The 72089-nt window shown below is 39.6% G+C and overlaps 3 protein-coding genes across 4 annotated transcripts; all 3 read right to left on the reverse strand.

Moving 5' to 3' along the window:
- Positions 1–10395: 10395 nt before the first annotated feature.
- Positions 10396–17605, reverse strand: serinc1 (serine incorporator 1). The gene is made up of 10 exons (XM_018699746.2): positions 17438–17605; positions 16736–16897; positions 15798–15991; positions 15265–15344; positions 14763–14900; positions 14075–14244; positions 13731–13821; positions 12721–12862; positions 12364–12588; positions 10396–11523 (listed from the first exon to the last, which is right to left on the reverse strand). The coding sequence occupies exons 1-10, from the start codon at positions 17474–17476 to the stop codon at positions 11385–11387; spliced, it is 1380 nt and encodes a 459-aa protein (XP_018555262.1). The 5' UTR covers positions 17477–17605; the 3' UTR covers positions 10396–11384.
- Positions 17606–20220: 2615 nt separating this feature from the next.
- On the reverse strand, positions 20221–35253 carry slc35f1 (solute carrier family 35 member F1). The gene is made up of 8 exons (XM_018699739.2): positions 34857–35253; positions 32927–33102; positions 30138–30265; positions 28253–28412; positions 27775–27931; positions 24256–24308; positions 23939–24093; positions 20221–23231 (listed from the first exon to the last, which is right to left on the reverse strand). The coding sequence occupies exons 1-8, from the start codon at positions 34949–34951 to the stop codon at positions 22998–23000; spliced, it is 1158 nt and encodes a 385-aa protein (XP_018555255.1). The 5' UTR covers positions 34952–35253; the 3' UTR covers positions 20221–22997.
- Positions 35254–38234: 2981 nt separating this feature from the next.
- Positions 38235–46867, reverse strand: nus1 (NUS1 dehydrodolichyl diphosphate synthase subunit). Of its 2 annotated transcripts, XM_018699741.2 has the most exons (6): positions 46301–46867; positions 44963–45094; positions 42195–42347; positions 39467–39566; positions 38958–39066; positions 38235–38818 (listed from the first exon to the last, which is right to left on the reverse strand). In XM_018699741.2, the coding sequence occupies exons 1-5, from the start codon at positions 46701–46703 to the stop codon at positions 38976–38978; spliced, it is 879 nt and encodes a 292-aa protein (XP_018555257.1). In that variant the 5' UTR covers positions 46704–46867; the 3' UTR covers positions 38235–38818; positions 38958–38975. The 2 variants fall into 2 exon arrangements, with proteins under 2 accessions (XP_018555257.1, XP_018555256.1); XM_018699740.2 differs by having other exon boundaries at positions 38235–39066.
- Positions 46868–72089: the final 25222 nt, after the last annotated feature.

The following is a 72089-nucleotide window of genomic DNA, read 5'->3' on the forward strand; positions in this document are numbered from 1 at the left end:
TTATCACACTGGAAAGTGTACGGGACACCATCCAATCACTACTGTGAGGCTCCATTTCAAGTCAGGACACACATTAAGGTTTGAACTATAAATTGCAGCAATATGGATTATGGGTTGGCTGTGTGGCCCTGCTCATGTGATTCTGTCTTGAATCAAACTGTTACTGTAGGGAGCAGATGAAGCATGTAGTCTTGTTTTGTCCAAAAGGACAACATTTTTTAGCCATGTTTTCTCCCGAAACATGCAAAAATAGACAAAAGTCCCCAAATTCTACACTGATGACCACCAAGTGGTTCAAATGGATCTGCGGATGCTTTTCATTTCACGTTCTCTAACAAAAAATGTCTATTTTATATTATATTTTAGTTTTTATTTTTTAACACTGGGGGAAAATTCTTCACATTTATGCTATAACTCATATGCTAATTAACACACAAATGTCAGGATGAAATTATTAGGTGAAATGAAAAGGTCAAAGGTTAGTCCCATTCATGTGAATGTGATCTGTCTTAAAGGAAATCTCATCTTGGAGAGTACAGTATGGAGAGAATCCATAGATTAGTTCCACAAAAGTAAAGTACTCAAAACAAACCCCAGACTCAGATGCTGCAAGAGGCTTTTTGCCTGCGGCAGCAATGATGGAAGAAGATAATGTTGCAATTTAAATCAGCAAAGACATGGCTACAATTTACATGTTCAATAGTCATTCATATTTAGCTCATTTCATATGGCAGTAATTTAATAGAATATTCTATCCTGTTATTGTTACTGGCCAGTTGCAATGCATGTGTCCTCCCAGGTGATTAGAATTCACTGCAGCTACAGTGAGATTGCTCCTTCCCCCATGTCTCTCTCTACTGCCTATCTATCTGTTTATCTATCTATCTATATTTGTATCTCTCTCTCTCTCTCTCTCTTTCTCATATAATAAAAATACATCCCTGGAAGCTCAAGTTCTGATGCTGGAAAGCAGCCCACAAAAACCTGACCGTCCTGTAACCAAAAGTCCATTTGTGAAGCAAGACATCACAGAGGACCTATTGAAGATATGGCCCACAGTTTCTTCAAAGAAAGACAAGAGGACAGGAGGTAAAAACTCTGATGACACAAACCTTTCTGTTACCTTTTCTACACAGAACACCAAAAGACAAAAGGCACTAATAAACAGAGCACCTCAGGCTGATGGAAGCCCATTTCAGTACAAGAAAAAAAAACTGCCTGTGTTAAGTCAAAATCATGAGATAAAAAGTCAGAATTGTGAGATAATAAGTCTGATTCATGAGATAAGTCAAAAATGATGAGATAATTTTGAAGTTATGAAATAAAAAGTCATAATTATGAGATAACATCAAAATTCTGAGATAATAAATCAAAATTACGAGATAGTAAATTGAAATTATGAGATAATGTTGAAATTGTGAGATTAAAAAATTATCATTGTGAGATGTTGAAATCATGAGATAATATCAAAATTACGAAATAAGTCAAAATTATGACATGAATTGAAATGATGAGATAATGTCGAAATTATGAGATAAAAAGTCATAATTATGAGATAACATCAAAATTCTGAGATAATAAATCAAAGTTACGAGATAGTAATTCAAAATTATGAGATAATGTTGAAATTGTGAGATTAAAAAATTATCATTATGAGATGTTGAAATCATGAGATAATATCAAAATTACGAAATAAGTCAAAATTATGACATGAATTGAAATGATGAGATAATGTCGAAATTATGAGATAAAAAGTCATAATTATGAGATAACATCAAAATTCTGAGATAATAAATCAAAGTTACGAGATAGTAATTCAAAATTATGCGATAATGTCAAAATTACTAGATAATAAATCAAAATTATGAGATAATATTGAAATTGTGAGATTAAAAAATTATAATTATGAGATGATGTCAAAATCATGAGATAAATTGAAATCATGAGATATTGTCAAAATTACGAAATAAGGTGGAATTATGAGATGAGAAGTCATAATTATAGATAATAAGTTGAAATTATGACATAAATTGAAATTATGAAATAATAAGCCATAATTATGAGATCATTTCAAAATTATAAAATACTTTCACACAACACTCAAAGTAGCAGTTCTTTGGCATGAGTTCTCCTATTCAACTTGACAATGAAATGGGCCATTGAAGACTATTTTAAACAGGGCTTTATAACAGATGAAATACTTAATTTGCTTGATGATTCACACTAGATTATATGGAGTAAACACACCCTTGTGTAGACAGCAACTGGAAACATCTGGTCAGTCTCATGGTTACTTTATTTAGGATGACATATTGTTGGCATGGTGAAGACAACTTGGTGCACCACTGGAGTGCATGCAGACTTTTCCAAATTATTATCTCAATTTCAACGTATCATGTCATGATTATGACTTACTATCTCTTTGACTTAATGTCAGCAGTTTTTTTCTTATACCGGTGGAAATGAGCTTCCATAGGCTGAAAACATTTGAACATTAAAAAAAAAAAAAAATTGCAGATACAAATGGTATTACTGTAACAGCTGAGAAAGATACTGTCTGTGTGTGGCCAAGACAAAGTACAGAATTTTCTAATCACTCTTAGTTTAAGAAATACATTGTACACAGTGCTTTCTTTATCTGCATTATCTGTATTATACTGATAGTCTGCTATGTTGCCTACTAACTGACACTATCTTGTATTAATATACTCATAATTCCTTAGTTGAACCTCAAGATCAAAGAAAATGCCTCAACCTGTTGAGTCTTACAGTGATCATCTTAAAACAGGTAGTTCACATGCAAAAGATTCTAGATGTCTAAGCCTATGTGTCTTTTTAAAAAAAAAAGTCTAATTAAAAGATAATACAGTGCAGAATTTTTTGTGCTCTGTTCACATTTTAGCAATGTTAAGACAAACTTACAAACTAAGCGATTAAATGTTTTCTCTCAGTACCACCAGTGAAACAAACTGCAATGCAGTGCACTGTTATGATTAGGTAATATACAGAAGTCTATCTATATGGCTTACATTCTGACAGTGAAGGTGTGTTATCTGTTAGCTGTCAGTATCTTGTATCAATATTCTCATAATTCCTTATTATGCAGGATCCTCAAGATCTACGAAACATGCACTGGAATATGTGCACATTAGTTTAACTTGCTTTTGTGATAATGGTGTCAGTGTTGAAAACCTGTCAATAGTTTACTGTAACTTCATCCTGTAACTTTACTTCCCAATATGTATTTTGGGTGACTATCATTCTCAGTGACAATAAATACACCACCAGTCTTTGTAGTTTAACTAATAAATATACAAATAATGGTTACAGAGAAGTTCATAGTTGATAGAATTCATATTAATGGTTATTACATACATCATTTCAGGTATTACCTTTCAGGAACAAGTTATGAGAGTCACTGCTTGATAATGTCACACATCTTACTGTTTGCATAGCTCTTCATCAATTTACTACTTACTTTACTACTTATCTACCGGCTATTAATGGCTGCTGACACTTCTGCCTGCGCTGGTACCATCGCTATGGCAACCGCAAGGACACAAGCATCATCATAAGCATCTTCATACAAGTATCAAAAATATATTAAAAACTGTTAGAAATTTAGGACAACAATAGTGAAAGGGGAGTGTTGTTTTCACTGTCAAAACTAGCATAATACAAATTTATAACAGAACAGGCCTATAACATATTTATATAATGCTGATTGGTGTAAAGGCTGTCTAGCGCATCATAAGACTGGTGCCCTTTGACTAAGTTCAATAGGTAACACGACATTTATGGAAAAAATAATGGGCTAGCTCTGAAGGCTGAAGGCTAGAGTGGGTGATGTCACTGCATCAAATAACACATCTACACAAATAACACGTCTACACAAATAACACATGTCTGTGTTCAGTAAAGTCTCCTGACGCTGGCAGTCACCTGATTTTATCGATAGGAGTTTTGGTTTTTTGAATTATTAGGAGGAGTTCAAGAGGTGTGCAGAGCAAAATCTGACTCTGTAGAGGCTGAGACCTTGATATTGCTATGGCAACCTGTGAGTGCAGTTGGACACAAACAGGTGACTGTGATCAGCTGATCTCTGATGTCTGTGCTGTTTATCAAACTCTTGACTTACTTTTCTGTCAAAATCCTGCTACAAACTGTCTCCACAGCACATAGAAGATATGGATTCACACACAGTTCAACAGTTTTCACTTCAAACAGGTTTTAGAGTAGTTTTAATCAGGAGTAATTTGGCATTTAATTTCAGTTGGTGATAGAAAACACACACAGAGCAGATTTTCAAAGTAAAACATCAGGCCAGATACTGGAATACACAGAGAAAGAGGAGGACACTTAAACACAACATGTACTCTTTAAACACACAAACAGACAGACACACACACATACTGCTGTCAACTACATCTAACACATGGGTCATTCTGCTGGATTCCTCTTTCACAGAGATCACTGATGGGTGAATTATCTTTAAGCAGTGTTTAAGACTTCATACCTCTTTCTCTCCATTTTAAGTGTTTGAGTCAAACCCTCAGCAGCTGATTTTACCTTTCAACTGTTTCTACCTCTTTTACATTTTGACTTCCAACTTTTGATTCTGCATTTAGCTGTTTTTCCTTTCTGCGTGACATCACCCACTCTAGCTTTCTGGCCTTTGACTTTTCCTCAAATTTTTGTGCTTCACCTCTTCTCCATACTGTGGTCATTTTTCACTTTATCTACACAAATAACACACGTCTGTGCTCAGTAAAGTCTCCTGGTGCTGGCAGTCACCTGATTTTATTAATAGGAGTTTTTTTTTTTTTTTTTTTTTTTTTTTTTTAGGAGGAGTTCAAAAGGTGCGCAGAGCAAAATCTGACTCTGTAGAGGCTGATCAGCTGATCTCTGGTGTCTGTGCTGTTTATCAAACTCTTGACTTACTTTTCTGTCAAATCCTGCTACAAACTGTCTCCACAGCACATAGAAGACGTGGATTCACACACAGTTCAACAGTTTTCACTTCAAACAGGTTTTCGAGCAGTTTTAATCAGGAGTAATTTGGCAGTTAATTTCAGTTGGTGATAGAAAACACACCCACACACACACACAGATTTTCAAAGTAAAACATCAGGCCAGATGCTGGAATACACAGAGAAAGAGGAGGACACTTGAACACATGTACTGTGTACACTCACAGACAGACAGACAGTCACACACAACTATCATGTATATATTAACACATGGGCCATTCTGCTGGATTACCCTTACACAGAGGGTGAATTATCTGTAAGCAGTGTTTAAGACTTCATACCTCTTTCTCTCCATTTTAAGTGTTTGAGTCAAACCCTCAGCAGCTGATTTTACCTTTCAACTGTTTCTACCTCTTTTACATTTTAACTTCCAATTTTTGATTCTGCATTTAGCTGTTTTTCCTTTCTGCTTCCACCCCTGTTAGGGTTGTAACTACTCCTGCATACTTTCTGCTACAGAAACCATTCAACTATCAAAAGGTTTAAACTATTAACCTTTTTACATTTATACTTATTGAACTTTCTTCAACTCTTTATGCTTTTTAAAATGTTCAACTTTGTCTACAATCTTGCTATTCAAATGAATGCTTCAGCTGTTGGTTTTAACTTTCAGCTTCTGCATCTACCCTTTCTCTCTGCTAATTTCAGCCATTTTAAACTTCAGCAATTACTTTTGACTTTCAAATTTTAAGTTTTTCTTCTGCATTTCAACAATTTCAGCCTTTCAGCTTTTTCTTCTGTAGTTCAACAATTTCAGCTTTTCAACTTTTCCTTCTGTAGTTCAATAATTTCAGCCTTTTAACTTTTTCTTTTGCATTTCAACAATAATTTCAGCCATTTTAAGCATTGCTTCAGAGATTCATTCAGCTCTCAGCATTCACACGCATTTTCTACAGGAAATGCATTTTCTAGTTAACTAAAAGCCTTTGAAGCCGTTGCTGTCTTATAATACCTTATTTACGTGTTGGTGGGTGGATTTTTAGTGATTCCATGAGTGCTCATTGCAAACTGATCAAGCAAACTGATTAATTACTCTTAGTGAATAGTAGACGGGTTCTTCTATTAGCCTATAAACTGTATATTGAACTAATTGAGAAAAAACTGAGTTCTAAACAATCAATCGATGGAGGTAGATGGTCGCCCACCCTAAGTCCAGTTCTGCTCAAGGTTTCTGTCTCTTCAAAGGAAGTTTTTCCTTGCCACAGTCGCCTAGTGCTTGCTCATGGTGGGATCTGTTGGGTTTCTCTCTGTAAATTTTATAAGATAAAGAGTACGGTCTAGACCTGCTCTATATGTACAGTGCCTCGAGATAACTTCTGTTGTGAATTGGCACTATATAAATATAATTGACTTGACCTGAAAACAATCACAATAAAAAAATAAGTTTAACCAATTGAAAGAGAGAGAAAAAAACTGTTTTATGTGTAGCTAAATGTGGTCCATAAACTTTTGGGTTGTTTACTATTCTACTATAATACAAATAAATCTTTTGGTGATATATGTTTATTCATCTATGAATATTTTTAAAGTCATATTCAAATATTAATATCCTTTCTCCCATAAACATAGTCACTGTCTGCCTACATCATTTAGAAAATCATTTCACCTCTCATCAATATAGACACAATACCACATAATCACAAAGCAAAAGCAAGTTTTTAGAATTTTTTGCAAATTAATGCTAAATGCAGAATCAAAAGTAGGAAGTTAAATTTTAAAAGAGGTAGAAACAGTTGAAAGGTAAAATCAGCTGCTGAGGGTTTGACTCAAATACTTAAAATGGAGAGAAAGAGGTATGAAGTCTTAAACACTGCTTAAAGATAATTCACCGTTAACTGATTTCTGTGTAAGAGGAATCCAACAGAATGGCCCATGTGTTAATATATAGATGATAGTTGTGTGTGTGTGTGTCTGTCTATCTGTCTGTTTGTTAGTGTAAACTGTACATGTTGTATTAAAATGTTCTCCTCTTTCTCTGTGTATTCCAGTATCTGGCCTGATGTTTTACTTTGAAAATCTGTGTGTGTGTGTGGGTGTGTTTTCTATCACCAACTGAAATTAACTACCAAGTTACTCCTGACTAAAACTGCTCGAAAACCTGTTTGAAGTGAAAACTGTTGAACTGTGTGTGAATCCATGTCTTCTATGTGCTGTAGCAGGATTTTGACAGAAAAGTAAGTCAAGAGTTTGATAAACAGCACAGACACCAGAGATCAGCTGATCACAGTCACCTGTTTGTGTCCAACTGCACTCACAGGTTGCCATAGCAATATCAAGGTCTCAGACCTCTACTGTGTCAGATTTTGCTCTGCGCACCTCTTGAACTCCTCCTAATAATCCAAAAACCATAACTCCTATTAATAAAATCTGGTAACTACCAGCGCTGGGAGACTTTACTGAACACAGACATGTTATTTTTGTAGATAAAGTGAAAAATGGAGATGAATGGAGCAGTTGAGGGCTCCTCTTGGTGATCAGAGGCTGCTACCTCAAAAACCGTAAATCCTATGGCTTAGAGAGTTACACTGTGTGACAAAGCACAAAATTATCTACAATTTGAGGTATAAATTCTGTGTGAGAAGTGAAAGGTGTGGGCAGGAGAAGAGGTGAAGCACAAAAATTTGAGGAAAAGTTAAAGGCCTGAAAGCTAGAGTGGGTGATGTCACGCAAATAACACGTCTGTGAGATTTTATCAATAGGAGTTATAGTTTTCGAATTATTAGGAGGAGTTCAGAGGTTGAAGTTTTTAAAGTATAAAAAAAAAAAGTTGAATGCAAGCTTGTCAAAATGTCCTGAATGAGCTGAACATTTTGGATGGTTGAATGGTTTTTCTAGCACAAAGTATATGGGAGTAGTTAGATGCCGAAAAACGTATGGAAGAATAATAATAAAGATTTGAATAACTATAGTGTGAATGCTCAGCACGATTACAATAGGGCCTTTGCACGCTAGTGCTCGGGCCCTAATAGTGATAATGAGGGTGAAACTATAGCCAATACAAATAACACTTGCAATCATATAGCTGTCTGATTAAGCAATATAATCAAATGCATATTGAAAATTGCACAATAATAACCTTTGTTTCTGTTTTTATTTAAAGTACATTTTCTCAACAATTATGATATAATTGGTACTATGGGTACTATGATCAAATATGCTATGACAAATGTGGTATCACTGGAAAATAGTCTCTCTCCCCATAAATGGAAGGCTGCAGTCTAGCACAGTGTAGTATTCAACTAACCTGCTAACAAGGGACTGACTGGGTCAATATTTTTACTCCAGTGAGCCTGCCTCTCCACTCAAAAGTCAGTTGAAAGATCAGAAAGATCCTTTCTCACAGCACACAGCAAACAAGCAGAGCCTATAAAGGACAATCAGAGTGGGGCAAAATTCATTATCAAAGTAAGAATTTCTACAGATTAGATTTCCTTTATGCTTACAACATTGATTTTGTATAAAGAAAGGATGAAACTGTTATATTACTGCTGAGATAAGATTATTTCTTTTGATATGTATTTTATTAGAAATCTACTTCCAAGTGGACAAAGTTTATCTCCAAGGTACTACTGATTTGGGAGCTAAAATTTGAATATGTTGGTCCCTGGGCCTCTGGGAACCTGCCCTGTCAGTTTCAGACAACTAGCTAGAGGAACACTGGAGATATAATCTCTTTCCACTTGGCATACCCCAGGCCCTGCAGTATTGGTCATGGACAGTTTAGACTGACTGGTGAGGCCATCAGTGATCTGGAGTGTTGCAGTGATGATTGTCCTTGTGGAAGTTTATCCCATCTTTACACATGACCTCTGGAGCTTAGCCAGAGTGACCATTGGATTTTTGAGCACCTTTGTTACCTCTTCTCTCCCACATGCTCAATTTGGTGGCCAGCTATTCTACTTATGGAGGCCACTGTGCCCCTGGAAACCTCGGATACAACAAAGTTTTTGTAGTCTTTCATAGATCTGTGCCAATCCTGTCTCTGAACTCTGAGCTAATGTTTGATAATGCTATTTTTAGTTGATCTTCAAATGTTTTAAACTAAAATACTTATGTATAGTCCCTTTAAACTGCTTAGGGGAGTACATTTGTGAACATGTTGTTTCATGTATCCACGAGACAATGAAGTAAAACCAGCCAAGCTAGAGGAACAGATTTATGAGTTAAAAATATTATCAGACACCAAAACACAGCACACTCTTTTTAAGCATGCTGGGGTCGTGGTCCATTTGACCACGATTGTTTATTCTGGTCAGCTGATGAGTTGTAGTGTATGTTCAGTGATTATAAAGGTAACACTACTTTCTTCCATGTACAAATCAGAATGCTTAGATTTAATTTGATCAGTCTATTTTATTTACCTTTTATTTTATTCACCTATTCAAGATTAAAATGAACATGTGGTGCATTGATATATGCTATTAAAGACTGATACTGTATTTTTTTATTTTCTGTTTTCTTTAGAACCATACACTATGCCCACACCCAATCATTCAAACATGTGCCTTGTTTCCAACAAATAACCATTAACCCTTTCATGCACAGTAGTCACAACAGTGGACAGCTATTAAAAAGCTTTTCTTGTATATGCATGGGTTTGATGGTAAAGTTGCACATCAGCCACCACATTGGACACTATAGTGTTGTTCCATACACTTCCAACTATCAAGCCAGCATCCCAGAGATTTCTTTTCTAACACATACTATTGTTCATACAGATGAACATGATTCCTTGGTCATTGTAAATTGCAACCAAGGATAAACCAGATTTGTGGAGGTCCACTTTTTTCTCTGACGTCTTGGCTTGTTTTTGAGCTTCCCATGATGTCAAGTAAACAGATACTGGCTTTGAGGCTTCTACAGCTGTGATGCCATTTTATGGAATTTTCCAAGCTGTTTCATGGCACAGTCAGCTTAGTGTATGTCAACTTCTGATGCACTGAAATTATGATGTGGTGAGTTAAAAAGTGAAGTGAAATAATCTGTCTGTTAAAATTTTTTGGGAAACTTTCTTGTGTCATGCACAAAACAGAACTGACCGACTTGCCAAAACTCAAATTTTCCAAGATGTAATCTGGGGTGGTTAAAAAATTAGTCATAATAGTTTTACTTCAAACTAAGTGTATGTAACTTATGACCTATGACAACAGTCACTCTGATGATGTTATATTCTAAATACATAACTCTGTTACATGTATTTCCTTACTCACCAACACTGCCACAGCTCATTATTTTTTAGTCACTTCGTTACTGCCAGGTTCGTCTGTACTAACGCTCATTCTGTCAGAATATACTATGAAACTCTAGGCCTCACAGTTAAAGTATGTGGTCACGCTACAAGGAGGCAAGAAACAAAACACTTGGCTTAATTTTCCTTAGCTTTATTAAACGACTTACAATATACTTTTACATGTCAAAGAGAAAAATCATATTCCGATAAAAGCACAGAAAAAACAAACAATGTGTAGCCACAATCTCTGCTACGTCTGTGAGAAACTACATGCTAAGGCTAAACACCACCAAATAACTTATTTAGAAGTTTTCAAACAATCAATTTCTATTTTACATTAAAGTCAAAATTCAATGCAAATCAGAAGCAACAAAAGCAAGAATGTTGTCTGTTATGAATGTGCTGAGGAGTGTGCAAGCTGCAGAGTAAACACACAGCTGGTAGAGCTTTAACACGACACCACGTAACTAACTCCACACACAACACTACACAGCACTGCTCATACCTAGTGATGGTACTAGTTGGTGAACTACAATGAGTTGCTATCTTGCCTTCATCTCTCAGAGCCAAAGCTGGAGTGCTGCTCATACTTATTTTACATGTGACAGCATTTCCATATGTAATACAATAGAGTTAGACTGCTGCTGCCCATGGGGGTAACACTGACCAGAGACATCATAATCCTTGTAAAAGCTTCATATATAGCTACAATAATGTCACATCAAGTTTTAAAGGAAAAGCATGCAGCCCTGTCTTTATAGCAAGGAAACAAAATCATTCACAAGGATCGCAAAGGATACAATGGCAAGAGCATGGTCGGGGGGGCACTACAACAGGCTGCTGAGGATTCACAATGACATTATACCAGATGAGACTGGGCTGCAATCAGAGCCGAGATGGGACTAACATCCTTGTTGTCTGTCTAGTCATCAGCCCTGCAGCGAGAAAGCTGCAACAGTCTGTACAAATGAGCCACAGCTACCAAACAAAACAATATGAAATATTCCAGCCAGTCTGATTGCAACCGCGCCTCCTCCAGTGTTAACTGATGCACTGTTGTCTACCTACTATTTTACTGACTTTGTTGAAACAAAACATGGATGAGCAGTGGGACAGTGCATTTTTCAGTCAAAATCTCTGTTGACCAGGACCAGTGGAGCCACCAGTGTCCACACATAGAGGGCGATGCAAATCCAGCTGGAGGAGATCTTCACCCACACCGATGGCCACTTGCTGGTCATGGCCTCATAGTTGGAGTCAGGGCTGCACACAACAGTGAAACATGTCAGCTGAAGGATTTATGCTTTGCTGCTATCAGTCTTGATTCCAAAATATATAAATTACAATACTTCAAAACTACAACCGCCTGTTATTTTTGTTCATGAAGCACAAAGTGCAAAAAGTGGATAAGGTGAATATGATCAGCGTGTGTGGTGATCACTGTTGGCAGTAACAAAAGTATAACACGTTACTGCTTTTGGCTGTAACTAATGGCATGACTTATTACTTTTTCAAAATAACACAATCACAATTATTGAAATTTAAACATGCTTGTTACTTGTTTGATGAAATGGACAACTGCAGATTACAGCAGACAAATCACTCAACTTTATGGTGTGTCAAATGAGTGGATCAATCAATCACCATTATCCCACACAATGGCCGACACTCCCAATAACACAAGCTTTTCCTCTTTGAAATGTGGACATTATTTTTCCCTCCTCAAACTTCAGATGTTTATCTAAAGGAATAAATCTCAAAACCATAAAATGTCAGATCAGTCCACATACTACAAGTAAACCATGGGGTGGCAGCAAAAGGTTTGATTTTGTTTTTATACATAGTACTATGTATGTCCGTATGTAGTACGTGTACGTGTACATTAATGTGTATATTAGGGAGGATGTTCCCTTTCTCTTCTGTGCCATAGAGCTCCATCATGAACACCCACCCACTGTAGTTTATTTTGACTGTCCTAAATACTCAATAGTGCATCAGATGTGGCTTATTCCACCGCTGAAAATACCACCCCAACATATGCACTATTTCCTCCTCTTTAAGTAATGTTTGATAATGTAATGTCTTGTGCAGTGTGAAGCATACCTGTACCAGTTGGTAAGCGTCATCATGATGTATAGTGATGCCAGGAACAGCATGAAATGGAAAAAAGAGTAGGAGTAGGTGACACCGTCCTTCTCATTGTCCACAGCTCTGTTGAGACCGCTGCCCTCCTCGTAGCTGTCAGTCTGAGGCCCGTCCTCAATCAGAGCTGACTCGTCACTGGTCAAAGTCAGCTTGTTCACCTGGGCATTGGATGAATTACGAATACTGATGGACAAACAAAGGGAAAGAGAGTCAGTCATTTTATGCACCAACTATCAATCTGCAGGTTTGTACTTCAAGCTGTTCACTCATCTGTGTTTCACAGGTTGATAACTGCACAGATAAGGACTTCCTCACCTGGAGTAGAGGACACACATGAGGAAAAGGATCAATCCCACAATCCCCTGGGCATCCCACCACTGAACCACATGGTCCTGACCAGCAGGACTGGTGCTGTTCAGCCCAATAATACCCAGAAGGCTCGGGTTACATTTCCTGTCTGTGAGAAATAAAAACAAACTTACTGCTGGTTTCACTTCATGATCATTGATTGGTTACTGTAGGCCATGTGGGCTGTATTCAGCACAATAGGCTTTATCTTCTCTTCTGTCACAAAGCTCAAAGAGAAAAAAGTGCTTATCAGCATCATTTATCCAGACTGCAATGCGTAATGATGAATGACTAGAAATAGGACAAAAATGAGGCCTCTTGTACATATCATCATGATATATAATGATCAGGTGCAGTTGCTGTGTAGCTTAATTTTTAGAGGACAATGTTAGAACTTATTTTCTTAGGTTTATGATACATAATGGAAGAAAGCAGCTTCCCAGGCCAACTTTTAGTAGTAACATGACTTCTTAAATGTTATATACAAGAGTAATCTGAAGGGGTTTTAGAGAAACCCCCAAGACCATTTTGTGGCTGAGTCTACAGCTGACAGAATTTCTAACTGGCTTTTTGTACTGTAAACAATATCACTGCATGTGAGGAGAAGCTGTGCTTCGTCTGCACTATCAGCCCTCCAACACACATTACAATAACCAGGTTACTACTGAGCATGAAAACAACTTCTCTGATTTCCTGTGTAACCTGATTTCTCTAGGTGAGCAAGTTCCTTGCGTGCAACACAGATGCTGTCTGATCATCTGATTACTTGCGTATTTTGTAACATCAGACTTAACACCAGTGACTATCCTTTTGCCTTGATTTCTGCTGGTAACGTAGTAAGAAAACCTTTCATATTTCACCAAATCTCAAAGAGAACATATCAGGGTGAAAGCAGCACAGGTGCCTACAGTACTGTTGATGTAACTGGGCAATTGGAGTTCATAAAAGCCCCAAATACAGTATGAACATTGTCTTACCAGGCTCATTGGTCATGGCAGACCAGGTCAGATACATGGTGTACAGGGTAACCAGGGAGGACTGCAGCAAGCCAGACCTTGGCTGGGACTCCTTCATCAAGAGAACACAAAGCATTAGCAGAGTAAAAATTCAAGCCAACTCAAACAACCAAAAGCACTCAGCTCAGAGTGGCGAGTTCAGCTCACATCTGGAAGTGAAATGACTTTAACAACTATTTGTGTATGACAACATTCCTCAGTATAAGACATCTGGTGAGGGAGCCCATGACGTATTTCCCTATCCTGAGATTAGTCACACACCTCTCTGCTCAAACATAAATATAAAAAAAAGAACTGGTGCGAACCTGGATCTGAGGCAGGATGGACATGACAGAGGCAGCAATGCAAAGGAGCATGTTGATACTAATGAAGACCTTGTTCTCAGTGCAGCCATCAGAGTGGGTGTAGTAGACGTAGAACATGACCAGAGACACCAGAGACAACAAGTAGTTCACAGCAGTGACTGACAGCAGAGCTGTGAACACAAAGCACAACTTCATTACATATAGGTCTGGCAAAATAACAGAATAGGCTTAAAGGCTTACTGTCAGACCATTAATCAAGGATCATCATTATTAAAGAGGTTACTTATTGTAAGCTCTTTACCTGAAAGCTGTAAGATCTTCTGATTGGATCTTTTCCTGTATGCATGAATACCTTACCATTATTGTTTTACATTTCACTATTGTTAAGAGAAGGTCTCAGAGCTGATCTCTTCCTGACAAGAATAAATACATTCTTGAAGAAGTACTGACTACTTGATTACATTTTCCCAAGCAGAGAGCATGCTTAATGGTAAAAATGGCTAATAAGACAGATTTAAATTTTTTCTCCTTTGTGGACTTTGCGGTCTCCACAAGAGCTGTTCATCACATCACATAAAACAGCCAAACACAGCTGGCAAGCTGTAAATAACAAAGAGCTCTTAGAAGATTGTTGTAAATCAAGTTTTAATTTGTATGTTTAGCATCAATAATAACACTGTCGCAATACCTGCATACCAGCAGCGGGAGTTGCCCTCCTCCATCTTCTCCACCCAAGACTCATTCCAGGAATGGGCAAAGTCAATGAGTAAAACCAGCTGGATGAGGATGAAGCAGAAGGCTCCAGCCATGCCAACATAGAACCACACTGTGAGAGAGAGAGAGGAGTACTTGACTTTACTTGACTGTACACTGTGCAGATTTTTAACAGCAAGAATCTCCTCACTGCTGCTTCAAACGGAATTAAAAACCATAACGAAGACACAAATCCATCTAAAACTGCTGTGGAAACAATGCTGGCCAGCAAAAGCTTATCAACAGATATTATCACATACCTTGAAATTTGGTGATTCACACATTCAGATTTTGTAAAAATGCAGTGTCACGAAACTCTGGACTCTTTTTCTTTGTTCATGACATTCTAGAGCTGAATGATTTTTGCACTGTATAGACAGCAGGAAAATGTACAGACCATATGTTGTTTTTTTATGTTTATATGGGGCAACAGTTACCAGTGGTGAAAGGACCCTCGGAGATGAAAAATGATCCAATAGTTATGGCAGCAGCTGCAGCAAACTTAAAGAACCAAAACCTGAAAGAGACACAATCAAAAAATTAGTGTCCTGACAATCACTTACAACAGTTCTTAAATCAGTCTCCGGTAAAACAGGAGGATTAAACTCTTAGTACAACTTAGATAATCAGCAAAAAATTAATCACAGATTAATGATGCAAGTCATTTATCCAAAAAAAAAAAAAAAAAGACAAACATCCTCTCATTCCAGCTTCTCCAGTGTGAAGATTTGCAACATTTATGTTTTGTGTCGTTGCAAACAGAATATCTTTTGGTTTTGGCCTGACTTTTTAAATAATAAAATATGAAGTAAAGTATGAATGTTTGTCATATTGATTCGCATAACAGGTTACCACAAAATATTGGAAGCATCATCAGTGTCTGTAATTCAGATAACAGATCCAGTAAGGTGTCAGCAAAGCTTGACTTAAGCAGACAGGCAAAGATGTAGATAGATGGATGCTGACTCACCCATTGTGCAGTGCAGCACGGGGGTCCTGGCTGCTCTTCACTTTTATCATGAGCAGAGAAAAGAGCAGAAAGAACATGGCCATCCCAAAGCAAACGCGGTACACTGCCTTGTATCCAACCAGCACATCACAGTTCACATGTCCCTCCACACCAGGAATAGACAAACCCATCCCTCCTTCACAGAAACCTGGAATCTACAGCAGCACACAGAGCAGAAGCTAATGACTTCAAATCAGAGGTCACATGCAGCATAAAACAAGATAAGTTACACTCAGTTAGAACAGCCGTTTATTTAACTCTTATCACTTTGGGGACATCTTCTCAAGCCCATCAAGATCAGACAGAAAAACTAACTCTTTATCAAGGGAAAGGGGTTAAGTCCTTAATTTCACTAAAAATCAAGTCACAGTCAGTGTCACTTTAAGAGCCTTTGTGTTCAAATTTGATCATTGCAACAGGAGATACTATAAGATACTGTAAACAAAAATAAACTGGAGGTTCAATGACTTTGCAACAGACAATTGTACATTATGTTTAGAAAGCAGTAACGTAATTCAAATTTGAAGTCTGAAACTCCAGTATGCTGGCCTCATAAGCCAAACATAATTAACAATCCCAGAGTATTCCAGAAACATCTTTAAGTAGGCACACTGAGATGATCTGTCAGTTGTACAGATAACACCGGAACTTATACCTATACCTAATTGCAAAACAGCTGTTTGCTTCAGCATTGCATGAGTCAGCTTGGCCTTAGTATTTTTTTTGTCATACTGGGGAGCCACTACAAGTTAATTGTGTATCATCTCATTGTGTATCACCTCTAATGTTCCTTTAGGTCAAAGAACCTGGCACAAAAGAGAAAAATGTGCAGGGGGGAAGAGACATAAATAGCACCGTTTGGTATATTGTCTGTATTTTATGTATAGATCGCTACATACCTTCTTCAGCTGGCCCTCCATGCCGGGCATCAACATAATGCACGCAATACCCACTCCCAGCAGCAGGAAGAAGGCATAGATGAGCCGAGTCACCGTGGAGTTATTTCCACTGGGGCAGCACCGACAAAGCAGGCAGGGGGCGCTGCCGCACAGGCACGGGATCTGCAACACATTAGAGGGGAAGTTGTTTACGTGAACATAAGAGGGTGAGATGAGGCAGCAGGGCCTGCTGACTGATACATGACTCTGTTTACATGTTGTGATGTCGCAACAGCGAACTTAGAACCCGGCTGCTTTGCTGACAGCGATTGCAGCTGCGTGTTCTCATATTTGACAACCACCGCATACTCTCGATAACGCCACACATTTCGCGGTCCTACGGCACCCTAAAATAAAAACAAGGCAGTTCACCGATCCTGATGGAGACAAAGGCAGACGCCGTGTGTGTTTGCTTCGCTAACCACAAGACCCAATTCCTGCTCCATAAATGTGTTACTCACATCATTTGTCATCTGAGACTACAGCTGATTGCCGAGTAGATGCTTTAACTGTCTGAGGTTACGGTGTGTTTACTGTCCATCGCCACGGCCTGTCACTGATACTGCGCACTCATGGTAGCTTGTGTGAAGACGATGAACATGATTGCAGACAGAAACATGACATTAGCTGCTGTAAGCGTCAGTACGAATAAGGTTTACTCACCCAGCTCGCCATGGAGCACAGTCCCAGAACAGCTCCCATGATCGCCGATGTTTGTCCCTTAATTTGGTGTTAGATCTGAAGCTGATCAGAAGATGGAGGATGCTCTACCTCCTCCTTCGTTCTTCTTCTGACCCATGGCTCAGTAGTGCAGATACAGGTCTGCGTTTTGCTGCCCTCCACTGGAAGACTGCAGCTTTCTCATCTCAGTCTCATACGCTGATACAGTTTCCCTGAACGTATATAATCTACGTCCTTTTCTTTCTGTGGTGGAAATCTGAAAACAAAGTTTATACACGACAATCTTGTCTTTGTGTGTTTATAAATTGGGCTTTTGCAAAAGACAGCTGTCCCTGGTTGCCAATGAAGAACAAAGCTCTACCAAATAAGTAACAATCACAGACGTCTGGCGGTGAAAGTTAAAAGTTAAACTCAGATATATCTATAATAACTCAAACTATACATTATACACACAATAGCCTACATCGAGCATACAAAAACATCAGAGTTTACTTTCGTTTGGTGTAAGCGTCGAAAGGTAAATGTTCTGTTTTTATTTTGAAATGGGTACTCAAATAACTTTCTCCTGTATTTCTGTTGTGTCGCTTCTTCACCGTGCGCTCGCGCAGCCTAAACAATAACATTTATTCATTCACATTAAGACAATGTGATGACGGTCTGTCTGCAACCTGTCTCATACTCAGCCAGTTGCTGAATAAAACTCCACAGGCGAGTGATAAATTTAATAGCGCGAGTTTGGACAGCTACCGTATGAGAACGCAATTTGTCATTTTATTTTTATGTTTCTATAAGAGACTCTGACTTGGTTGTTGCGGCCGTGACACACAGTTGTGTGTGTTTATCATGCTGTAGCTTGCACGCAGCTTTGTAACATGCAATGTGGAAGTGACACTGTTGTTTTTAATGTTAAAAACACGCTGCTGAAACTATCAGACTATCCTTCACCTTAAGAAGTGAAGCATTGGCTTTCACTGCTTCCTGACACCCAGGCCAGTTTTTGAAGGCCAGTTTTTCCCGTGCATCTCTCTCTCTCTGTGTGTACCAGCTGCAGCTGTTTAGTGAGATATAGCCACACAGATAAAGTAGTGTTGCCCAGTTTCCAGACTGATATACACTCTCACTATTAATGACTAATAAATGGTTATATAATCAGTGTAGTTACTGCAACTCTGAATTGACAGGGATTCTGTTCAATCACAAAGAATCCAGTGATGTGTTCATGGTTGGTGGATGATAGAATTGAGCATAAGGATGGCTTTCTCTCCGAAGCATGTAGTGCGCAGCACCCAGGCTGCTTATAATATCAATGTTAAGTTGATTATTAGCTAACAAGGCAGCACGAGTTGCAGTAACTACATTAATTATATGACCATTTATTAGTCATTAATAATGACAGTGTAAATCAGTCTGGAAACTGGGCAACACTACTTTATCTGTGCGGCTATATCTCGCTAAACAGCTGCAGCTGGTATACAGAGACAGAGAGAGACGCACAGGAAGAACTGCCCTTCAGCGCTCATGCGCTGGGCGTCGGGAAGCAGTCAAAAGCCGATGCTTCACTTCTTAAGATGAAGGATAGTCTGACAGTTTCAGTGGACTGTTTTTAACATTAAAAACTACAGTGTCACATCCGCATCACACGTTACAAAGCTGCGTGTTATCTACAACACGATAAACTGTGTGTCACGGCAACAACCTGTCGGGCTTTCCCTCATCTTAAGATGAGGGACACCGATAGTATAGTATAATATAGACACACAGATAAAGTGTGAGAAAGTCAGTCTGTTGTAATGGCTCTCTGTATAGACTATAAACTAATTTTCTCTCTCTAAGATCATCCTGTCAGTCCTTATGCTCAATTCTATCACCCACCAACCGTGAACACATCACTGGATAATGTCCAATCTCAAAGAAGAGCTATTGTCCCTACTTGTGAAATGTTGTTGTGTTTTCTGGAATGTTGTTGTGTTTTCTGAAATGTTGTAGTGTTTTGTGAAATGTTGTTTTGTTTTGTAAAATGGTGTAGTGTTTTGTGAAATGTTGTAGTGTTTTGTGACTTGTCGATATGCGTTGACCTCAGGGCCACCGTATAGAAGGGATACGGCAGCATCATGATCATATAGAGATTCACACTACACGGCACTATCTAAGTTACATAGGATAATAGCTGAGTCTACAGACAGCACATAGAGGTTAAGAGGAAAAATTCTCACCTGCCTCAAAAAGAAAGAAAGAAAGAAAGAAAGAAAGAAAATTGATAATGTGTGATTTTAAGCTAAGATGACACGTTTGCAGATTACCTTTGTCATTCAAATCACAGTGCTGAGCCTATTACTCAATATGATTTTTACACAGGTTCCAGGTCGTGTCAACACTATCGAACTGGATAGCAAAGCTTAATGCCTGTCAGAAATACAAAGTCTTCACACATGTCATTGAAAACCATTAAAAATTGTCTGATCACATTCTATTTTATGTACAAGGTGAGGAAATAAACTATAATTAACTCAAGTTTCATCTCTGACTGAATGCTTATGGTGATTTACCTGCTCCCAATCAGACAGCCCCACACAGTAGAAGAATTCACACTTACGGATTTGCATTTAGCAGTAACAACTGTAGCCATACCTTGTTTTCCTGCCTCCTGGAAGCCAAAATCCAAGTAATGCAGCTCTAAAGACAAGATAACTTTTGAAAGAGGAAATAACAGTCTTTCACAATTGAAAAGCTAAATACATAACTACTAAAATGCCTCCCCAAATGTTTTTGTATTTTGTTATCAATTGTTTTTATTATTTTTTACATATACATAGAAAATGAAAACACATACACATACAGAAACAAAAAGATTCAAAAATAGTAATAACCCCATGGAACACTCCCCAACCATAGACAAAACCAAACTAGGATCCCACTGACATAATACATCAGACAACAACAATATAATATTAGAGGCTCAGTCAAGCACTCAATTCTTCAATTCTTTAACTTCAAGTAAAATGGAGTGCTAGGTTAGAATGGTCTCACTTTTACCACCATGCATCCTGGCTACAGATAGCTCCAAATTAAAGGACAGGTTCACATTTTTTTTAGTGTTAAAACAGTGGTCATGTGCCCATAAGAACATTAAAGATTACAGGTTTTGTTTTCTGTAATAATCTCATGTTCTTCTGGCTGTTAAGAGATCTCTTTCAGAATGCGTTTAGAAATAAAATGTATGATTATTATGTGCTTCCAATGATGGGAGACAAAAACCACAGTCCTCTTTCCCTGCAAAATATATTTAAAAGTTAATCTGAGGATAATATGACACTTCAACAGTCTGATTAAGCAAAATGAAATGGATCTCTTCTAAAGTCATTGTCTTTTGAGTATGAAAGTCCCTTGTTGTGTCACTGTATACTGTAGCTCAACAAGGAAACAATGGGGAATTTTATACTAAACAGGCTGCACATTTGGAGGATATCCAGGTTAATTTCAAATTAACTTCAGATAAAATTTGGAATATATGTGTGCTCAGAGAAAGGACTGAGGATTTTATCTGCCATCACATCCATAAGTCTGTTATAGGTCTTTTTCATGTCGAGACTTAATACAACACAAGGCAAAGCATTGTCGTGAGCAGCACACAGCACCCAAGGCATGTTATCTGTTGACAGTCAAGATTTTATGAATCCTGTTTGGTTGCCGTAAAAAAGCATTGTCATATGAGGCAAGAACTTAAACTTATATGTAGATAGACAAGTGAAGCAAACAAAAATTACTGAACCCATCCTATCCTGGTGAATTCCCTTTCCTCTACTACGTAATGCCTTTCTCTATTTGGTCACAGTTAGAGGGTGGATATTATTTAAAACAAATTCACATTTTATCTTGTCCATCAATACTGCAGACATACAGAGTTGGAAGGAACAGACTACAGAATTAGTTTCTTTTGATGTAGTCATTTTTTTCTTTTGTTATCTCTTATGAATTCCTTGAATGCACATCAAAAGATCCAAGGATCATCAACTGTATATCATTATCTGCCATTTTTAAGTAGCGTGTTGTTAAAGTACCATCATGTGGCGCTCTCTGTGAGTATCAGAGAGGGTGATTTCTGAAATAATGACACAGCATTTGAGTGCAAGTCTGACAGCTCAATGTATGTGAGAGAATAAATCCTAATAAGTTAATAAGAAGCAAATAAGGATAAGTCTGTTCTGGAATCAGTCTTGCGCCTATGTGAATAAAAATGTTTTGTCCAGTTGAAGGATTAATGGCCCCTTATAAAGTGACAAGACTCCAACTGAATGAATGCTGTTATAGAGGGGAGAGACAATTGAGGTGGCTGATTAGAGCAATCAAGTAAGGGATCAAGAACAGAACAGAATAGTCCCATTAAGTCTGGCATCAGATTCCAAATTGCACTTCTTTTGAGTGTTAACACAGAGAAAAGCTATAGTACATTTGCCTTTACATATACATTGGTTGAACCATCTCCTATCTCAAAGCTGACAGTAATAGTAGGTGTTGAAATGCATCTTAACAGCACTAAAGTAGCAGCTACCATGTGTATCTGAGAAGGATCAAATCTGTCTTATAACAAATACTGTGCACCCTGTGTGCCTTGATTGTATTTTGACTGATCAGTTTTTCCAGACAGGAAGAACCAATGCAGTGTACTCAGTGCAAGACAGCATTCCACCACCAGACCAAGAACCAAACAAAAAGTCTACAATTTTCACTATTACATTGTTGTTTTGATTTTTCATCAGTTATTTACTGTAAATTCTATTTCTAAATGTTGTTTTAAAGCCTTTTGCACACTGTCAAAATGACACTCTAGAGGGTAAATACTGAATGCTTTTTGGTGTAAAAGTAATCAAACTTAATTATACAGTAAGTCTAAATATATTTGTATCAGCCTACAAAATATTCACCATGTGAAAAAATATAGAGGAAAAGGTAGTAATTGGTAAGCATCAACTCCAGCCTGTTTATTACTGACTAAAGTTGTCATTAATATTGAGCTGGTGGATTTAGATACACTGTAGATCTCACTCTGATAAGAAATGAAATGAAGACAGAAATGAATTGAATACAATTTTAGCATATACACAGGAATTAAGCACAAACATTCTTGACATATAAAAAGAAAGCAGGAGATTAAATGAAATTACAATACCATCTATTTACATGTATGATAATTTACAGTCACTACTTTCTACTCCAGTCTTTGATCACAGTGAACTCAACATTTTCACTTGCTTTGCTATTTGACTTAATTACATTCTGGTCATTCACTGATCAGGTATATATTTGGGTACATGAATGTGTCTTAACTTGGTCACTGAGGAGGTGGAGATTCTGTCCCTCAATACAGGTCATAAAATCAAAACCTGTACCTACCTGGGTGATCACGCAGCTATCCCGCTCAGAGGACTGGGTATAGCCAGCGCTATTTCTCTGTATACAACTGTGGGCAGAACCTGAAGGCAGCAGTTGACACACTGATACTCCAGGCTGACAGACTGAACCCTTTCAGATCTGTGAGATCATCTTAGGCTACACGCACAGGAAGCTCATCCCCTGGCTCAGGGCCCAGGCTGGTGTAGGTGACAGAGGGCTCCAGGACACCAGCACTGAGCTGGGGTGGGTCGGTGGCCGGCTGGCTGCCCGTGTTCCTGAACTGCTTATAGACTCGTGGATCCTGGGCCACATAGGTAGATGAGGAGGAGTAAAGGACCAGGCCCAAGATAATGATGAAGAATGACAACAGATAGAGGGCAGAGAACTGCAACACAGAGACAGACAGTAGATACTGCTGCTTTATACTGATTCAAAACCTATCCTGTCAATGTAAATTAGTGTGTACCAATCAATGGAGTTTTTAAGCTTAGTGGTGATGTCACTGTACCCAGTATATTGTGCATGTATCAGCAGAAAATAATTAAACTTTAAATTTCTTCATCCTGCTTCAAAAAAGTTTCTAATGAGGACCACATCTAGATGTGTATTCTGACTGTTCAAAAAAGTCTTTAGGACTGGTATAAACTAGTCTCATCTGTAAATGAGTGAGCACCTTAAAACAGACACAGCCATTTTGGAATTTCAATTCAAACAGGATGATGTATTTATTAACTAATAATTTGACACAGACTCAGTCTGTCAGTTGTCTGTCACAGGTGTTATTTTAGCAGTCAAAGCTGAACAATGAAGGCAAATATTCCTGACACACTCATATCAGAATGTATGCCCCAAGATCTATGATGTCACTCCTAAAACACTGTCAGACTCACAATGGACTTTTTTTAAAATGACCAATATCAATGCAACAGAACCACAGACTTTTTTATTCCACACATTCTTCTTTCCTGTCGAAACCTGGCACCTACATTACCACTGACAGAGATCCTGGTGTGCAATGCTACATGTCTGGCACATCTTTTGGCATTTTCTGGCACATTACCAAATCAACAAGTCCTGGCAGTTTGATATTACCTTGTAGTGAAAAAGGAAGAGGCCACAGAAGAGACTGTACAGGTCAGCTGTAAGCAGAGAGAGATTGACTGAGGTGGCACTCGTCCTCTTCATCACCACCGGCATGAAGCTGTACAGGCCAAACATGAAGGCACTGAAACCAACATAGAGAAGACCTGCAAACACACAGAGGGAGCAAATTATTTTACATTACACTCAGACTGCTTTCTAAAACAACTTTTGGATTACATGTAGAAGATGTTTTGTGGTCATTTTTGTGGAAGATTGTATGAATGTTCCCAGGTTGTACATGTTTGTGTGCGCATGAGCATTCTCACCTATCTGCCAGTCCCAGGATACCTTTAGCAGCTCCTTGTGTTCCATGATGGCCCTGGAATAGAACACAAACACAGAGATTAAGACTCCTGTTCCACATTCCTTGCATATCCTACAGATCCATTTGTTTTAACTGTTCTTCACACTTCAACTAAACAAGAGGCACTTGGATTGCTGTATGTCCCACCATGATCTCCATGACAAAAGAACATGTATGCTCACAGTACTACTAGTTTGTCATTAAGGATGCTAATAGAAATCTGTTTTTATCTCATTTAATATGTAAGGCACACCAAACTTTGATCAGATAATCTTTTCCATACAGGTACCTGTGGTTGTAAATATGAAGCTTCTACTATGTGTTATTCTTGAGTTAGCAAGTGCACAAGAAAAATCTGTTTCCTCCTAATTAGCTAATTAGTGGATTCATTAGCAAAGATTAAATTAGACCAATACTTTTGTCCTCGCATGCCATACACAGTGCATTCTGAAAGACAGACACCTTCAATTTCCTTTACATTTTGTTATGTCTCAGACTTATACCTGATCCAAATTTTTTTTCACTCTTTAACCTATACTCAATACCCCATAATGACAAATAATGACAAAGCAAAAACAGAATGTTTGAAATTTGTGCAAATTTATTGAAAAAGAAAAACATTGACATATGTATTTAGACCTTTTGCTATGACTTTAAATGTAACTTATGTTCTTCCCATTTCTCTTGCTCATATTAGAGATGTTTTTGCACCTCAAGAGAAATGGGAGGAACCACAGCTAAATTTCAAGAGTCACAGCAAAGAGCCTGAATACGTAAGTCATGTTCCCTCATTAATATCCACATTTATACAAGGTGCTCCAAAATCTAATCAGATCATCTACTGCAGTACCTGTATGTAAGTTTATACCATGTATCATTCTTGAGTTATCATGCTCATGAGAATGTGTCTACTGAGTCACAGAAAAACAGAATGTGAACCAAAATCCTCGTTTTGAGCTAATATAAGCAGCCTCGTGATGCAGGCATGATCAGATGGTCATGTGATACATGCAGCTGACAATATTGACAATAAAACAGGTGTAATGTCTCCATCCCCCACATCACAATACAAGATTGTGGACATTTATATCGCAATGTTAGTTTCAGAATCGTTACGCTCCTTGTGAGCACTAATGCTTATGAGTATTATCTTTGTGCCATGAGTGAAATTTGAGCAAGATATAGAAAGGAGAAATTTATTTGCAATAGTTAGACAATTTGCTTTCATGCTTCCGTAATTGCAAACAGCCAGTAAAGGTTTTCCTAATTATGACTGCTCATATTGTGATCTCTCATTTTGATGCCTATTTCTTATTAAAATGGCTATGTTATTTAACTATGGGCAAGTAGTTAAGTCAGTCTTCAAAATGTTCAGTGTTCAAAATGTTCACCAACATGTTTACTGTGTAATTCAGTCTAACTTTGTTTTTCTTCACGCTATATTTCACAGTTTCATAAATGGATACTGGTGTTTACTGGGCAAAGTGTTTAGCTTGCTGGAGAGCTGCAGTATGGACGGCTAGTGAGGCTGTCACAGTGTGATAAGAGTCAGAGTCAGAGACGCCGTATGACAATATAATGTCTTGCATACTATGTACCATGGCGGCAGAACAGAAAAGAGTCCCAGTGAGGTCTTGGTGCTACATTCACTGACTAAGAACTATTAAATATTTAAATACATTATTAAGTAATTATAAATCTGTTTATTTGTCCTGTTTGTGTTACTTGAGATAAAGTATTGTGTTATTATCAACAATGCTGTCATTTATCATCATCATGTCATTTAATACTTCATCTTTAAGTATGAGCAGTTCACAAGATGATTCTCTTACAGTGTTTCAGGGTCAACTGCTCTCAGTTATTACATTACATAAATGTTTATCCTATTACCATCTTAAACCTATATTATCACAAATAATGTAAACAGTTGATGGAATGACATAAAAAAAACATTTGTGGACAATTCCCCAAGATCCCAGACATTTTAATTTACCTATTTGGCTATAGTTTGTGAAAATAAAACAAATATTTTCTGGTGGGAATCAGTAGAAATGTCAGAGTCACATGTTAAGCCAAGAATGAAAAGCAAAGCAAAGGCAAAGGCTGACATCACTTTTATCAGCCCTGTTTATTGGCATCCTGTCATACTCCACCCACTGACCAGATGTCCCCAGACTTTCTTTTTATTCCAGTATCCACCTGATCACCTATTTTCCAATCACTGGAACTTCCCCTCCTACCTACACACCTGTTCCTCATTTATTCCAGCCCTTTTACCCAGTCAACTGCCAGATTGATTGCTGTTGTCTCTGTGTGTTTCCCTTTGCGCTGTTCATGCTGTGGACTCAGTTCCTGCCACCTCTATGTAGTTAGCTGTTGTCTGTACCTGTCTGCCTGCCTGTCCTTGTGTCTGTCTATAAGCTTGGTACTCATTACTTACTCTATTAAAGTTCCATCATTGCACCAGCCTGCCTGCATTTCTGCACTTGGGTCCTCCCTGCCTGTGTTCCTACCACCAGCTCCCAAAGGTGCTCTAAAAAAATTACCTGAGACTAACTACTGACAACTCTCATTTTACTAACATTTTATGAACAAATAAACAAATTCAACAAGATATATGGAATTTTTGTGAAAGAATCTCAAGTACTTGAGGTATTGGAATATTTCCATTTTATGCTGTTTTATGCATTCGCTATACTGCACTTCAGAGGGAAATATTGTACTTCTGCACTTTTTACTTTTTTACTTATTATTTTACTACTACATATATTTTGCATTTTTGAATGCAAGACTTTTATTTGTGTTACTTTGTTTAAGTAAATGATCTGCATACTTGTTAAACCACTGGAATTGAACAGCAAAATATAGAGGGCATGTCATAAAAATGCACAATAACTGCCTACATCTTGGTAAATTTATTTATTTGTTCATAAAAGAAGAAGATACCTCAACACTCCCATTCCACTGTTCACTGTTCACTCTGCACTTTATATTGTCATCATTTGCACTATTTGTATATACTACGTTACTGTGTTGTGTTTATTTTATTTTATTTTATCTCTATTGTCTATTTATAATTTCTGGCTATTTTTTATATTTATTTGTGCTGTCAGTTCAATAGCAGCTAAATTGTCTTTTGTTGTTTTACAAACAATGACAATAAAGAATTGTATTCTATTCTATTCTAAAATGTTAGTAAAACGAGACTTGGAGGCAGTGTGTCTCTAGGGTGTCAGTATGTTTTGTGGGCACCTTTGTCATGGCTGGTGGTAGAGGCTCAGACAGGGAGGACCCAAGCACAAGGAGCCTGTGCAATGTGGAAACTTTTATAGATTAAGACTTACAGGCAAGACACATGGTCTCACATGAGTCCACAGCATGAGCAGCACAAAGAAAAAACACACAGTACTGTGCTTAAATAGTTACTTTCCACCACTGTCCAGCTCTCACAAAGTACGCTCTTCCCGAACAACAAACTCACAGTTGGATACCACTGAAAAAGGATCCGAAGAGTCCTATCATGCCAAGGAACTCCACGCGGCTTAGGTTCTTCACAATGAACTCCTCACAAACGTTGGAGATCCCGTACAGTGTTGCTCCTCCCAGAACCAGAAGATCCCCAAATAGCTTTTGGTCTCCTAGACAAATAATAAAGAACAAGGAAGAAAGAGGGAAGGAAAGAAACATGTGCAAGACTGCTTTGAGCAAATGAGCAAGAGACTTACTACATCCCAAGCAAACCGGCAACATCCACATGTGCCTGCACCCTAAGCTTGAACATGTCTTTGTATATGTGTATGCCACATTAAGATTAGGAGTAGTTTAGGAGGATTAGGAGGAACCAAAACCTTTCTGTATATGGGGGCCCAGATGTGCAGTCTGTAGTCAAATGTACATTTGTGGTGCTGTGTACTGTGTGTATGTGTGTGTGTGTGTCTGTGCGGGGTGGGGGTACTCACCGAGGCCCTGCTGCCGACCAAGTAGGATGTCAGCTCCCACCATGCAGCCAATACCCAGCAGACACAGTCCTGCCCCGACAAAGTGGGCAGCCTTGTACCTCACCAAGAGAAAGAACCAGGACAGTAGCAGAACCACTGGGATGACAAAACAGTCTAATAGCTGAGAGGAAGATCAGAGATACAGAGAACAAACATGTGCACATTGTCAATTGTTTTATTTCTGGTTCAGTTGTTTCTTCTTCCTGGGTGGGCTTTTCACTTTGTGCAAGCATCAGACTGGTGCCCAGTGACAACCAGTAAACAGCAGCAGCATTGGGCTGGCTAGTCCTACATTGAACAGTGGATAAGAACCATGGATGATCTACATCCTTCCCACCAAAAGGGGTGAGTTGTTTTCGCCAATTCATGCTTCTCTGAAACCCCTCATCTCCACTGGAGAACTGTTTGCAACACCTGGGCCCTGATCACAGAGGTTTCTCTGTTTGATTTATTAAGGGTGCAGCTTTTGGAGTTTTTGGTGACATCTTTTCTTTTCAGTCATTACTGTTTGGGCCCAAATATCCAGCCAGGGGGACAGGTCTCTCATGAATTTCATAACTGCTGCTGCTAAATGGACCATCTAGCTAAGCCAGCAGAAATATTGCTAAGCTGGGAATTGTGTTGATTCCTGCTGAGTAGGTATTAAAAGGACTCCTGAGGGTTTGTCTCAGAGTGAAGCAAACCTGGTACACAATGTAGGCTTCATTTGGGCAGCAAGGAGAGCACCGTGCATAGTAAGGGCAGATCCCAACTGGCACAACAGACAACCATTTACACCTGCAGGAAATTTTGAGTAACTAGTTAACTGCATGTTTTTTGGCTGTGGGGGGAAACTGGAGTACCCAGAGAAAACCCGCTCAGTCTCAGGGAGAACACGCAAACTCCATACAGGCAGCCAGCTGGCCACCAGGTTCAAACCCAGAACCTTCTTGCTGTGAGGCAACAATGATAACTACTGCACTACTGTGCTGCCCTCTAAACAAACTGTGTGCAATAATATTTCATATTTTCTGTTTCTAAGCTACACAGTCAAGTTAAAAGCCACTCTGGAAATTTTAACTTGGTTTTTATCCAGTAATGTAAGCTGATTCCCCATTCCAAATAGGTAAGTGCCCTACTGCCTACATAGAGCCTTAATGTAATGCCAAATATTGAATTTGCAATACAGTGTTATTACATTACTTACAGGTAATTAATTACATTGAGAATAAATACACACACACACACACACACACACACAAGCACACATCTTTATTTAGCATGTTAGTATGCTAACATTAGTTAATTGCATTAGACACCAAATACAGCTGAGGCTAATAGGAATGCATACATTATCTGAGAACCATGAAAGTCTGAAGATTATTTAGTGCTATTCCATTAAGTGGATGTTGAGGTATTTCATTTTGGAAAGTGGAAATTGCTGGTGGCTCCAGTGGAAAAGTCAGAGGACCACCATAAGGATTCATTCTTTGGGGACCTTGAACGTCTGTTCAAAATTTCATGGAAATCCATCCAATGTTGAAATAATTGTTGTGTAGACGAAAAAAGAAATAGAATGGTCAAAATCTGCAACAGAGACACTTTACTTATTGGTTAGGCTCCAAAAACATTGGATTCTACATTTCCCACAGTTTACCAGTTTGTAACACAGACATCACCAGGTTTATTTTCTTTTAATTTGTTCCTCCAGAGCCACAGAGGACACTGTACATCTGAGCCAGAGCAGACCAAGACGAGGACATTTTGACCTGTGTGAACTGCAGTATTACAAAGTTAACTCCTTTTACATTATGCTATGCATCAACAAAGTTATACACACACACATGCACACATATACAGTACTAACCTGTACACTGGAGAGTGTAGTGTACTGGTAAGCCTTGAGGACCAGATAATTGGCCTCAATGTCTATCAACCCCAGAATCATGTACTTCCACCAGCGCTGCTTCAGAATGGCCAGCAAGTTCCCTTCGCCTGGTATGACACACAGGGAAGACAGTGAAAATAGTGAAGCATCATTGCGTTTTGCATAGAATACATGAAAATCACTGCTGTCAGTCTGATTTGCCTTTACTGTATGTTGAGTCCTTCACCGCTTCCTAGTTTGGTTTAAGAATCATCTGCATCTGCAACAATCTTATCACAGCTCCCACATCTACTATGAATAAAACAACATTGCGAAACAGAGAAGGACTATGAACTATTGCAGGCTTGTTAGCAATGATTCCATTTTCACTGATCCCAAATGTCTTGATTCAGACATCAGTATTTCGGAGGGTCTTGGGCTGTTTTCTGATGGTTAAACTTCAGGTATATAGATATGTTTTCATCTAGCCAGCACAGTCTTTTTCCCCTTCTCTTATGTACAGTATTGTGTGAATTATTATTTTGTTACTTGTGTAAATAAATTACTTGTATTAGTGGAATAAATTACCTGCCTTGTATGCTACCTATTAAAATGTGCAGGTTTGACTAGGCAACAAATTTTATTCCCTTCATTTATTTAGACAACTTCCAAATAGGAAGAACAGACTGACACCCTTGAGTTACTGTATGTTATGACAGATGTAAGCTGGTTAATGTCACAAGATATAGAATCAATAATGAGAAGCAATATATTTAAAAATTATATTAATAATAATAATACATTTTATTTATAAGTGCCTTTCTGGTCACTCAAGGACACTTCACAATATACACTAATCAATAAAACAACAATGGATAAAATCAACAAACTTTAAAAATTTTAAAAATGTAGGATGGTGAAGTTGGTGAAGCAGTAGGAATGGTTACAGCAAGTCTTAAACAGATGAGTTTTGAGTCTGGATTTGAAAACAGGAAGAGAGCGGGTCAGACAGATATGGAGGGGCAAGGTTGTATATGGCCTTGAAGTTGCTGAAGGATGGGGGACCTGTTGAAGCTTATGGAGGAGCTTTTCAGGGAGGCCAAAGAGGAGAGAGTTGCAGTAACCAATGCGGAAAGTTGGAGGTGAACCAGGATTTTATTTCCAATAAACAGGAGGTGAGGGAAGAAGGAGGGAAAGTGGAGTTCAGCTTGCTAGAAAGGTAGAGCTGGGTGTCATCTGCGAAGCAGTGGAAATGGATATTGAAATTAAGATATTGCCAAGGGGGAGAAGGTAAGAGATAAAAAGAACACCTGTAGTGACTGGGAAGGGGTCGGATTTGAAGGATTTTTGTTGTATGAACTGAGTGCGGCCTGAGCGATAAGAGTGGAACCAATCGGGGGGGTGTGAGTGATGCCAATGGAGGAGAGTCTACTGAGAGGAATGGGGTGTGAGATGGTGTCAAAGGCTACACTCAGGTCAAGAAGGATGAGAATGGAGAGCAAACTGGTGTCAGCTGCAATTAGAAGATCACTGGTGATTTTTATGAGGGCGATTTCTGTACTATGGGAGAGTGGAAGCCAGACTGGAAAGGTTCATAGAGGCTATTTTGAGTTAAATGCAAATGAAGCTAGGAGGCAACTATTTTTTCAAGAATTCTGGAGATGAAAGGTAAGTTCAAGATGGGGCAACGGTTATTGTAGTTGATGGGATCTGAGCCAGGTTTTTTCAGTTTTGGGGTGACAACTGCAGTTTTGAGTAGTGAAAGAACAATTCCGGCAGTAAGTGAAATGTGAATGATAGTGGATATCAGGGGAAGTAGGGAGGAGAGGCAGGATTTGGCCAAGGATGTGGGGAGAGGTTAAACCTGGTATGTGGAGGGCCTGGATTTACAGATGAGGTCTGAGATTACAGAGGCATCAGGGAGTTGAAAACAAGAGAAGGGCTGACAGTGTGGGAGAGATTCAGGTGGGGAAGGAGACATTTTATTATGTAACAACCTCATTCTAATGAACTAGATTTAATGTCATGTAAAGCCACTAAAATGTACAATGTAAGTATATTTTACTTACTTTACACACATACATACACTTAGAGTAAAGTTTATCATGTTCGTGTTAACATTTTGAGTGACCGCATGTTACGCAAACTTTAATTTACACAACCTAATCTGCATTGTGTTACTATGAGTCAATATTGTGTACTATTCAATGCTCACATGTATATTTTTTACCACAATTTATAGTGTATAGTAGTATAGGATAATATTAATTAAGCAAATTAAATGCTACAATTTGCATCTTAAAATCTGAGGAGAAAATCCCCTGTGGCACATGGGATCTGCTAAGCGACTTTATAATCATTACTATACACATATATACAGAGATAGCCATTGGCATTGCTCCATACATATTCTATGTGTGTAATTAGAGCAGCTAATACATTTCTGTTGCCAGTTTTGAAGAATCGTATTCTCTAAAGTAAAGATTCCAACCTGTAATTGTAAGGCTGCAGTATTTGAGGCTAAACTGTGAGTCTTATTTTGGGTACACATATTCAAGTACACAGCGTAAAGCACATTGATGTGTCAGTTTAGGAGTCCTTTAATAATACATTCACCTAATTAATCACACTGCTTTTAACAATAAAAACGTATCTATATCCATATTGGTGTATCTGATCCTGCTACTTGCTACTTTATTTGGTATTGATTGAAAACCACATTTTATGCTGTTGTCCACTATGCCTTTCATACATTGCCACTATGCACACACTTCAGTTTCTGTCTGTACCTTGCCTAACTGCCAGTGTGGTGGTGTAGACCAGAAACAGCAGGATATAGTTGAGAAAGCTCTGGAACACTGGTGTGCTAGCATGGAAGTCGTCAGCCAGATACTTGCTGGTCAGACTGATAGCACAGATTAACAAGGACAAGACCTGGCCCAGCGCCAGGGTCACCAACAGGTCCCTGCAGAGGACAGGAGACATGGACAAAGGCTCATCAGTGTTTCATTAAGGATGATTTTATATCATGATCATAAGGTAATATATCAGTATATCAGTATTAGCCAGTATTACATCAGCACTCAGCTTGTACAGTGGGGTCAAAAAGTCTGAGACCACTTGAAAGTAGACTTTTGGACCCCACTGTATGTTTCTGTCTATGATGTGGCAAATTAACACAAACACATGATGCTTGAAGTCCCACTAAACCTGGAATAACTGAGGGGCAGTGGTCTAGTGAACACAGCATTGACATATCATCACTTTTTAAGTTGATATGTTGAACTTGTTGCTGTAGTGCTGTAGTGTTGCTCTAGATGTGAAGGTGACTGTTGAGAACAGCATTAAGATCCAGCATTGAGACATTGGAGTAGAACCTGACAGACACAGGACGTCACCATGGCTGATATTAGCTTATCACAGATACAGTATATACTGTATAGTATGTTAACTGATAGGTAATGAGGAATCCCAATAAAGAAATGCTTAAGATATGTTGAAGGTTACACAGTTTGCCCAGAGTAAAGTGGTCCACCATTCTTGTAGTGGTAGATCCTCCCCCTTTCTCCATTATAACCAGAGGTCTTAAAATAAATTCATACCTTGCTGGAAATATTGCTTAGATATTTGCTGTCTATGTTGACATGACCTCATGCAGAGTCTGCTGATTTGCTGGTTGTCTTCATTTCATGTTGCAAATCTCCCATACTGTCTCAGCCTAAAGGGTAACTGAGGTCTAGCCCTGACCATTGGAGTACATGTAACTGATCTGATTTGTCAGACCAGGAGACAAAGTTTCTTTCCTTCTTGCTACTGTCCTGTTTGTGTCTGATAGAAAGACACATATCTTGGTTACAACTTTTTAATAGCCAAAACTTGGGCATCCTTATAAAAAAAAGAAACCAATATCAGCCATTACACCATATACTGGCTTAGATATCAGTATCACTATCAGCCTCAATTTTCTTTTCATCTGCCTTACATGTGGCCTTTGCTTGAATGTGAGCCTGCTTTGTTCTGTCTTCCCACTTTAATAAAGGTTTCATTACAGTAACATCCCTCTCGGTCTGTGGCAGCAGGAATAACACCACCATACACACATATGTGTGCACATGCTGACATGGGTCTGTCCTGCTGGTCTCAAATTCAACTTGTGGCCAGGCAGCCAGTCCAATTGCCCAGGATAAACAAGAGAGGCCAGGGACGATAGAACAGCAGATGGCAGGAGAGGGTCTCAGTGTGTGTGTGTGTTCTCGTGCATGCTGTATGCAAGAGTGTGCCTGAGCACATGAGAAATACAAAGACTGCTTGCAAGAAATAGTGAGCGAGGCAGTTGGATATGGATTAAGCAGCAGAGACAGGACAGCAGCCATTGTGCAGCACAGCCTCAGAGCAGGCTGATAATTCCACCATAGCAGCCTCCTGTGTTAGCAGGACCCAGTCCAGGCTCTGCTCTGGTACCATAGGGTGCAGGAATGCCCCCACTCAAACATTCACCAACTACACATGATGTGATGTTCATGCAAACGGATGATGCCGTTAAGGTTGCTTTGTTGACATCTGTTGCACAACATGATTCCTGCTGCATCAGACACGGGATTGACGAGTCTGATGTTACAGGTTGTGTATGAAACAAAAGGAATACGAGCCCCCCCGTGATGAGCTGCCGTTCTGACTAAGCGTGGAGAGAATGTGAAGGGGTGCTCATCCTCATCTTACCTAGTTAAGACCTTCCTGATCCGCTGGTAAAGGCTCGGCGCCGGGATGCCCGTACCTCTGGGAACGCTCTCCACAGTGGAGACGACAGAAATCATCCTGCCACAGACGGAGCGGAGATCAGCGCATTCCGCTCCGAAGAGGACCGGAGGAATAGGAGGGGACGAGGTGCAGGCTCACCTCAGCCGACGGCGGAGACGCAGTGGACTCTCCTGATGTCAGTATTGCAGGCAGCAGTACAGTTCAGGGGGAATACGCAGTAGTATGTAGCAGCGATGCTGTTAAGGTGGAACAAACCTGCTGCTGGGACGCCCTTCCCTGATGAGAAACTACGGGATTGAAAACCAGGTCCTACATTCGATAGAGAAGCTGATTTCACCACAAGGTGGCGCCCTTTTCGCCCAGACTCCCTCATGGGACGAAGACGTAATACATCAGGATATGTGCACACATACCAACGTCTTACTCAGAGCATTTCCTACGGAAGAGGATTTTATTTGCATGCATGCAGCTTTTAAAATATGTTACTAAATTTGATTTAACATGGGAATCGTTTTGTGTGGTATGAAACAGGGTCACGATCTGGATTTGACATTTACATTTGACAATTCCTCCCATGCTCCACCCAATCAGTGATTTGTTCCCCAAAATATATTTATTTATGTACTATTAATAAAAGAACTGGAATTATATTTAATATGACGTAAATGTTGACAATATGTATTTGTTTTAGAGTTAAATCATCAAACAAGAGTACTTTTTACACACCCTCACATCATCTGCTACTGATACTAGCAAAATAGTGACAATTAACACATCTCAAAACACATACAATCAGCTTCCTGAAAACAAAAAGAGAAGACCAACAGAAAGCAAAACAAAACAGAATGAAAAATCTCTGTAGGTACCTTTAGAATTGGAAATACTGGTGCAATTGTGCAAAACAACTAGTTTCCACTAGTCAATATACAAACCTCACAGCAACAGGATCCACTAACTGCTCATTGAACATGTTTTGCCATGTTCCACTTTAACCAAGAGAAATTTTTCCATATCAGATTGTTCATTTAATTTCTTGTTCATTTCCAGAGGCCAGAAAAGGGCAAATGATCCACAGTTACACTAGAAAAAAAGAGGTTTAGTGAAAGGTTCAGGGAACTAACCCAAGAGCAAAAGCATTTTTGTTATTATCTTGCAACTTCTTACTGTCTTAGCATACCTCAGGGAGTTCTGATCCACAGGTTGGGAACAACTGCTCTGAGGAACTTAAAAGTACAAGAGTTTGCACCAAGAGGCAGTCTCTATCATGTTACAATATCAGTAACATTTATTGGCTGAGGACATCAATTCACCATTCAGCTTCACGTGTGGTGTGCAGGCATTACAATTCTCACCCAGACAACTGGCTGCAAAGTTCACAATACTACCTGTCATATAGTGATCATGTGGCATAAATTAGTGTGTACAATGAAGCTTCAAAATGTTTGTTCTTTCAGTCAAGATTTATCACCATGAGCAAGTTCAGAGAGATGCACTGCTTGTTTTAGAGGTGCTGTTCATTAGATCTGTAACATGGAGTGGAGAGGCATTTGATTATGTGGTAAGACAGAGCTCAGAGGACCAAAAGCAAATAATTTTAATGCACCAGACCCAGACAGAGTATACATGTGGGACATGGTCAAACATATGTGTTTAACAGCCACATGAGGTGATGCAGACAGTCATTATGTCCCACAGTATCTGGGTTTGGTCTGATGGCTTCTTGCATGGAGGTGAAAATGTTAATACTCAGACAGAAAGCACATGAACACACTGACATGATGATGCTGAGGCTCTGGGATATGGACAAATATGGATAATAACATTTAAAGTTATGAGGACTGGATAAAATGTCCTCACAACAATGGTTTCACACCAAAATTTGTCCTCACAGCTATAGAAAGACACACACACACACACACACACACACACACACACGTCATGCTCTACCAGTGTTATCATGAATATATCATGTTTAACATAGGCTTTACCCAAGGGTAACTATCTAATTGCAGTTTTATCTCCATACATTAGATATATTTTCTGGTGGTCAGGAGTTAACTAACATTTTCTAAGACATCTATACTTTCTAGTACTTTTCTCTCTTATTTTAGAGAAAGACCTGAGCCACAATACAACACATCAAAAACAGTATTGTGACTTCACATCTCCATCCTGACAACCAACTGTAATCTCTAGACAACAAAAGAGACTGAAAGAAGCTGCCACCACAAGGTAAAAGTATGGGTAACTTACAAAACTTTGAACACAAGCATAAACAAAACATGACTTTTCATTGACAGAAAAAAAATCTTCTGGAGCTTCTGACTGCATTCAATGGTCTTCCTCAGGGGATGGAGAAGGATAAATTGTTACAATGTGGCCTAAAAGTGGAATTGCTCCATAGTTCAGTCACACAATTACGAGAGCAAACTCAATGCACTAAAAAAAGACCATGAGATGCAGTTGAAAGCACGGAAAAAGTTAGTAAGTGCACCTCGAGTTGAGATGATCTTTTCAGAGAACTGTTTTAAAGATCAAGAATGAACTTAAAACAGTCATAACTTGTCCTGAGAAAAGAGAATTAAGATATGGTCTCAGAGTAACACTTCAAATACAGCCACTTCACATTTCTGTAATATCTTGCATGTAGAGTCACTGTGGTGACCATTACTCAAGGAAAAACATTTGTGAAACTCTGTGAACAAAACTCTAGCAACACTTGTAGTATGTAAAACAACTTTATTGTTAGACAAATACATTTCAGCTTGTGGCCTTCATGATGAAGCCACAGTGTGAAATGTGTGTGTCTAACAGTTCCAAGTTAATAGTTATTCATAACTGTCCATCATTTTTATCAGTGATAATAACATTGTGTGGGCTGAGTAAAACAAGGCATGAAACATGAGCATTAGAGTGCATTGGTCAAAGCAGGCAAAGCAGGGCATGGGTCTGTAAAGTTGGTCTAACCTTGTGTTGTCAACCTGTGATCGTCTGACTCGACTTCTTTTTAGTGATGTCGCTGTGTTGCAGATCTGAGTTCTCAGTTATTGGTTATGCAGTGCTTACAAAGTTATTACTGATAGAAATGTTTGTCAAATGTACAAGAATAAGTATAGTGAAAGCTTGCTCAAACAGTGGTTTTACAAAATAATCTTAATTCAAGGTCCATGTACTTGCTTTTCTACATTTGAATCATTAACCAGACATCATCTCATGGTCTGTGTCAATGGATGGAGATAGCCAAATTGTCATCATGAGACCCAAATACAAACTCTTCAGTTAAGGAAAGTTAGTCGAGGATTAGTAAATATTAGGATAAGAGCAGTCAGCAGACACATAGACAGTGCTTTTCTTTATTTTAGAGCTTGGTCAGTCTAACAGGAACCTTTAGCAAACCTCTGGACGTGTCTGAAGCAACACTACACATGAACACACAACTGCAAGCTGAAGGGCACAGGGACAAATACAGAGCCACGTGAAATTCTCATATTTACACATTATTGACCACTCTGTCCCTAAGCTCAACTTCTGCTGCTCAGCTCATGTGGTGTTGGTAGTTGAACTTGTCCCTAAAATGCAGCTGTATTTCCCAGGATGCCTCATGAGGACGGGCACAAAGCCTTGTTTCTTCTTTGTTGTCTACTAAGTGAAGGCCAGTCATTTTCTTCTTCAGCAGTAAACAGCAGCTGGAGACTGAATGACAGACAGTGAGCCAGTGGCTTTGAGAGGACAGAACAGGGTTTGTGGAACACAGTCTGTGTAGACAGTCTTCTCATGCCAGTGTGCGCCTCTGATGTGCTATTTTCTCTTGGCTTGTAGAGCATGTTCCACAAGTTCTGTGGAATGTGAGTTCATTATAAGACAAGAGCTGGTGGCAGGAAATGGGCTGGCTCTCCTGGTTTCCTCATCTTTGAGCTGTTAGTCTGTTAGAGATCCAGGAGATGGACAGAGTTGAGGAGAGGAGTAGTGAGTGACACAGCGAGGGAGGGAGGGGGGTGTCACCACCTGTCCAGACTCTCCCCTTGACTGTGTGAACCTCACAATTCCTCCTGTCTGAATTACCTGAAGCTGGCCTGAACATCATTGGCCGAGCCGCTGCTGGCAGGCGCTGTACCGTTGCAAGGCGCCCAACAAGTCCTCATAGGACACGTTTCTGTGGGAAGGCAGGGAGCTGGAGGCACAGAGCAGGACACACATGTTAAACACAACTGGCCACATCCACAGAGGAAAAACACCTACACTGAAAGTTCAACAGTGCCATCTACCATTCATGTTGTGAACATGAATGATACACCCTGGGCAGATCAACAGTCTATCACAGGTTTGGCATATACAGACAACCATTCACACTCATATTCACATCAATTTGCAATTTAGAGTCACAAATTAACTTAACCTGCATGTCTTTGGACTTTAGGAGGAAGCCAGAGTACCTGGAGGGAACCCACGCAGGCACAGGGAGAACATGCAAACTCCAGGTGAAACAGGGTTTGAACGCGGAACCCTGTGAGGCACCATTGTGCCACCCAAAATGTATGCAAAATCACACTCAAAGACAGATAGTAACTCACATGAATTCAGTGAGTCTGATGTGCCATGGGAGGAAGCCTAGCGTGCTGTCCACAGGACCAAACTTCACCACCAGCTCAGGGTCTGGAATATTCTTTGACTCTGAAACAAGACAGGCAGCATGTCATCAGCACATCTGATTTATCTGTATGAACTCTAACACACCTCAAACATAGTCACAGGGACAAAGGTTTAACAGTTACACATGTGAAATCTGCATTTAAATAGACCTTATAACAACATGGTGATGAGAGCTAAGTATAGCAGGTGCTATCCAATAAAGTGCAGAAATGACCTTTGGGTGCAGATAAAGATGACATTAAATTGCAGCAAGATTCAGGAAGTGTTCACCTGAGCTAGTTTTGGTCATCATAAGTGGTCAGTGCTTCCCTGCGACATATCATCACTCAGAATAGCACACACTCTAAAGTGTCTATCAGTGAAGTGCTGATTCTGAATTTGTCTTTTAATGGACTACAGAGACCACTGACTGAGAATCCAAATAATTAGCAGCAAACGTTTCCTTTAGTCTGACTCTAGGGCACAGAACTCACATGAGTGTGATCAGCAGTGTGCCCCTGCAGATCACTTGACACATACCATCAATGATAGCTGTGTGGCCAAATGATGAAATAACTGATATTTTTGTCTGCCAGTGGCAGAACATTATTAGCACTGTGGCAGCACAGCAGTGATTTTCTTCCTTTGCTTTCTGGCAGTTCAGCCTTTTATCAGTTTATAGCTGTCATGGTTCATGTTTCTGTGTGCATATATACATTTGTGTGTGTGAGAGAGAGAGACAAAAGACTCTGCACTTTGGTTCACACTTTCAGCTGTATATTAAATCTCTTTATAATGCAGTGAATAAAAATGCCTTGTGAAACTTTGGTTTGTATGCCATAGATATCCATTTTCACACACTGCAAATAGCCTGTGTTGTGATACTGTCATTGTCACGGGCTGAATGATGTGATATTATCATATAGTCAGTTACCCTGTAATTTCCAGGCCTAGTCAATAATAATCAAAATGTTGTAATACTGTAATATTGTGGTCAGATAAGGCAAGGAGTGTCTTCATACAGATTTCAGACAGAGTAGGGAGTTTAGTGTGTTTTCAGGTAAATCAGCCAGTTGCCTTCCTCACTGACTTAAGGTGCTGCTGAGGGTGTTGACCAGATGTGCTCACATATTGGTTATGTACTATGATGTCTTTATTTTGTGCCCTTTTGTCTGAGCACAAGCTCTTCTTCGTCTCAGGCTCTGAACCAGATACCTGACCTGAAGAGTACCAGCCGCTGTATAATGCCCTCAATGGATGTGGAATCTCTTTACAGCAATACTAATACTGGGGTGGGCATTGAAACTTTGAACCATTTGCCTCAAACAAGATCTGCTGACAACATGAATCCTCATCACTTTACTGCTAAACTCACTGTGTAACCACAGAAAATCTATGGTAAAATCCTGCCTGTTGAGATTCCCCTGTTCAACTACACACTATTTTAAAGGCGCCAGTACTTCAATTAACAATATTTAATTAATAATTAATTAATTATTATAGAGGAAACAACATAATTTGTGCTGCCTGCAACACATGTGCTGTTGCTGTTTCTATTTATGAGATGTGACTGTTTGAATAATCCAAAGATGTGAATGGCTTTCACTGTGTAGGAATAATTTAGGTGACTACTTTAAATATCAAGTTGGTTAACAGTAAGTTCAAGTTGCTGCTGCCTAGTGTTCACAGCAATGTGTTCACACCCATCAGCACACAAGCCACAGCAGTCAGTATGGCCGAAAAACTCCAAGAGGTGGTTAACATCTATGAGAAATATTTTGAGGAGAGATATCTGGCTTCATGAGAACAATGAGAATGAAAGCTCAATAGGTAATGTCACTTTTTGATGACCAGCGCTGGACTTTTTTCTGTTTTTCTTAATATAAAACACAACACAAACAACAAATCTTCATACAGGTCCGTTAGAGTTGTATTTCCTAAAGAATTGTAACTAAAATAAAAACTGAACCGGACATCTTACAATGTACAAATCAACTTGTCAGTGCTCTCTGGTGGACAAAACATATAATGCTGACATTGTTTCTGAATGACCTCAGGCTTTGTTTGATGCTTCTGTACAGACAGTCCTCATTACTCATCAGCCGACATATATAAGGTGATACAAAATAAACAAACTGGCTGATTTATCAGTCAAACTCTATGTATGACCACTTCAAGTCTTCAAGTCTAGTCTCTTGTGTTATTCATGTGACTGTGTGTTTGGCTCTGAGAACCACCAAAACACACATGAACTACACTGAATGATGTGCCTGAATGTATCCTGTGCCACACAGACAGAGAAGGAGGTGTCACGTGAGCAGCTGCTGCTGCTGCTGCTCACGTGACACCTCCTGTGTAGACACAGTGTTACACAGTGTTAGGTGAATAATGTCAGAGGTGTGACTGATGAAGCTGTGATGCTGCAGTGCAGCTTGTCTTTTGCTCTCAACCAAGGTTTTATAAAGCTTTTCACTAGCAGATGTTTATGGGAATCTCAATTCTTGTTTTAGGAGTAGTTTGTTGTGATAAGACCTGCATAATATTGCACTGTTCTGATATTAAACATATAATGGAAGAAAATATAAAGTTGAGAGATGTCTGACTTTGAGCCTAAGTGATCACAACACACAAAGATATGTGCCCACAAGACCGATGAATTTTTATTGGTACCTCTGAGCAGTATGTCCAGCATGGTGACACTGATGTCTTTGGAGCTCCTCTCTTTGTTCTCCACAGAGCGACAGAGCTGCTGTGCTGCCTGGACAATGCTCTGCTTCCCATCCTCTGGAGACAACACCTTCACTGTAGGTCTGCATGACACCACTGACATACACATGCACACAAAAAACATGATTACCTTCAGCTGGCAATGACTTAACATTTGAGCATGCTGTACCTTCACAGTGAGATGGTTAAAACTTTCTGCATATTTAAAGTGAGAAAGACTGTCACTACAGTTCTACAAAAAAATGGATAGTTTCATACACAAACATTTGAAATGAGTTGGAGTATTTTGGTAGTGTCTGCATGATGACATGGAATTGAATGGTAGTTGTTTATTTGTGTATTCCACTGTATTGTGTGATTTGGACTAAGTATGAGAAATGTGCCCCTTAACTCAAAAGCAGCATGCGCTATCAAATACTGTTAATCATTTAAATAAATCTATGCTTTATGTTTTAAAATATCAAAACAACAAACTGGTGTTTCTTCTCTTGGAAACTTTCTTTCAGAAAGAGTACCGTTTCATTGGCTAGAGGTGATAACATCTGTGGTAAAATTGATGACACTGGCTAAAAAGAAGTGAAGAAAAAAATAGAGATATTAAAAAAGATAAAGGAGCTTTAGTTACTACATGCATTTTATAATAATAAGGTGGAATAGACATTACATAGAGTGAGGAGAACTTTTTTTTTTTTTAAAACATAAAAGCTCTATCATATGGAATACAGGTTAGAAGTGGCACAACAGGATAGTTTCTCCAGTTATTTGGTTCTTCCAAACATGATCACAGAGCAAGCTTTGGTTATTAATGATCAGATATCAGTAACAGAGGTTAAAGAAATGATGATAAATCTCCAGGACTGGATGGCCTGAGAAGGCCTCTGACTTTGATAGATGGGAATTTTTATTTTCTGACTAGATCACTAAATTATTTAAGAGACCAAAGGTTTTAATACAGATAAATGTCCAACTTTAATTTTAAGTAATTATGATTTGTGATTGTGGTTTTATATTTCTTCAAAAATTCTCCATAGCCCTCTGAAAGGGTGGGGTGAATTTATCTGTGTACCCCACCCAATATACAAGAAACAAGAAATACGCTTGACACTGCAAGGAGCTACACGTTGCCTTTTAGTGTGAGACAGAAAGCTGTCTGGGTCTCTGTGGGCTAGCTGGCAGTGTCAATTTCTGTCTTTTGTGTCCTGGAAACCTTGTCTTACACAACACAGAGGAATGCAATACTCATGACAGGGGATATTTAGTCTACCTTTGGGCAAACTGAACACTAAGGCTGTAGTTTGTGAATACTTCCTGTCATGTTTCAGCTTTTGAGAAGAAATGATGAGAAAACCCACTGGGCAATGAAAGATTGTGAAATAGAAAGGGGAATGAAAGGGGATTCACCTCTCTTCAGAGTAGCTTCCCCACCAAATAACAAAGATTACCATGTTCTTATATATTGTTTATTATGTTTGTTGGAATCAACACAAAAACAGCCAGGACCACAATGCACAAAAGGCTGCAAAAAAGTTAAAGATTTCAGGGTGGAGGGTAGAGGATACTGTGGAGGGTGCTCTTCCTTGAGCAGCCTTAATGTAATACTGATGCTGCTTAAGGAAGCATGAAACAGGGTGCAATCCAGAGCAGCTGCAGACCCAGACCTTTTCTCAGTTCTTAATGTCATTAAGTGCAAATCTGGTATTGTTTGGATTAATCTTATTCTAAACTGTAGCCAAGTGTGAGTGAGGCAATAAATGACTTATGTACAAACTTACACAAACATATTGAGTCAGTCACTCAGTACATGTACATGCACTCAAGTAATCAAGTTAGTGCAGGTTGGAGGAAATCAGTTATGTGGGCAATATGGGAACGCGTCTACTTTCACTGTAGCAGGCCAATGATCAGATTTTTTTCCCCCCGCCCTTATTTTGGAACCACATTTTAAATGGTAAATGGACTGTACGTATATTGCACTTTTCTAGTCTTTCCAACCACTCAAAGCGCTTTACACTACAGATCACATTCACCCCATTCACACACATTCATACAAGCACATTCTATATAATGTGCTTGTATGCTTGTATTCACACACCAATGTGACACACATCGGAGGCAATTTGGGGTTCAGTATCTTGCCCAAGGATACTTTGGCATGCAGACCGGGAATCGAACCACCAACCTTCTGATTGGTGGGCGACTGCTCTACCTCCTGAGCCACAGCCACCCCCACTTTATTATTATTACTGCACTGTAGTAATGCCAAGAGACCCCATTTTGTTCCTGACTTTTAATGTGTGTATGTGTCATAGCACATTAGCAGTGCAATGAGAGGACAGACAGAGCTTTTCCTGACAGCACAGAAGTATCTGAATTTAACATTCATGTTTAGCAGTAAAACTGACAGGAGTACATTTTGTGTTAGTTTCAGTTTCAGTCATAGTTTGGATTTATTTTAACTACAAGGATACAATAATGCAGCCACTGTCTGCAGTATTTTCCTATGCACATGGGTATTTGTAAAAAGCAAATTAAAAACCCAGTTAGGTGTATACATGGCCTGGTATTCTACATTCTAGTTAGGATTAATCAGGTTTCCTTAATCCCATAACCTGTCTACAGAGACCAGGTTTCTCTTTTACATGACATTTAAGAAATCAGTTGCATGTAAACACAACACTGACTGAAATAACTACAAAATCAGCTGTTCTTACCGTGGTGCTGGTGTTTGTCAATGTCATTGCTCAGGAACTCCACACTGTATTTGGATCCATCTATACCCAGCAAATCCTGCTGCTGCCTTACTATCTCCTCCAGCAGACGGGAGTTGTTCTTTCGAAAAATACCTGTGGGAGGGACCAGTGAGGATGATAAGTATGTCATTCAATCCAAAATTGATGAAATAGTAAAAACATGTTTTACTTCTTTCACTAAGATGTTGGAGGACAAAGCAGCAAAGGCAAATGTGAAAGATGAAACATTACAGCTCTGACTCTGTAGCTGTTACTTGGAGTGATAACATTTCCCTCAAAATGAGATCAATCCAAGTAATAGTTTCCTTAAAAAAAATGTGTAAGCACTAAATAAAAAGATCAGGTCTCCTGTTTATCCTCAATCAGAAAGAACAGAAAAAGGCAATGTCACAGAGGAAAGTCTCTTACTTAATTCAAAGTGGTGGTCATGCACAGAAAGACTATAAATATTCACAAAGCAGAATGTACAGAACACCAGGTCTTTCAAGTAGGATGCAGATGCTTTTGGAATAAACCAGTTTGTTCCAATCTAGAGATTTACTTAGGGAATTAGTCCTGCACAAGCCCTAATGTAAACACAGCTTGTGTCATAAACTGAGGTTATTTACATGTATGTGTACATGGCCATACATCCAAACTACAAGCCTCTGTGAGAGTCTGCAATAAGTCACACTACGTCCCATTTAACCACATAAATAACTTGGATGCAAATAAGACTGCAAAATGAGTATAGCGTCTGTGTAACTGTAACTGAGGCGCATAATGTGGAACAAACTAATATAACCTCTACAGTCACATGGCATCACTGAAATAACCCCAAAGAGAGGATAGGAGGGGTGAATCATGTTCCTAGTGGGAGGGAGGATCTTTTATACTTGTATAAATTATAATCAAGGACAAAGGTGGGCATGAACATAGAAAATAATTAGATAATACAACAACTGCATAGTTTAGACAATCTCATAAGTATTACTGAAGATGTAGAGGGCATTCATTGAACATAAGCACACTTTTGCTTATTTAGACGTTGACAGCTACAATATTCTGGTTTTATTTAATAAATAAATATTAATGCTAAACCTCGGGGATGACTTTTCTTATGGGGTCTTCTAGCCATTATGGTCAAACCGTTGGATTTAAATGTGAAAGTAGTTAGCGGCAGAAACAACAAGATCAGTCGGTTTTCTAACCGACTGATCTTGTTGTTTCTATTACGGTAGAAAGGTGAATTGCATAGAAGTGTGCCTTCAACCAGTAAAACCCGCAGAGACGTCGTGGATTAGAGTGCTGAATGTTTACCGTGATTGTCATAAACGCTGACATAAGATATACCGACAGCCATACACCAGACCACCAAGTTTGCTATGTCCGTGTAGCTGGGCTCTTCTTCCGTTACCAACAGGCCGATGTGTACCGGCAGCTTCTCCAGAGACCTGCCGTCGGACAGCCACCGTGACCGGCGACTAGAAGTGCGGTTTCCAGTTAACGGGTTAGCGTTAGCATCGGGGTTGTGATTTAACCTCTTCTGATCCGAGCCCGGGAACCCAGCAAGGGCTACCGGTAGCAGCAGCGCGGCCATCGCCCGCTCCCACAGCCGGTCCTTCCAGCTCCGAAGCCGGACACGAAGCCAGGAGATGAACACTCTGTTGACGTGGACTAGAATCAGCAGGAGCCGCCATAACAAGCCGTAAAGCCGGGCCATTGGCGTCCTTATTCCTTCGTTGTCTTAAAGGGCAGCGGTCAAATGTGCAGGACAGGCGCTTCACTCTGAAGTACTATCTGCCTGCGAAATCTGTTTCAGTGCAGCCAACAGCTCACCCAACCGGCAGCCATCTTCCTCTCTCCTTGGCAACCTCTGACCTATGAACCTTATGCGTGATACACGTAGCTCGCTGATTGGACAGAATGAGAATGACGCACAACTGTATCCTCCTTAATAAGTGTCACTACACGAGCTGCCCGCAAAATACTGATTTATATCCCAATAACTACACTCAAAGACACGCTGTAGGATGCTCCTCCTCCTCCTGGGGTTCCAATATAACCAAGAATTAGAGCGAGTGAACAGCTTTAAATATTAAATTAAATACGTCAGTTTTGAAGAAATTGTAATAATAATTGGTTCATGTAGCCTATTATGGCTACCATGCATATTAAGTCTTAAAATATAGCAGCACTGTGTATAAGACTTCTCAAATCAAGGCCTGATGATCTGATGCCCCCACGTGATTTTATTGTCACGTGGGTTAAAAGTAATACTGTCGTTTCCAAGTCAGCCACAGGCTTTGCACCAAACACCAAACACCACTGATAATTCACTCAGAGTTCAGATCTTACGCCAAACTATCTACTGATTCGAACGATGAACAATTTCTTTTCAGGTATCCTTACAGTCACAGTCTACAAAATGTGGTCCTTTGAATGTGTTGATGGTTTGTTGGGGATTTGGCTGTCTCTGCCAGTGTAAAAGCCAAATGTAACACTAGATGGCAGGAACGTCATTCTTATGAAGACTCCTCCCTTGAGGTCTGATAAAAGGTTTTTTACTCTCTCTATTCAGTGCCAGTAAAGACTGGCAATCTTTATGGCTCACCAGTGCAAGTTAACTGGTAAACCTGTATGTATGTCAAACCTGTATGGTTGAACTACTGTTATCATCTGAGAGGTTGATAATATGTATATAAATGCGTATTTATACACAAAAACATACTTTACTTGACTATTTAAACTATTTAAATTTAAATTTAAATGTTGTGCTTCTTTACCCTTCTATTCCAGGACACTTCAGAGAGAAATATTGTACTTTTCCCTCCACTACAGTGATATGCTTAAAAAATTAACAAATTTATTAGGCTTATCAACACCAACATAGACAATCTTAACAATACAATCCTAACAATACACAACTCAGCTAGATCTCAGACTTATGTGATTTACATAAATGAATAAACAACAATGCAAAAATAAAAAGTCCTTTACTAGTATAAGTCTTGAAGATTATGAAGATCTGAATGTTTGTATAACTTCTTCCCTATTTCACAGGATACATCATTTTTTCAGGATGTATCCACCAACTGAGTTTTGTGGAACATTTGTTTAACTCATAAGATGAAAGTAAGGTTAATAATATAACTTAGTTTGCAAAATCTTCAGTTTTACTCAAATTAATTGATGCAAAAATGAATACACCCCACAACAAAAACTACTACATCTAGTATTTTGTATGACCGCCATGATTTTTAAGGACAGCACTTCTAGGCATGGAATGAACATGTAGGCAACCATTTTTTAAGGATGACCTCTTTTAGAGCCTGGATGCTGGATGGAGAGTGATACTCAACTTGTCTCTTCAGAATTCCCCATAGGTGTTTGATTGAGTTCAGATCAGGAGACATACTTGGCCACTGAATCACTTTCACCTTGTTCTTCTTCAGGAAATGCAACAGTAGCCTTAGAAGTATGTTTTAGATCATTGTAATGCACAACAACCAAGGGCACGGAGTGATGGTGGCATCTTCTTTTTCAATATAGAGCAGTACATCTGTGAATTCATGATACCATCAATGAGATGTAGCTCTCCAACACTAGCAGCACTCATGCAGCCCCACATAAGAACACTGCCACCACCATGTTTCACTGTAGGCACCATGCATTTTTCTTTGTACTCCTCACCTTTGCGATGCCATACAGTTTTGAAGCCATCAGTTCCAAAAACATTTATCTTGGTCTCATCACCAAATCCTAGGGGGGCTTTTTTGTGCACGGACTTTAGGAGAGGCTTCCTTTGTTTTTAGCTAACTGCAGTGAACTTGCATGGCAATTTCCTTCAACCCTTCTCATCAGAAGATGCTCCTATTGAGGTGTTAACTTCTGTGGATGGCCTGGAGGTCTCTGTGAGATTGTTGCAGTTCCACCTTTGTTAAATTTTTGTATCACTTTTGTTTTAGTATTCAATATAAGCAAAGCTTTGCTGATCTTCTTGCCATCACCTTTCTTGTGTAAAGAAATTATTTTCTTTCTCAGGTCTTGACATTTCTCTTCCACATGGTGCCATTGCTGACAGCATGAAATGGGAAGGGGTTTTCTTTGTTAAGTAACACCCTTTTATAGTCAGCTGTCTGCTGGAATAAATAATTACTCACCTGTGGTTGAATTAGAATTTTGTAGTCTAAAATTTAGCTTTGCTCCTATGACTTTCATTGGGGTGTACTCATTTTTGCACCATGGTCTTGAATTATTTTGTTAGTTATTTTGTGTGTGCAAATTAACAAATCTTGTTTGTTATCAATGGCCCACATTTGTGGGAGTGTTTTGTTGTATAGTATCCCATAGAAAATGTTGATTATGAAAGGAGACTAAAGGTTTTCTGACAAATCTGTTGGGGTGTACTCATTTATACTGAGCACTGTATATATAAATATATATAAATGTGTGTATACACATTAGTTGAGGACAATGTTGGTATTGAATAATTTACACCAGATAGTATACATCTTGTCCAGAGAGCTTCTTATTGATCATCCACAGGGGCTTCCATTATATGTGATAAGTCTTTATTTTCTAGAAAACCCTTAAAGGGGCCCCAGATGTTGTCAGAGGTGGATTGTTTATCCTTGACCATATAAGTAATCTTTTCTAAGGGCAAAGTCGTTGTTAATTCCAAGATCCATTTACCTAGCCTATTCACCTCTTTCCATGCTAGTGCAATGATTTTTGGCCAACAACAGGTCTATTTCAAAAAATATTTTTTGATTCCTCCTTATGCTGCTGATAGTTGGGTAAATACCTAGTAAGAAAAGTTTTGGTTCCAAAGGCATTTTTACAGCTAATATATCCTCAGTACACTGTCTCGCTTCTTCCCAGAATTTATTTATTTGAGAGCATTGCCACAAACAGTGAAAAATTGTGCCCTTTTCCTTTTCATTTTATACAAACATCAGGTACAGCTCTGTTAAATTTATTAAGATTATCTGGAGTCATATAGGCATGCTTTAACCAATTGTACTGCATAAGTTTGAGGCTTGTGTTCACTGTTTGTGATTGTGCCTTGACACAGGCTCTCTCCCACTCTTCTGTGGTGCTATTCTCCTATAAATCCTTTCGCCATGCCTCAAGTCTATTTACTGAGGTTTCTGATAATTCATCCACCAGGAGATTATATATTTAGTCTTGCAATTGTAAATATAAAAAAACCTGGTGTCTGCTGTCAGTACTGTAAATATCTCCTATTTTTTGTAGACCCTGTTCCACCCAGATTTTAAATCCCCCCTCTCCTCCTCCTGGAGGGAAAAAATCATTACCTCAGATTGGACTAAATAGTGAGAGAGGTATTTTCTGACTTGGTGCCACACACTGATCATGTTTCTAGCCACAGGATTCTTAGTATCCTTTTTGAGTTTTTTGATATTAGCCAAGTACAAGTAAAAAGGGAAAGGCAGCTTCAGTGTATAATCTTCCATCTCCCTCCACAATGGAGCATCTAGCTGTGTAATAGAACATCAGCGTTCTCAACTGCACCATACCATACCATAGAAGGTTTGGGCATTGTGCTGCTATATCAGGTGGACTTTCCCTTTCTTCTTGGTTTAATAGCATAATTGATGTTTTTGATTTGCTAAACTTGTAACCTGAGATCTTACCAAAATACCTAATCAAATCTAGCAGGGCAGGGATAGATTTGTTAATATTCTTGAGAAAAATAATAACATTTGTCTTTTTACAAAGCTAGACGATGCAATTGCCACAGGTTCAAAACAAAAATTCTCTCCCAAGCCAAAGCATGTCTCAAACAGATAGGGCCATTTGACTTTGTCAATCTACATTCAGAAAGCTGACTAGCCTCAAGTTTACGCACTTATTATTTGGCTTACCTGCCTTTGGGAGCAGGGTGATAATGCTCCTCTTAAAGACGATGGTAAGATACCATTGTGGAAGGACTCTGTAAACATTTATAAAAGTGGGATCAGCATTTTTTATTTTTAAATTTCTTATGGTTAAGTCTGAAATTATTCATACCCTTGTCAAAGGAGTTTTTGATTTTTCTCATCTATACAGTAGCTCTTCACCCCAAAAACAACATTGACAGAAAATGTTAGAGAGCCTTCAGCCATACACAATTTATTTTGGAATTACAACTTAAACAAACATTTTTAACAACACAAAAGCAAAAAATCATTGTGTTCAAAATTATTCATACCCCGTTTCAGTAATCAATTGCAAAGCCTCTGTTTGTAATAACAGCCTCCAAATGATTCCTGTAATTGCTCACAAGTTTATTACAAAAGTCCTTAGGAAGTTTTAACCACTCTTTTTTGGCAAAAGCTTCAAGTTCCTTTAGGTTGGAAAGCTTCCTTGCTGTGACCCTTTTCTTGAGTTCTGTTACTAGGCCATTCCAAAACTTTCACATCACTGTCTTGAAACCATTTCTTCGCCACTTTGGTCGTATGTTTTGGGTTGTTGTCCTGTTGATAAGTCCAACACTCCCCCAGGTCCAGATTCTCAGCTGACTGCTTGATGTTTTCTTTGAGAATCTTGAGATACTACTCTTTTGTCATGATGCCTTCCAGTTTAACTAAGTTGCCAGTACCGCTTGCTGCAAAGCATCCCCAGAACATTAGGCTGCTTTACAATAGGGATGGTGTTCTTCGGTTTGTAGGCCTCATTTTCTTTCACTACACGAAAGCCACATCTCTGTGCCCATAAAGCTCAATCTTTGTTTCATCTGACCAGATGAAACAAAGATTGAGCTTTAAAACAGATGACCAGAAGCTTTCATCTTTACCTATGCGAGCCTTTGCATAGGCCAGGTATGCTTTCACATGCCTTGGTTGAAGGAGAGGAGTCTTTCTTGGTCAACCTCCATGGAGGCCACCTTGATGTAATGTCTGCTGGAGTGTCTGCCATGATATATTCACACCAGCTGAGCTCAGTTCTGCCAGAAGAGCCTTTGTAGTAATTCTTGGATTGATCTGGACTTGTTGCTGAATCTTTCTGGCGAGCCCAAGTTGCCTTCCGACCCCGTCCTGAGTTTTCACATAGTTAAACTTTTTGTATTTCTTGACAATACTTTGCACAGTTGAAACTGGCACTTTAAATTGCTTGGCAATTTTTTTGTATCCTTTTCCTTCCTTTTGGACATCAATAATCCTTGCTCGCAAATCCTCACTGTGCTCTTTGGTCTTTGGCATGACAAAATGGCTGGCGTTTAACGAGCTCACCACATCCTTAGCAGAGGTCACTGAGGTATTTAAAAAGCTGCCCATCAACAAAGCGCAAAGATGTGAATGAGATTCACCCCGAAATGCTGTAGGCTCTGGAAATAGTGGGGCTGTCTTGGTTGACACGCCTCTTGAGTATTGCATGGCAGTCAGGGGCAGAAGCTGTGGAATGACAAACTGGGGTGGTGGTCCTCATTTTTAAAAAGGGGGACTGGAGGGTGTGCTCCAATTATCGGGGTATGACATTACTCCAGGTTGCTGGAAAGGAGGCCCCCGAGGGAACCTGTAGGAGGTACTGCGGGAGTATGGGGTACCGGGGCCGCTGATGCAAGCCATCTGGTCCTTGTACAACCATAGTGAGAGCTGTGTTTGCATTCTTGCACAAGGTGAAAGGGTTTAAGTATCTTGGGGTCTTATTCATGACTGAGGGTATGATGGAGAGAGTGGACCATTGTGGTGAAGAGGGAGCTGAGTCAGAGGGCTCTCAATTTCAATTTACTAGTCGATACAGGCAGCTGAAATGATTTTCCTCTGTAGGGTGTCTGAGCTCAGCCTAAGAGGTAAGGTGAGGAGCACAGACATTGGGAGGGAGGTCAGAGTAGAGCCACAGCTTCCTTGCATTGAAAGGAGCTAATTGAAGGGGTTCAGGCATATGGTTAGGATGCCTCCTGTGCAGTTTTCTGTTCTGGGCACGCCCAACTGGGAAGAGACCCCAAGTGAGACCCAGAACTCACTGGAGAGATTATATAGCTCATCTGGCCTGGGAATGCTTTGGAATCCCCAAGGAGGAGCTGGAAAACATTGATAGTAAGAGGGATATCTGGAAAACCCTGCTTAGCAAGGTGCCACCATGACCCAACCCCAGATAAGTGGAAGAAAATGATTATTATTATTATGTTACTATTATTATTATTATTATTATTATTAGTAGTAGTAGTAGTAGTAGTAGTATCAATGTTAAGATACTAGACTGAACTCTTTTTTTTACTGTTATACAAGAAGTGTGCTCAGTGTCCTCTGCATTGTTTATAAACTGCCTGGGATACTTTTTGCTAGGAAAATTTTGTCTTCTTTTATCACAATATCATGTACATTATGTAACCATCAGGAGCATAATTAAGCCCCATTTTACAGGATTAAATTACAGATTAAACAGTTCTAGTTGTTTTAAAAGAAGTAATTTGAAAATATTAGAAACTCTCCTGGGCACAACAATTTCAACCAATTCAGGGAGCTAATGTTAAAATGAAATTTTCCAGCTACTGTCATGTCAGCCAGCACAACTAGAAATGAGAGGCCTGCTTTTGTCAACTTCTGTCTGAAATCAAGAACCCATTGTAAGAATTTTGCTACCCTTATGCTGTGCCGTGATGTACCCCAATATGGCTGATACATGTCACAGATATGCTGATTCAACACTTGTCTCTTGAATTTCTCTAATAACATATGTAAGTTTTTTCTTGATGCATTAGCTCTAGACTTATAGCCCTTTGATAGAACTGTTAGACTTTTATTATAGATTACAGATAGTATTATTACTGTTGTTAGTTTGTATTGTTATCAAACTTTTTTCCTTTAACATTTGATCTCATCTCTTTTCACTCACAGGCTCTGTCCTCTACTGTTGTGTTGTCTAATTCTGGTGATGTACCTCGGATTAATCTATTGACTGACACTAAAGAAGAGTTTCATCTTTACATAAGCCCAACAATGATGAGTGACAATGGAGAATACCACTGTTGGTACAGAACCAGGCAAGTTATATGGACTGTTTCATCTGCACATTTAAAAGTAGTATTTTTGTTGCAGAAAATAATTGGCTTTTTAACACCATTCATAAATTAAGTAGTTGGGATAAAATTGGTTCTGGAATGGTTATGGTTAGAAGAAACAACAATGACAACTCTGAAAGTCCTGTGTTTTGCTGACCATCCATCTACCTCAACCACCTCCTCCTAACATAAAGTTTGGTTTTCTTTATACTTTATTACTACAGCCAGCAGTCAATTTTATTTACAGTACTAGTCAAAAGTTTGGACACACCTTCTCATTCCAACCCAACTGGTTGAGGCAGATGGCGGCCCTCCCTCCCTTATTTTGGCAAAATTATGCAGATGAAAGAAGGCAGTCCTAGCTGCTTGTTTTATGTGTGGGTTAAATGACATATCCTGATCAAAGATAACTCCAAAGTTCTTTACACTGGAGCTGGAGGCCAGGGCAATGACATCTAATGTAACTACGTCATTGGAAAATGTATTTCTGAGGTGGTTGGGGCCAAGTACGATAACGGTTTTGTCTGAGTTCAATAGTAGAAAGTTGCTGGTCATCCAATGATGCAGAGTGAAAGCAAAGCAGCCAACAAGTGCTCAGCACCTCTGGGAACTCCTTCAAGACTGTTAGAAAACCATTCCAGGTGACTACCTCATGAATCTGACGAAGAGAATGCCATGAGTGTAAAGCTGAAATATAAAACATATTCTGGTTTATTTAACACCTTTTTGTTTGCTAAATAATTCCATGTGTTCCTTCATAGTTTTGATGTCATCAGTACAATGTACTTTACTTTCTACAACGTAGAAACTAATGAGAATAAAGAAAAACCATCGAATGAGAAGGTGTGTCTAAACTTTTGACTGGCACTTTATAGACACACACATACATATATAATATATACATATATAATATGTATGTATGTGTGTGTATACTACAGGGCAAGTTACATTTAAAATGTAGGACTTTTTACTACATTTGTTCTCTTTTTATGAGCCAACTAGTTATAAGTTTGTCTATAGTCAATGAGCTACTTTCTGGTCATATATTTGCATAGATTAGAAAATCATGTAAATTCAGTTATATAATTGACTTTTTCTACTATTATTACTGGTAACCACAATTAATTCTGATTATTATTATTATTGTATTTATTCATGAATTTATTATTTTCAGGGATTCTGAAGATCCCAGGCTCGGTATACCAGACAGTATCACTCTGACTGTGCAGGAATCAAACCCTACCAGTATTGGTAATCTGTATTCTTGCCCTTGTAACCACAGCAACCAAAACACATTTTCACTGGCAGACTTCTTGGTTATGACAGAATGTTGTATTATATAGTGGACTGGTATAACCTTAAAGAGACATAGTTTTACAAACAAGAGTTGACCCACAAATTGTTCAAACTAATTCAAACACAGTTAATACCACCATACCAATCCCACTCACACTGGCAAGGCAAAAAGTCAGATCAAATAACAGCTGATGTTGCTCCACCTGTTTGGTGCCTTCACTACCCTACTTGGCAGAGTGGCAGTCTAGAGGGTGAATCCTCATATTTGTTGTAGTTGTAGAATAAGGCAGTGCCTTTTACAAAATCAGCAAGCAGCCTTTGTTGGAAATTTTGCTAACTACCAAGAAGAACGCAAAATACATTAACACACTGCTGGATGTTTTGCCATTGTGATTATCTCATTAGATTTACACATAAAACTAATGTGAAGCAATAAGTCAAGTTGGTAGTAATTAAAAATACACTCATGGTGTTGTGATGCTGGACCAGAAAACAAATTATTTCAAACAGCCTCATGTACCTGTAGACTGTAGTCATCTTTTTGCATTCAAAAAGGTCTGACAGTTCAAATATTTCCCAATATTTCCCAACACTAAAAGAAATGTTTGCCTTTTAAAACGCAACTCTCATCTGTTATTACACGGTGTATTGTAATTTATGTTATATGACAATTAATTAATCATTTGCTGCTAAATATTTTGGATCACTTTTTCATACAGTTTTTCACCCTCTTGAGTCAACCGCAGCAAGAGAGGACTGGATCAGAACATCACACTGGCCTAGAATTTCTTGGAGAGAGGAGGTGACTGCTGAGACCACTGAATCTCTACTTGATCTTACATCCGTTCTCCTGGAAGATTCCACACAACCAGCAAAAGGTAGCACTTTTGCTCAGTAGTAAGAATGAAAATAAAATATAAAACACAGTTACACAAGACCAGTTTTAGACAGTAACAGACCAAAAATACACCATCATTAATCTATGTTATAAAGTAGGATTTGAATAAAGAAGCAGACACCTTCACAGTCAGATGCCACTGTTGTAGAAAATAGGAATTACTGTTATATTTGAATATTACATCCATTAACATTAAATCACTAAAGTCATGTAACAAAGAAAGTTCACTCTTAATGCTATGGTATTACAAATCAGGACATCATATTTCAATCAAGTTGAGGTCTGAACTTTGATTGGACCATTGTAACGCCTTCATTCTTGACTCTTTCTAGATCACTGTCCTGTCATGCAACAGGACAGTGATCCCAATTTTGTCCAAGGTTCAGCTGTCAGACAGATGGCCTCATATTTGACTCCAAAATACTTGTACTGGTATACACAAGAGTTCATGGTCAACTCATTGACTGTGTCGCCAGGGAGTATGAGCTATCATAATCAAGTTAAGGACACCAGACAGCATAGGCCAGTATGTTGTTATGGCCCAGTAGCGCCCCTTGATGGCATACTGTAGTGTAGTGTAGTGTGAAGCGCGAAAAGACTAGAAAAGCGCTATATAAGTACAGTCCATTTTAGTGGCAATTCTAACTAGCCACAACAGCCACAGAGCTTCCGACATCATCCAAGCAGTGATTGTATCTGACATTCTGGTGTGTTAACTGCTGGCTAACTAACTTAACCACAGAAACTAGCTTAATTAGCACTTAGTATTGTGGCTAACTGGCGACCACTAAAAAACAATGAGCCGCTGTAGGTTAAATATGGGAGAAACTGTTGACGTGCACACCAAAAAATCCATTCTTGCTTCTGAGGCTCTGTTTCACGTTTATTCTCTATCACAACAATGCAAAAGGCTCCAATTGCAACTTGCAATGTCTCTGCAAATCATAAAGCAAACACACACAAAAAACAATGTGATCCAAACCTTGGTCAACAGAAAAATTTAATCCCTGGTGCTCACCCCACACCATGTTGATATGCCAGACGAAGTGAACAGGTGAGTGAAATTGCTAATAACCAGTGAATGACACACCCCCTGCCCAAAGCGTCAATACAATGTCCACACACCAACCAAGCCCATAAAAACGTATATACATGGCTCCTACATTCCGGCCCCTAATTATTCTAAAGCAATAATTACACAACTGCTAACATGTAGGAGAAAAAACTTGGATAATTTGTGGCAACTAGCCCAAATGGTCATTCAAATCTGAAAACCTTTAGTCCAAGTCAATACACATTGTCCATATCTACAAAAAGATTGAGAGTCAATGCAGTTCTTCACAGATCCTCTGCTTCCTGAAGAAGGCACACCTTGGTGATGGGCCTGTCCAGATAGCTGCTCCTAGTCTTGATGCGAACCTGATGCACATGTCCTCTCTTGTCAGGGGCTGCCTGCAAACTCTTCCCGCAAGTAGCAGAGTCATCCACAATGATAACAACATCTCCAGGAACAAAGTTTCATCTGGTTTCCATTGACGACGAACATATATGTCCTCCCTTTGAAACACTCCTGGTGACAATGAAGGTTTGGACTTAAGAAGCAGGAGATGGTTTAGGGTCAATGCTTCTAAGTCATTTGGATCAGTGAACGCTTTAGTTATAGGGCAGCTGTTAATAATAGCCTCAACTTCACAAAAAACTGTATGAAGGCATTCTTTGTCAAGATTCTGTGTTTTCAGAGCTGAGTTCAGCACTTTTCTCAGACTATATCAATTGTTCCCACACTCCACCATGATGTGACCCAGAGGGAGGTTTAAAATCCACTAGATCCCCTTCTGAAAGAGTCACTGATTTGTACATGATTCCATCTTCCAATTACTTCCCTCAATTTACGTTTAGGTCAGACGACGTTCGTGCCATTTTCTGAACGCAACTCTAACACCTGTCCACATCTTGCTATGAATCCTCTAAGGGTGTTCACAAAGGACTGAGTGTCTAAAGATGACGCCGCTTCAAGATGTATAGCTCTCACTGCCAGACATGTAAAGATGACACTATACCTCTTCACCGTGCCTCTTCCTTGCTTATCCTCGAAAGGCCCAAAACAATCCACTCCAACTCGGGTGAATGGAGGCTCATCAGGAAAGACTCCGTCCTGGGGAAGATTTGCCATCCGCTGATGTCCCAGGGCAGCATATAATCTATGACAGATAATACACTTAGAAAAAGTCTTCCTTATCGCAACACTGGACCAGGAATCCAATATCTTTGGTGTAGCTTTGAAAGCATATGGTTACGTCCACCATGACCCGTCCGACAATGTATATGATGGAGAATGAGGAAATGTGAAGATCCTTGGCCAATATAGCAGGATGTCTTGCCTCATCTGGCATAGTTGCTCTACTAAGCCTGCTTCCAACTCCAACCCTTTTGCAAACTGGATAGCTCATCTGGAAACTACTTCCTTTGACAAAAGCAGACAGTTGTAATTTCTGCCTTATGCTGCCTGAGCCTTGAAACTCTTCTCCAGGTGCTCCTTTTCCAGACCAGACTGAGTGAGAACAGCTTTCAGTTTCTTTCTCCTTTGAACAAGATCCCTCAGCAAACTCTTGAACCCGGGGAGCCAACCAACCATCCTTTTCAACCAGATCCAAGAGGAGAAATGACTGATGAAATGAATAACAGTCGTCTGCTGCTCATTAGTTTGGACAGCATTCACAGAGATGTCAGTAGATATCAGGGTCTATTGGCCACTTCATTTTGGGCTTGACAAGAAACTTAGGCACCCAGGTGTCAGTCTTCTGGAAAGATTCAACCTTAGCTCCCCTTGAAGCCAAGTCTGCACGGTTGCTTGATGTATTTACATATCTCCACTGAAATCAGTCAGTAAAAATAAGTATTTCTGAGACCTGATTTGTCACAAAAGTTTTGAACCTTAAAGTTTAATTTCTGGCATTTGCAGCTCTTTCCTCCACCACTTGTCCATTCTGCTTGCAACCACTGCAGCTGTAACTCCATGCGACGGATGGTGATAGATTTTAATGGAGCCACATGCGTCTTGCCCATTATAAAAGCACACTGCACCTGTCCAGCCATGTTAGACAGTAGCAGGTAAGTCACTGTCCCGTACCCATCCTCACTCGCATCTGCAATGTGGTGTAGCTGAGCAGAAGCAACCTCACCAAAGTTGTTTCAAGCATTTCAAAGAGGTTACCTGTTGTCTTTAAAATCCTCCAGCTGATGTAGCTCCTCTAGCCAAAGCTTCCACTCCTGGGCAACAATGACTGGCAAAGCATCATCTGAGCCAAGCTGTCATCTACTTAAGCTTTGATCCTTTTAGCAGATAGCACAACAGGTGCCAGAAATGCTAAAGTATCATAGATAGAGCTGACAGTAGATAATAAAGTAGAATAAAAAGTAGATCCCTCTTCTTGTCAGAGGTCGTGCATGAGCACGATCTTAAAGTTGAATGAATCTAACTGGACACACCATTGCATCCCCAATGCTCTTTCCACGGGCAATGTGTCATTATCCAAGTCCAGATCCTTCACCTCCATGGCTCTTTCCTGTTGAGGTATGGCAGCAAGAACAGCACAGTCTGTTGTCCCCACAATCCATTTGGTGAGCTGAAAGCCTCCTTTAGCACAAATAGCACAGAGTTCTTCATAAAGTGAGAATGCCTCCTCTTCAGAACAAACTGATACCAAGCAGTCATCAACATAAAAATTCTTCAGCACTGTGTCAACCACCTTAGGACTGAACTGCTCCTGGTTATCATCTGCACATTTCCTTAAAGCAAAACTTGCACAACTTGGAGAGGATGTGGTGCCAAACAGATGTGCAACCATTCTGTAATCCACCAGATCCTTCCTCTCGGAAACCTGGTTATGATTCCCACCAGCGAGCTCTGATCTGAGCCCTGGACAAGCTGTGCATTCAAAGATGTCCCTTGGAATGTAGCTGCACAGTCAAAAATAACTCTCATTTCTCTTCTGGGGGTGATACATCCCGTGGTGTGGTATATACCATACCCTATCATTACAGCAATCCAGATCCTCGGCTGGCACCCTCTCAGCATAGCCCTTGGAAATGATATCACTCATGAAGTTGGTATAATCAGCATGGAATGAACATTTCCTGTTAAACCTTCTTTTGAGATTCAAAGCACAACCAGCAGAGCACTGTTCTGCAACCATCTTATTGTTGGACAATTTTACATCACCTTGTCTCAAAGGTAAACTAATACTGTAATGACCATCCACCAACGTAGCAGACTTAGTGACCAACTCCATGAAATGACTCCTTTCAACAATCCAAGCTGCTCATCCTGAGCACATTCAGGGAAATCAGTTTTTGTTTGCAGCTCCCACAATTCCTCAAGTCTTGAAACAGAAATCCTATTGACAGTGGCAATGCAGTGTCACTATTGCTGTCTCCTCTAAGAGGACCATTCACAGTCTAACCTAACATAGTTTTGAAAGCATAGGGACCACCATCATTGCTTCGTTCAACCTCCCATGGCTCTAGAGCCTTGGGAACATTGGTTCCAATCAGCAAGTCCACCCCTGAGTCGATCTCTTTTATCTTCACACGTTCAAGGTGTAGCCATCTTTGAAGATCTTCCTGTCTAGGAATGTTACTTCGGAGGACAGGCATGCTTTTCTGAGTGAATATGTCTGGTTGCTCACAGAAACAGTCTGTGTCCAATCCAGCTACTAACAAGTCTGACACAATGTGACTGTTGACAAATTTCTCCTGACCCATTATCCTTGTAACAAAAAGCTATATGCCTGTAGGGCTTTCACATCCTCAGATTTCAACACAGGCCACATGATTTTCAAGGAATTGCCAAAATGTTCTTGCAGCAAAGATTTGGCCTTGGCATATCCTTGATCATGAGGCATATGCTGACAACTTCTAACCAGGTCCCTGGGCTCCCCTCTAGTGTACTGCTCAAGAAAGTATGAGTAATCTTTAGCATTGTGTGTCTTGTCTTCAGTGCTATGTTCAATGGCCCTCATGAAAGTTTGAAATTGTAAAGGGTCCCCACCAAAAACCTTAATGTCTTATCTTGTAAGAAAAAAGAGAGACTGCTGCTCAACTAGCAAGGATGTAATTTCATTCTGTTTCTCCAAGACTGTTATTAAGCATTAAAGTGCTACGCTAAGGTGCAGGATTTCCCGAGTATGACTGAAACTGATAACATGCTTGTGTGCTTTGTATTTTACCTTGTTGCATCTTTGATTCCAGACCCTTTGACAATGTGGCTTGTGGCTGCAGCTCTGCATTTCTTTCCTTAGGTCTTGCATCCAACAAATGTGAACGTGGCTGGTCACCTGTTGAAATATACTGAGATGGCTGTTCAACTGCCACAGGCACAAATGTCTCAGCATCAGCATTCAGTGTAGGAGCTTTCCGCTGGTCTTGGTCCAAATATGAATTCATTCCAGCTCTAGAACCTTCAGAGGCCCATTACACCTTTACTTAGGCTATTGATGCAGCTATGTCCATCTCCAAATCAAGCTGCTCTCTTTTTTCTGAGCTGTTCCACTTGCTCTTCTAAAGCATGTTTGTCCTTTAACAGCCTTTGGCGAGCAATAAGTGCCGCCAATATGTGCTGATGAGGTAGATAAAACAATGAACCTGCTGAGCTTCTTTTCTTTAAGATTCTGCTTGCAACATTAGAGACACTATCACTCGGATTCATGAAGTTGACCTGCATCCTCAAGCAATACAGATAACTGTTCAAGATGAGACTGGACACTTGGAGCATTTCCTTCAGTTTGCACAAGCCCTTTGATTGCCCTTATAGCAGCTTTAATCATGTTAACTTTAGTTTGTCAATCTGTTTGAAATCTTTCGATTTGATTTTCCAATGCTTTCACAGAGAGTTTTAATTGGCGTTTCTTTTCGCCTCTTGCATTGACATCAGGACACCACTTTGATCCACTTGAATCCATATTAATTTGTAAATGATAGCCACAGCCAAATATCATAATCAATTCACACAGCGCTTTAATAACGTCACTTTACAAGAATATGGCATATACAGCTATCATAAAAATAACCAACCAACAGGCAATTAGGTCAAATTTATTCCCCCTTAACTGCCTACAGAAAACTAAACTATCCAACTCACCCTAGTCTTCTGTGCATACTAGCGGTCCCTATGTACCGTTAGTCTTGAACAAGACAAGCTGACTGGGCTACGGCTCCATCCGCTTGATGACACAAAAACAACAAATGGCTTAAAACAGAACAAAAAAAAAAAACATATAACCACCTTTCGTGGCTTTACTGCTAAAGCCTACCAGGAGAATAGTTTAATTCACAAAAAATTACCTATTGTGTGTGTGTAGCCATACAGCAGCTGTAATGAATGAGCTGTAACAACAGGCTGGGAATGATACAGAAGTGAACAGGTGAGGCCAATTGCTAATAACCGCTGAGTACGCACCCACAGTGACACACCCCCTGCCCAAGTGTCAATGCAGTGTGCACACACCAACCAAGCCCATGAAAACTAACATACGTGGCTCCTATACTTAAGCTGTAGTTTATTTTGAGAAAAATTATATGAACAGAAATTTTAAAACCGGAAAGAGTTGATAATTGCTCAAAGTGAACGCTGTACTACAGAGCTCTGTCGAGCCTATGTGTAGCGAACCCAGCCAGACAATGGTGAAGCGTACTGATGTTTCCAGAAGAGTTTATTAATGTACAGCCGTTAATTTCTTGTTTTGCACATAAATTCTTCCCATACTGGAACGCCGTAAGAGCTAAGGACAGACAAATAAAACAAAATGAGCTCTTACAAACAAATAAACCATCTTAACAATGAAATGACTCAAAGGCTCCTTTTAGCTTAACTTCGCCGCATACATACACTCCACTGAGGCTAAAGTTAGCATGACCGGTGAGTCCGCCAAAACACACATAACTCCACATAAAACACATTTTACACATACCTTGTTCCCAATTCTAGCCAGGTGCTTAACATATACCGGGAAATCCTTAAATTGTGGAGCTATGTCGCTCTCTAACCGCCCTGTGTCACCGTCTGCTCCGTGCGAAGTCAATTGCTTCGTTCGCTATTAGATGCATGACCTCTACTTCCGCCCGGGAGCACCAAAATAAAAGCATGTAATAGCAAAGCGGAAACAACAAATAAAAACATACAGGCAGCGATAATGCGTTATTAAAACCCCTTTTTAAGAGTTACTTACAGTATGCATATGGAAAAATGTCAAGTAAATGGTTGATTATTGTTGTTCAATCTGATGGACAGATAAAGTGTATCTCCATTATCACTTCTTCCTCGCCATTCACAGGATCTTCATCATCTTTGTTCTATACCTTCACTATTATTCATGTTTCTGCTTCCTGCACCATCATAATGTCTGATATCCTGGATGGACAGCTTTTCTTGCCTGGGTGGTAGTAGGAATTCAAGTACAGGCACAAAATGGAGTGGAACACACAGAGATTGATTTAATACCATAGTAGTTATTTTTGTTAGGGACACTGATGGTTCAGTGAGAGGTATTTCGCTGTTCCACTTGTATGCTGTCCTGTAGAACCTAGATGTAGATGCGCCAGCTGGGGGGGAAATACACACCAGGTGGGTTACAACTGCAAGGTGCCTAGGCCCTGTTGCTGCAAAACAAGCCCAAATCATCACCATAGTGACATGTTGGTATGAAATTTTTGTGCTGATATGCTGTGTTTGGTTTTGGTGCTGTGCATTATGGCCAAACATCTTCACTCGTCTGTCCAAAGGACAATATTCTGGACATCTAAGCTAACCTAGGCAGTGCTGCCATATGCTTTTAAAAGAGAAGAGGCTTTCTCTTGTCAATCCTTCCAAACAAGCCATACTTATTCAGTCTTTTCCTAATTGTACTGTCATGAACTTTAACATTTAGCACACTAACTGAGGCCTGTAGAATCTGAACTGTAGCTCTTTGTTTTTATGCAATTTATTTGAGCATTGCAAGGGAGGCGAATTTGCTGAGATGTCTACTCCTGGGCAACAAAACTAATGTTTTCCACTTGCGAATAATCTTTCTCACTGTATAATGATGGACATCATATTGTTTGGAAATGGCCTCATTACCCTTCCCAGATTGATGGGCAGCAACCATTACTTCTCTAAGATCATTGCTGATGTCCTCCTTGGCATTGTGTAACACACACCTGAATGCTCCAGACCAGCAAACTGCCAAAACTTCTGCTATTATAGAAGTGCTCACACTTGCTGATGATCAGTTAATCAAGGGCAGCATCTGGTTGCTACCTACCCTCTTAATTCCTATGGAAGGAGTAAAGGTGTACTTAATTTTTCACACACTGCTACTGTTTTTTGGCCTAGTTCTTGTTAAATAAATAATGACACAGTGTAATATCTCATTTGTTCTTGCTCATTTTAAGACCTACTGAGGATCAAATAATTTTTATTATGTCCTGATCCATAAAACCATAGAATTCTAAGAGGGTGTACTACTAGTGATAATTCACTATGCATTCATCACTACGAGAAGCACTTTTCACATTATACTTAGTAATTTGATTTTTTTGGTTCATATAAAAATATTGAGTAGCATCAAAAACACAGTCAATGACTTTGTTCCTAATACTGTAACTCCTACATTAAATTTCTGCAAGAATTACCTGTGATGTTACAAGTCATTCCTGCTCATTTTATGACATTCTTTTATAGTAGTGGCGGTGTCACAGGGAATGGAAGACTTTGAGGAGACAGAGACATCGTTTCCAGATGAAGGTGAGCAGTTGTGTGTTTCACTTTGAAGCAAGTCAGAGTGAAAAACAAAGAAACATTTGTAAAAAAAATCAGTCATCACAATTGTAATTAGATCACTATCAAGTTCAGTTAAGTATGTAATGTTCCCCAGATAGTTTATAGTATTTACACAACGAAAAAGTTCTAGGCCCATATTCACAAAGCATTTTATCTCACCATAAGGAGTACTCCTAAATCACACTAAAAGGTCATAAAAAGAGTTGAAGAGTTTCTCCTAAATCCTGTTAACAAAGTTGCTGAGACCAAATTACAGGTGTACTGAGGAGAACTGGAGCTGTTTTAAAGGCAAAGTGAGGGGAGGAGGGAGGTCATAGGAACAGGTCATAGGACAGCTGTACTCAGGGAGTTTGTTTCAGCTTCAGTTCTTCTAAGGATTCAGGCTGTCTCAGTGTCTTCTGTCTCTTCAAGCAATCTCAGACTGACTCCATGATGTTGAGATCAGGGCTTTGTCGACATTTTACCATTTTGAACAGGAATTAAGAATTTCAAAACTTTAACCTTTTTATACCCAAATTTGAGCCGGCTTGTCAGAAATTAATCAAGCATGACATTCAACCACTAAAACAATTTTTTCTGTTCAGGAATGCAAGTGAATAACTACTATTTTCCCTATTTTTTGTAAAACAATACATTTGTAAATTCATGGATAACAGTAATAATCATATTTTAGCATTGAAAATATCATTTCAGTTAAAGAGCTTTTACATATTGGTGTATTAACCATTACAGAAACATAAAAAATGATTTTGGTAATTACCAATGCTGTTAATTTAGGGCAGCTGTGGCATAAACCTTACATTGGGTGGTGGTCTAATAAAAATCTATTGAAAATATTTTAGAAATCTTTCAAAAACTTGTTTAAAACTAGAAATGTTATTGTTATTTATTTGGCAAATAACAAACTGAAACAACTAAATAGTCCTTTTTCACACATAATAACCAAACAATATAATATTTTGTATGGCCTCCTTTAGCCTTGATAACAGCTTGCATTCTTGCTGGCATTGTTTTTATGTACTTTTTGACAGTCTCTTTTGTTATTGAGTTACAAATAGTTTCTAGCTGTTGCCACAGACTTGCTTTAGATGAAACATTTGTGCAATCAGTCTTTGAATCTACTAAATCCCAAATTCAGTCCATCAGTTCCAGTACTCCAGATTCTTTTTCCTTGGTCAAATAGTCTCTGCACAGCTTTTGAAGTAAGCTTGAGGTCATTGTCTTGTTGGTATATCAACCCACGACCAATCAGATTCAGTCCAGAAGGGATTCCATGATGCACTAAGATGTTGTGGTAGACATGCTTGTTCATGATACTGTCAATTTCCACTAATCTGCTCACGCTGTTTCCACAAATGGAACCCCATACCATAATGGAATCTCCACTGTGTTTCACTGTGGGTGCAATGCATCTGGCATCAAAACGTTCTCCAGCTTTTCTGCGGACAGAGTACCTTCTTCCAGTCATCAACAGTCCAGTGTTTGTGCTGCCTGGCAAATCTGAAGCATTTCTGGATGTTTGCAGGCCTCAATAATGCTCCGTTATTCTACCCTTCAAGTCTTGTTCTGTCAGTCGTCTGCTTATGTTCATTCTGGAGACTTTCTCAGACTCTGATCTAGAAGCATTAATCTCTGCCTGAAGATCAGAAGTGGTCTTCAAGTCTCTAGTACTTAAAATCTTGAGGTGTCTGACATCTGCTTCAATGAACTTTCATTTCCTGCCTCTTCCTTGCCGCATTTTGGAAGTACCAGTCCTGGCAATTGATTCCAAAGCATACTTGACCACACTGTGAGAATATGTGAGCTCCTGACATTTTACCATTTTGAACAAGAATGAAAAATTTCAAACTGAATTCATTGTTTTATACCCAAATTTGAGCCAGCTCATTGGGCTTCTCTGAGGTCAGAGATTAATCAAGCATAACATTACCCACCACTAAAACTAATTTTTCTGCTTATAGATTTTATAGATTTAACGAACCTGGAAGAGTGCTCCTTTTAACATCACCCAGACTCAAGTCTGCATTTAGTGCACTCAGGTGTTACATTTAGTGCTAAATAGCTTTGCGAATACCCTGATATCTTTTGTAAGGTGTGACAGTTTTACCGTGATGACAAGGTTCTTTATTAAGTATTTCTGAGGTGTCCTTTGTATTCACATTGTATTGTGCATTAAAGCCACTATGGTCAAAATTTTTTACTCATAATTAACAAACAAACCACCCACAGATGATATTCCAACATGATTTTCAGTTTCTGATTATCATGAATGAATGTAATATTGGTCCTTACATTCATGTCTAAATTTTAAAATAAGTATTATTACTCAACAATGTGGCAGGAGTATAGAGATAAAGATAATCTAGAATCTTTATTGTCATTTTGCTCAATATATTGTAGTTTTATTGTATATTCTCCATCCTTCCACCCTCCCACCAGGCACAATAGAGATGTCATCTGAGTCTTTCCAATGGGACACACTTCCAGGGATTAGGATTGGAGTCATCGCTGGAATCTTGCTGGTTACAGTGGTAGTCCTGTGTATTCTGTGGGCCATGAGGAAAATTTAAAAGATGATAATAGATGGATTCACACCATTCAGCTGACCTACACTCAACAAGCACTTTATTAGGAACACCTATACAAATGCTTATGTCCAGAACACATTACTTTCCTTGAGCGTACATGATAACTACCACAGCTGCAGCGCTACTGCCAGCTCTATCTTTCTACATTGAGTTTGCCTTAGATAACAGCCACCAATAATAGAATTATTGATTTCATTTTAATATAAGTTCAATTCACCCATGTTCAAAGTAAGAACAACATAAAGCAAAAGAGAGAGACACACAGAGAGAGAGAGAGAGAGCGTGAGAGAGTGACAGAACACACTGGAAAACCACTGCCCCTCACCTTCTGTGACAGTAAGAGGTCTTAGTTTTGTGTAATGGTGCTTGTATGCCAATGTGACAAAATAACATAGTGGATCTTTTCCCTGTCTATTTTGTATGGCAACTGCACACATGAAAAATAAGTGATACAGTGTGATGTGCCACAGCTGTAAGGCTGGAGCCATGCATGGGATGTGCATCTCATGTGGGCTTTTTGGGCACAGTTTACCATCTTCTAATGGCTACTTCCAGCAAGATAACACTCCATGTCACAAAGCAAAAATCTTCTTAAAGTTTCAGGAACATGGCACTAAGTTCAGTGTACTTCACTGGCCTCCCCAGTGACCACGTCTGATTCCAATAGAACACCATTCAAATGTAGTAGAATGGGATGAATATGGCAGCATGAATATGTGGCTAATAAATCTGTAGAAACTATATCAACAACAGTCATGTCAACATGGAGCAGAAACATGTTCAGAAAGGAATATTTCCTAGTATGGTGTTTCTAATAAAGTGCTCACTGAGTGTATATATTTATATGGATTTGATTCAGCTTCTGAGCTGGGTGTGCAAGAGCCTCCTTGTTTGAAGAAAAGACCTACTGTAGTTGGGCCTACAACAGATGATCTGAGATTAACCAGACTGTGAACTATGTGGACAACATGACAGTTATTAACAAGTCTATATTTGAGAGGTTGGTTTTCAGATCTTTCCAGAGACTTAAAATTTCTAAATGACCTACAGTATGAACATACAAGCATGCAGGCTCTGAGCGTTTTTTTAGTGTGAAAATATTATTTATGTTGTTGGCAGGAGAAACATGTCCAAATAAACAGCATACTGACGTCCTGTATCATGGTTGTATGGTTAACCTAAAATGGCTGCTAAATAATTTTTGACAGAATGCTGTATATGGGTGGGCAGTATTCAGGAATTTAAATGGTCTGGAATCCCTTTTTTCTGTCCATGACATTGTGGTCATGCTGCTTGTTATGGGGGTATGAGGGAAAAAGTTATTATAATACAGTTATAAAAAGCTATAAAACAGGTATTGTGCTACAATAACAATGACTGAGATTAAATTCAGCATAAAGTGCATTTCTACAGCAGTACTGTCATCTGTTATTTATACCTGCCACTTGTTAAGGCATCATTAATGAAAGTCAGAACTTCCTTACCAACAAAACTTTTCCAAGGACAGAGGGCAGTCCACCTGAACCTCTGAAAGTGTTTTAATGTGAAACAAATAGAGAAAGTATAGAATTAACAACAAACAGCAGCCGATCAGAAAAACAGTGTCTGTAGGCTCCATGGGAAGGAGAAGACATTATAGAAGTAGCTGATCCCTCCCTGGTTGGGAATGAGAGACAGGTGTATACAGTTTAGGATAAAATTCAATATAGAAATGACTCTGTGCCAAACTGTGCCATCTAAATAGTCATATAAGCCATATTTAACTCATTACCAAGTCATTTCTTGGGCCGAGATCTTGTTGAGGAGGTTTTGATGGACTGCAACCTCCTGCCAAAAGGGAGTGTCTTGAAAAGATTGTGACCAGGGTGGGAGGGATCGGCCATGATCTTTCCTGTCTGCCTCAGGATCCTGGAGGTGTACAGTTCCTGGAGAGAAGGCAGTTTACAGCTGATCACCCTCTCAGCAGACTGGATGACACGCTGCAGTCTGCCTCTCTCCTTGGCTGTGGCAGCAGTGTACCAAATGGTGATGGAGGAGGTGAGGATGGACTCAATGATGGAGGTGTAGAAGTGCACTGTCATTGTCCTTGGCAGGTTGAACTTCTTCAACTGCTGCAGGAAATACATCCTCTGCTGGGCCTTCTTGGTGGGCCCCACTTGAGGTCCTGGGTGATGATGGTCCCCAGGAAGTGGAAGGACTCCACAGTTCCGACTGGGGAATCACACAGGATGATGGGGGTATGTGGAGCTGTGTTCTTCCTGAAGTCTACAACCATCTCCACTGTCTTCACGGCATTAAGCTCCAGATTGTTCCCACTGCACCACGTGACCATCTGATCAATCTGTAGGCAGACTCATCCCCACCAGAGATGAACCCAGTGAGGGTGGTGTCATCTGCAAACTTCAGGAGTTTGACAGACTGGTGAGGTGCAGCTGTTGGTGTACAGGGAGAAGAGTAGAGGGGAGAGAACACAGCCTTGAGGGGAACCGGTGCTGGTATTCCAAGAGTCAGACTTGCGTTTTTCCAGCTTCACATGCTGCCTCCTGTCTGACAGGAAGTATGTGATCCACCTGCAGATGGAGTCAGGCACAGTCAGCTGGGAGAGCTTGTCCTGTAGCAGAGCTGGAATGATGGTGTTGAAGGCAGAGCTGAATTTCACAAAGGGATCCTGACATAGGTTCCTGGGGAGTCCAGGTGCTGCAGGATGAAGTGGAGGGCCATGTTGACTGTCGTCGGCGAACTGCAGGGGGTCCAGGCGTGGGTTGGTGATGGCTTTGAGGTGGGACAGCACAAGGTGCTCAAATGACTTCATTACCACAGAGGTTAGGGCAAGAGGTCTATAGTCATTAAGTCCTGTGATCCTTGGATTTTTAGGGACAGAGATGATGGTGGAGGCCTTGATGCAGGTTGGCACAGCACAAGGTGTGCAACTTTGGAGAGGCCCCGACCCCTGCTGTGCTGGGGGAGTGTGAGAGGCTGGTGTAGTGGGGCTGCTATGTGGTGTCACAGGGGATGGTGTCAGGACTGTTGCACAAGCAGCAGAACTCATTCAGGCTGTTGGCCAGGCGTGAGTCATTCGTGGAGCGGGGGATTCTAGGCTTGCAGTTAGTGATCTGCCTGAGCCCTCTCCAGACAGAAGCAGAGTCACCTGCTGTTGTAGTTTCTCAGAGTACAGTCGTTTGGCTTCTTTCACTGCTTTGCTGAACCTGTACTTTGACTCCTTCAACCTGTCTCTGTCCCCACTCCTAAACATGAACCAGGGTTTGTCATTGTTGTAATGCACCCTGGTGCGTGTTGGTATACAGCAGTCCTCACAGAAGCTGATGTATGATTCCACAGCCTCTGTATAGTCATCCAGACAGTTGGTGGCAGTTTTGAATACATCCCAGTCTCTGCAGTCCAAGCATGCCTGAAGATATTCCACAACCCTGCTGGTCCACTTCTTTGATGTCCTCACAACAGGTTTAGAGAGCTTTAATTTCTGCCTGAATGCAGGAATCAGGTTTACCATGACGTGGTCAGAGTGGCCCAGTGCAGCACAGGGGACAGCGTGATAACCATTGCTTACCGTGGTGTAACAGTGATCCAGAATGTTCTCCCCTCTGGTCGGGTTTGTCCGCTCCTGCACGTTTGCCTGGGATGTAAACACCAACCAGTATGAATTAAGCAAACTCACCTCACAAGACTCCAGATTAGTGGAACAGTGTTGTTGAAACATTTTCACATCAGTATACCAGCCACTAAAAACAAATTCATCCACCTTGCCTGAAAGTTCTGCATTGCGATCCATTCTGAAGAGTTGAAGGCCTGCTAGCTGCAGCGCAGTGTGCCAAGTTTCAGTGAAGCACAAAACAGAAGATGAAGAAAAGTCTCTGTTTTTCCCCACCAGCAGCTGGAGTTCATCCACTTTGTTGCTGAGTGACTGCACATTGGAGAGAAATATTCCAGGTAACTGTGTGCGATGTTCGTATTGGTGGAGACGCACAAGCATACCGGCAAATTTCCCTCTCCCTCCGCATGTGTGCAATGGTGAGGGCACCTTTGACCAGAATGTTTTGCTTTGACCTTAATTTATACAAAACTTTAGAAAATCTAATTTATTATTATAATGTGATGAAATCTATGCCTTATCTAAACTGTGAGGTGGGAAATCTGAGACTCTGTCTCCAGTTTGGCAACTTTATTCTTCCCAGTTCCACTTGTTAATTTACACGAAGCATACACAGGCTGACGGGAGTGTGTAAGTAAAAAAAATACTTGACTTGATACATGACTCATTCACTGATCTGCGCTGACTGATGACATCACTTACTGAACTCTGACCTACCGGTAACAACATAAGTCAGAATGTTTGAAATACAAGTAAAATACAACTGACATAGAAAATATTTACTTTTTATCTGTTCAAATCTGTTTTGGCTCACTGCCATCTTAATTATAAAAATGCAAATGATAAAGGATAATTATATCTAGGTTGCAACACCCTTCCCCACTAAAAA

Source organism: Lates calcarifer, linkage group LG7_1 (genome assembly GCF_001640805.2).
Source record: "Lates calcarifer isolate ASB-BC8 linkage group LG7_1, TLL_Latcal_v3, whole genome shotgun sequence".
Taxonomy (NCBI): domain Eukaryota; kingdom Metazoa; phylum Chordata; class Actinopteri; family Centropomidae; genus Lates; species Lates calcarifer.

What these genes read in the sequence shown, in the direction of transcription:
- serinc1 (XM_018699746.2), bottom strand. Translation starts at nt 17,476, where the DNA reads ATGGGAGCTGTTCTGGGACTGTGCTCCATGGCGAGCTGG. An exon ending in TGTGCTCCATGGCGAGCTGG is followed by an intron (nt 16,898 to 17,437) that starts GTGAGTAAACCT and finishes AATGTGTTGCAG; the next exon opens with ATCCCGTGCCTGTGCGGCAG. An exon ending in TGGAGGGCCAGCTGAAGAAG is followed by an intron (nt 15,992 to 16,735) that starts GTATGTAGCGAT and finishes GTGCTGCTGTAG; the next exon opens with ATTCCAGGTTTCTGTGAAGG.
- nus1 (XM_018699741.2), bottom strand. Translation starts at nt 46,703, where the DNA reads ATGGCCCGGCTTTACGGCTTGTTATGGCGGCTCCTGCTGATTCTAGTC. An exon ending in CAGCGTTTATGACAATCACG is followed by an intron (nt 45,095 to 46,300) that starts GTAAACATTCAG and finishes TCCCTCCCACAG; the next exon opens with GTATTTTTCGAAAGAACAAC. An exon ending in TGACAAACACCAGCACCACG is followed by an intron (nt 42,348 to 44,962) that starts GTAAGAACAGCT and finishes TGTGTATGTCAG; the next exon opens with TGGTGTCATGCAGACCTACA.
- slc35f1 (XM_018699739.2), bottom strand. Translation starts at nt 34,951, where the DNA reads ATGATTTCTGTCGTCTCCACTGTGGAGAGCGTTCCCAGAGGTACGGGC. An exon ending in TTTTTCAGTGGTATCCAACT is followed by an intron (nt 24,309 to 27,774) that starts GTGAGTTTGTTG and finishes GTTCTATTCCAG; the next exon opens with GGCCATCATGGAACACAAGG. An exon ending in ATCCTGGGACTGGCAGATAG is followed by an intron (nt 24,094 to 24,255) that starts GTGAGAATGCTC and finishes GTGTGTTTGCAG; the next exon opens with GTCTTCTCTATGTTGGTTTC.